General features: G+C 33.8%; 4 protein-coding genes across 8 annotated transcripts; 3 read left to right on the top strand and 1 right to left on the bottom strand.

The window, feature by feature from the left end:
* Positions 1 to 2787: 2787 nt before the first annotated feature.
* Positions 2788 to 17491, top strand: LOC148611294 (UPF0046 protein C25E10.12-like). 4 transcript variants are annotated; one of them, XM_088591697.1, is made up of 8 exons: positions 2788 to 2873; positions 4879 to 4934; positions 7417 to 7483; positions 9273 to 9682; positions 9928 to 10153; positions 11043 to 11158; positions 15867 to 15977; positions 16816 to 17491. In XM_088591697.1, exons 4-8 carry the CDS (start codon positions 9286 to 9288, stop codon positions 17082 to 17084), a joined length of 1119 nt encoding a protein of 372 aa, XP_088447823.1. In that variant the 5' UTR covers positions 2788 to 2873; positions 4879 to 4934; positions 7417 to 7483; positions 9273 to 9285; the 3' UTR covers positions 17085 to 17491. The 4 variants fall into 4 exon arrangements, with proteins under 4 accessions (XP_088447823.1, XP_088447825.1, XP_088447822.1 ...); XM_088591699.1 differs by lacking the exon at positions 7417 to 7483 and having other exon boundaries at positions 2793 to 2873; XM_088591696.1 differs by lacking the exons at positions 2788 to 2873; positions 4879 to 4934; positions 7417 to 7483 and adding an exon at positions 6117 to 6227.
* On the top strand, positions 11166 to 15860 carry LOC148611295 (52 kDa repressor of the inhibitor of the protein kinase-like). The gene has a single exon (XM_088591695.1). The coding sequence runs from the start codon at positions 12337 to 12339 to the stop codon at positions 14356 to 14358; it is 2022 nt and encodes a 673-aa protein (XP_088447821.1). The 5' UTR covers positions 11166 to 12336; the 3' UTR covers positions 14359 to 15860.
* Positions 17492 to 21211: 3720 nt separating the features above from the next.
* LOC148611293 (coiled-coil domain-containing protein 13-like) lies at positions 21212 to 46147 on the top strand. The gene is made up of 18 exons (XM_088591692.1): positions 21212 to 21345; positions 22812 to 22998; positions 23782 to 23856; positions 24385 to 24481; positions 25295 to 25437; positions 25783 to 25854; positions 26696 to 26815; positions 27772 to 27879; positions 28724 to 28882; positions 29243 to 29319; positions 30807 to 30906; positions 31687 to 31893; positions 33723 to 33847; positions 36924 to 37016; positions 37240 to 37365; positions 37897 to 38027; positions 38516 to 38660; positions 43487 to 46147. Exons 2-18 carry the CDS (start codon positions 22825 to 22827, stop codon positions 43650 to 43652), a joined length of 2118 nt encoding a protein of 705 aa, XP_088447818.1. The 5' UTR covers positions 21212 to 21345; positions 22812 to 22824; the 3' UTR covers positions 43653 to 46147.
* Positions 45642 to 56608, bottom strand: LOC148611292 (uncharacterized). Of its 2 annotated transcripts, XM_088591693.1 has the most exons (5): positions 56485 to 56608; positions 54522 to 54619; positions 50898 to 50952; positions 47368 to 47626; positions 45642 to 46146 (listed from the first exon to the last, which is right to left on the bottom strand). In XM_088591693.1, exons 1-5 carry the CDS (start codon positions 56507 to 56509, stop codon positions 46032 to 46034), a joined length of 552 nt encoding a protein of 183 aa, XP_088447819.1. In that variant the 5' UTR covers positions 56510 to 56608; the 3' UTR covers positions 45642 to 46031. The 2 variants fall into 2 exon arrangements, with proteins under 2 accessions (XP_088447819.1, XP_088447820.1); XM_088591694.1 differs by lacking the exon at positions 54522 to 54619 and having other exon boundaries at positions 56485 to 56584.
* Positions 56609 to 63248: the final 6640 nt, after the last annotated feature.

Genomic DNA, 63248 nt, shown 5'->3' with positions numbered 1-63248 from the left:
TATTTTAAAAGTATTTGTGATATGTATGAGAATGTGAAAATTTCTTAGACCTTGTACCATTGAACAAGATTAGGTACATTTTTAGGTTTCTGCCCATGGAACTTGCTTAAATGGCATAAAACGTATTTTCGACCTGCTCTAAAGAGATGGCTCTTAGATTGTGTCATATTTTTTATCAGTAACTGAGGTCACATTACCTACCATGTATATTTTATTTAATCATCCAGTTTTAAAGTTTAGTACATGTACTTCATACTCAACTTACTATTATCATTATTTTATAGTCATTTAATGTTTTTGTCATGTCATTTTTGCTTGGTATGTTTTTCATTTACATTTTTATGCCTCTTTTTGATTTGAGTGACCTTTGACATTTGAGCTATCTTTTCAAAATAACTTGTTATGTTTGTTATTGAACTGCAGTACTTTAAAAGTACAGTGTACATATTTAATATATGCAGTGCTAATTTATTGTTAGATTATTAATGGTGAAGATGTGAAAAATCACTTATAAAAACCACTTATACATGAGAATGTGTTTTTCTTTCTTTACTTTTACTGTGCATACAATGATGATATTCAGGAAATAGAGTTTGTCTTCCCTTTCTATTCAATAGAGAATGAAATGCCCATTAAATTAATCAACATATGCGAATTGTCTGATAGAAAATTTAAACCTCTTTGATTGTCCAGTTAACTACCAAAGGAAGTTCCTTTGTAGATGTCTTTTAATCCAGGAAGGACCATCTCTTATCCGGAATTTTATCATTGAATGTGAAGTAACCAAAAAAAAATATGCTAACTTGGTTCTGTTTTAATCCACATTTGGTATGTTCATATGTGTAGTGTATGCTTGGAGATGATCCTTTTGTCCCTATTGAAAATTGGATCAAGTAATGAGACTCCAGAACCAATTTCATAGGGATAGAATTAGGGGGGAAAGATTTTATTAAAACTAAATTGTTTTTTCCTTATATAAGGATGGGCACACCTCTGGACAGCCTATCGTTGTATCTTAACTGGCTGCTCTTCCAAGTCAGTTGTATACTGGTGATCAGTGATAAAACTCGTATCTTATGACTGAATTGTGGGTTCTGTTTACTTGATTATCCATAATAAAGGTGTGAAGAAGTACAACAAAACAATTTCCAATTGTGCAAAATTTCTGCCAAACCTCATTACAGCTGTAAAATTTACATCCTTTAAGGTGTTAATTTTTGTAGTCTATAAATATTTTTATACACCCAAAAATTTGTGGGTGCAAAATGGTGTACTCTCATCTGTAGGCTTCTTATGCACGGATTAACCTTAGTATAACTCTATAGATCTTTTAAAAAAATGTTACAATAGATCTTATCCATCTTGTTACCAATATTAAAAATCAACAAAAAATCTAAATTCTAAAAAAAAAAAAAAATGCTGCATAATTGTCAAGACTACAAAAATTATTCGATCCTGAAGAAAAAATGCTGCATAATTGTCAAGACTACAAAAATTATTCAATCCTGAAGAAAACATTTTTTTTCAGTTAATGATATACATCAAATGTTCTCTATCGACATTCAAAATTTTGGAAATTTATAAGACATTTTTACGCGGTTTGAGCAAAAACGTATCAGTGCTTCCAGGTTTGACTTCACCATGAAGCAATGTATATACAAATGTATAAAGTGAATAAGATAGGCAAATTCGTTATTTTTCGCGCAAAATCGATCGGATAAGGTGTAACATGAAGGGCATTGTAGAAACACAATGGACAAAATTTTATCAGAACGGACAATTTTGAATGAAAATCATTTCAACCATGCATGTAATAAAAATGGTATAAACTTTCACAAAAATTCTTGAAGAAAAAAAATGCCAAAATATCATTTGAGACACACTTGATTTATAATTCATTTTCTGCTGTTACTGTGTCTATTCTCTTACCGACTAAATCAAAAATCATACATTTTAATTTGTATACATTAATTGTATATATATTTTTTTTGTCAGTAGTAAATTAGTTTTCTAATTTTAATAATGTGTTAGAATTTCAATGATTTTTTATAATTTGTGAAATCTTAGTGATTGGAAAGTTTGGATGATTGTCTTATATGTTACCAAATGGTGTCCATCATGTTACTGGAACTCTCTGAAATAGTATTTTAATACATTTATATTTGAAAAAAAAAGAAATTTATTTTCACACTTGTGTTTAAAACGATAAACGTAGCCTTAAATACAAAAATACCAGTTTTAATTGTAAATTTCTATATGCTGTACACGTGTTTCAAGGAGTAATCTCTCATCAGCAGCATTAAAACCAAATATGTAGGGAGATCAAAATCGAAATATAAGTTGTATACAGGGAGTACTCTAACCCAAAACTACCGAAAGAGGGAGCAAAACCCATCGAGAGGTTCTACCATATGCGATGCAAGGAATGAAGCCTCCGTGTTACACGTATTTTTAAGTTTGGAATACTGCAATATTTCATAAATAGCGTAGATAAAATGATATAATTCGGGGTAAGACAAGTCTGACTACTTGGTCGGTGAATACCCTCGGGGTCCTCAGGTCCATCAGCAGCGGTATCGACCCAGTGGTTCTTAAATACATTGCTAAATTTGTTCAAAAAAGTATTTTTTCTATGAATACTTTGTTTTTGTTTGTGCTGTTATTGAAGTCGTGTTTAGCAGTAACATAAAAGATAGTAACAGTACAGACTTACACGTGATAAAACAATTGTAGCCACGTCATGGTAGGTACTCAATTGCATAATACTTTGAAAACAATTCAATAAATATGCCATAGATAGTTTAAACCTTAACACCGGTGTTTTAGAACGGCTGATTCTGTGGTAACAGTTTGGACCTACCAAAAAATTACAGGTTCAGTCCATTTCACATTTATTTGTTAATTGTGTTTCTCCATGTAGTTTTGACTAAACTGTGTTTTCCAACTTTTGCTTACATGAAGTGTGTGATTATAGGAGCTCTTATCCAAGAAAGATAAATCTTGAAGTTGTAGTTTACATTTCGGTAACAAGGCAGACAACTTCAATGGAGACATGTGTTTCAGTGACAAAAACCCAACTTTCTATTTTCTCTCGTTTCAAATATTCAAATTCAAATAAAAAAAAATACAAAAAAAAAATGTAAAGAATAAAAAGAAAAGTATGGGAGACTTCGCTTAATGTACAAGTAAAAACTTTCAATTTTATATCCCGATTTTTTTTCAAATATAATGTTTACTGTAACAGAATAGTTATTCCGGCCTTAGACAGGGTATTTTATGTCACATTCACGGTTCATGGTTTATATTCCATGAGCCGAAGACGAAATCATAATGTTTAGTAAATCCGTGAATGTGACATTATATACCCTGTCTTAGGCCGGAATAACACATAATATACCATATAAACAAGGAGATGTGGTATTATTGCCAATGTGACAGTCAACCGCCAAAAGTCCAGCAATGAACAATTAAACTTCTAAAGGTCACCGCATGGTCTTCAATAATGGGCAAAACCCATACCCCTAAATAAATCAAGTAAAATTATTCATAAAAGACGGAAATCGACCTAATCCAAAAAGAAAATAAACGAATAAAGACGAACATAAGAAAACAACCACTGGACTACAGATTCCTGGCTTTGGACAGGCACATTAAGTAAGTTGCGGGGTTAAATCTGTTTGTGGACGCTCAACCCTCCCTCTAACCTGGGACTGTGGTGGGGAAATAGAACAATAAAACGAACTATGTTAATCTGTTGAATTTGGATTGAACTCCCTCAGATCGATAGAGAATATAAACACTTAAACAAATAGGACATACAAGAAAACAAGCTGTGTCTACATTGACAGAATACTCTTTTTCTGCATGCTAGTTCAAAGTCCAAAAGCAACTGTCAAGCACACCTTGTTTATTTAAACAAATGTATCAATAAAAACACTCCAAAAGGATTTAGTGAAAACATATCATAAAATGTCAAAACAAGGTCTTCGTGCAAATACAAAGATAAAAAGCAACGACGTTCAATGGCACATTAACATTATAATATTACATGGGATTCGTTAACCTTGAACTTTGTGAAAGAACTATTAAACGCCACCGAAATATGGCCATGTAATGTGTAGGTATATTTGACAGGGTTTTTGTTACTGGAGATCGAGAAAACATTACATTTGTCGGGTTGGAATGCTATGTGCCATTTTTGTTCCCATTCTTCTGCTTTCTACTAATTCTGCTTCCTGCTCATCTGGTACAAAGCCATAGCTAAACACAATCTGGTTCAACTGAAACAAACCCCTTTTCTAATATTCCGGTGGCGTTTAATAGTTCTTTCACAAAGTTCAAGATGAGTTCAGTGTATAAGAATCATACTAGTACAGGTATAGATCTGATATTTAGGGCGTACAATTAGATCTGATATTTAGGGAGCACAATTTGTGCCTATCAGAATACCCACAACCTGCCGATTAATTTTATCGCCAAAATGGATTTAAATGTTGTCAAGAAGAAAATTTACTGAATTAATCATGCATGTCCTCACAGGTTCAATAAAAACAATTCTTATATTTGTCTCGATGGCCGTTCACAGCAAATGTATTTTTGATCTGTATTATCGAAACACTATTTGAAAAGATAAGAAAATTTCTGTTTAATGAAGTAATATGGAAGTGTGGAGAAATCATAACTGTTCGCGCTTTCTACGTGTATATATATCTAAAGCATTTAATTCATCCAAAACTTCCAGCGAGTTTTTTTCACACTCTAAAAATAGTTAACATCATTATTTCCAAACCCAATCATAGGCTTTATTACAATAATTTATCATTAGTTCCTTTAATTTAGTGAGAAAACTAGTTAAAAGTGCAGAAATTTTTGTTGTAGTATACTTACTGAGGCTGAGATGAACCAGATCAAGGAGGGATTCTTGTTTAAGTTAGGTAACAAATACATGGTAGGGACTTGAAAATATTCATCGGGGGCCTTTATCTTTGATTGTAATGTCATTGTTTACTTTTTGACTCTCGGTTGATACATGGCTTGGATTGTAGCTGAATTAAAAACTGCATTTTTACGTAAATTAATATGGTATTTAGGTTACAGACCACCAATTCAACCAATGAGCATTTGGAACGTACGCAAAAAAAGTCCTACGCAGAAATTACCCCTGTTCCTCATAGTGCTGTGAAAAAAGCTCTCATCCTATTTAAAAAATTTAAACAGTTTCTGAAAGGAAAAACATTTCTGTACATTTTATAGGTGCATTTTGCTTCTTGTGATGTGAAGCCTAATCTCCATAATGATTTTTAAATATACCCCCATCTTGTGAAAACACTGGGATTTCCCATGCTATTTATAGACCCTTCACTTCCGGTGACCAGTACTGCACTGCAAGTCTGCTAACCCCACATGCCATTCTGAGGATTGTGAGCTGACATATGTAGAATCATGCTGATATATAGTCCTCTGCAGGTTAAAGTTAAGGTAAAGTCCAGAGAAGCCATTGAATATTGTGAAATTAGCATAGAAGCCTATGGAAAGTGGAATTGGTGGTTTTTAGCCTTTATGTCACAGTACCGGTAGAACCGTCATTGTTTTAAAGGAGTGAATTTTTCAGAAGTTTTACTATTGTCGCCTATGGGAAATAAATAGTACCATTCTACCTACCATATTATTGGATGTTTTAATTATACGAACTGAGAACCGAGTTTCTGGTGATAATTTTTTATTCTATAACATGGACTGGGTTTTCTGTTTATTTCTAAGTTGTTTTTAAGATCGATGGGGAATTTGAATATTTACTATTAATATTTGTACTTTTATCGAGAGATGCATCAAGACAGTTTTCATCGGCTTTCTTTCGCTTGCACAGAAGATAATTCCGAATACTATATACTAGGGCATTTAATAAAAAAAATGTAGGGTTTTTTTGTGGTGGTGGTCAAAACCAAAGAAAATCAAGTGCAATATGCCAAAAAGATGTCCTGTCGACAGAAGTGAAATGAAAAACAACTCTACGTGAAGCATTGCCGTCTCTTTAAAATCATTGATCTTTGGAGTTTCTGCTACATAGCGATATTTATATATAAAAAAAGTACCTTTCCGTGAACCGGAGTTGGTGTAGTTCAACTCCGTAATTGAGCTAAATTGTATTATTTGTTTGTTGACAAACAAACCACGAAGCCGGATTGTTACTAAAATAGCAATGATACATGTCTTATTCGAAGAGAAAGGTAAGTTGAAATAATTTGCAAGGACCTGTTACAAAAAATGCAGATGTCTTATGTCAGTCTGCCCTTTCGTCCGTTTGTGAATGAAAATATGCTAATTATATTATCTAATACACTGCATGGCTCTTCCCAATTTTAAGTTGTTTAACTCCTTGCTCTGCCCAAGCCCATAATTGTTATTATCTATTGCATTACAATTCTGATACAGGTTCTGTACTGGGACCCAGTCTGTTTTTATTTTATATTAATGGTATGCCAGTAGGCCTAAATTCCACAATACTTCTATTCGCTGATGACACCATAGCCTATCTAGCAGTTAATTCTGACGGTGATTGTAAATCATTACAAAATGACTAGGGAAACTAGGAGAATGGGAACAAAAATGGCACATGACATTCCACACCGACAAATGTAATAGTTTCTCTATCTCCAATAACAAAAACCCTGTCAAATATAGCTACACATTACATGGCCATACACTAGAACATGTTGAAAAAGCTAAATACCTTGGCATTACAATCCTATCTGACCTTAAATGGCACAGTCACGTGAACAACATATGCAATAAAGCCAATACATTAAGCTTCCTGAAAAGAAATCTAAACATCAGTTCCGTCAAGGTAGAGGAGCAGGCATATAAATCACTAGTCAGACCATCAGTGGAATATGCCTGCTCTATTTGGGATCTAAACACTATAGATGACATAAATAAAATAGAAATTAGTCAAAGGCGTGCAGCTAGGTTGTGACACACAATGCATCTAGTGTCTCCAACATGATACAACATTTACTAGCTCATAGAAGATTAGACACAAGATTAATAATGTTCTACAAAATCAATTATTCCCTAGTTGCCATTACTAAGGCAGACCGGTTAATTCCACCTCTCAGACATTCCTGAAACATACACTCATTATCCTTCCGAATTCCTCAGTGTCGGTTACAAATTAGACAACAATCTTTCTTCCAAAGAACCATCAAATTGTGGAATCACATACCAATGAACATGGTTATGAGTGACTCAGTCGAGTCATTCAAAACCGCCACCTCAACTTACACCTACAGTCATTAAACATCCACCAATGTACATAGTTTTAAACTCACACTTATTGTTTATTTCTTTTTATTTTAATTCACTCCTATCTTAATGTTTAAATTCACTAGTTTAATTTAGTTTGTAATTTGTAAATAGCATGCGCAGAGAAAAGTGACATTATCCTCAGCGTGTTGAACTTGGTCGGGAGATTGTAGAACTAGAAGTACGTAAGTCTCCATGTCAGCATACTGAAAATGAAAATGCAGTCGAAGCTTCCGCCTCATCCTGATATATAGCTTTTAGTGGACGCGTACGATGGTCCAGATTTTTCGACACTTAAATTGCTTTACCCCAGTAATGACAAAAAGGGCCACGTAGACCGTTGTTGAATTGCCCAGTAAACGGAGGTGTACGTATGGCAATGGCAACATGGTCAAACTGATCTGTTTAACCTTTTCAATCTTTAAAGGAAATCTAGCATATGATGCCTCTATGGTTTGTCAGATAAAATTAGTCTCCATGTGTAACACTGTACTTATTCCAGTGGACAAAGTTGGAACAAATATTCTTGGATTTCGCTGTAAATATCAATTAAACTGGTAACAAAGTAGAATGTACTCCACCCAATAAGCGTGGGAGGCTGTTAATGAAACACATAGTGACATCTGTTTTTGTGTAATGATTGCCAAAAAATATGAATGATAAAAGCACCATGCGCCATTCATGTTTTGATTGATTGATTGTTGGGGTTTAACGCCCGAACAGCAATATTTCAGCTATATTCAGGCGATGAACATGAAATGGATGGTGAAATGAACATGAAATGATGATGAAATGAAAAATGGGATGGGACACAATGATAATGGGGTCGACAAATTTTGATTGCCACTGGAGTTAGGGTGAGGTGGGTAGGGTTCGACAATTTAGCCTCCTGTGTCGGAGCCCAATGGTTCCTCCTCCAATTGAGTACCATGCATATAAGGGTTCTTTAACGTGTGAGGAATGTGACATCTTTCCCAACAAGTTGCTACACTATGGTTTGCGGTCAGGTTTTCCGTATTATGGCCTGACGACCCCAGAATGTAACATGCCAGGGGTACCCCATTCTACCACCTTGGGCAAACAACCCAGTTGCTCTGTAGGTAGAGCGCCCTAGCCCCCGACCAGGGTTATGAGCACTATATGATCGTCCTATAAATCCCTTTCTCTCGTGGTGTGTCCACCTTCCGTTTTCATAGCCCGAATTTGACACCATGGTGGATATTTCTTCAAAAGCAGAGTACGCTTACCTTATCGATGCACCGGGTCCATTTATCTCAGTTTTAGTGGACTATAGGTTATTTATTTATTATACATGCATAGTTTCTGTGTGTATTCTTTAAGTAAATTGTGTTATTTATATGGTGTTTGGTCAATTTTTTTGGTGTATTCTATGTCCCGGAATAACTTGTATTGTTTATGCAAAATGTATTTATGGTATTTGTTTTTACACAATATGTCCTCACTAGATGCCTTGTTACAAAAAAGTATGCCTTACATACGAAAAATGGATAGTTAAATATACTAACAACACCCACCAAACTGAATGTAAAATATGCAGCAAAGTTTGAAGAATATTTGGGAAAACGTAAATAGAAAACTTAAGTCGTTTTCAATGAATACAATACTAAGTTCAAAAGTCTGCATTTTTTGCAGATTATTTAGTAGAAAAATAAAAGTTTCAGATTTGCGCATTGGTTTGTTAGCCCGTTTCTTAATTTTTTACACAAAAAAACGAATTGTCGGCTATTGATACTCGATCACGTTCCTTCTTGTCTGGCGTTACCGTTACGACACAGGTCGATGGATGGCAATCCCACTACAAAAATCACCCGTTATGTTCAGTCACGTATTGAATATATAACACCCCAAAATATTGTTGTGTAATTCAGGAAGAATAAAAGCTTCCGTCTTGAATTATGTGCATTTCATTTAACAAAAATACTTATTTTATTCTTTCTTTTAAATTCCAGGTTAATAATTGACATGTCGAAAATGTCAAAACTATTTGAGAAACTGAGAAGAAATTCTGACAAAAATGTCAAGAAAAAATCCACTTCAACTACAAATGAAGGTGCTTATATGGAGGAGGATAACTCGTGTGCAATTCTTCCCGATCCTGACACCAATATGCCATCAAGAGTTTGGAAATTGATGCTAGAAAATGGCGGGAAACATAAGGAGATTACTGCCATGAATATTCATTTGCCTATTTTAGAGGACAAACTTCGGTTTGTGTGTCTTTCAGATACACACTCAAAACTCAAACCAAAAGATGAGAAATCTGACTATTTCATTCCCCCTGGGGACATTTTATTGCATGCAGGTGACTTTACAATGAAAGGCGGTGCTTTGGAAATAGAAACTTTTAATGAATATTTAGGTGGGTACATGTATCTCGAGAGATTGTCACGTGCACGCAAGTTCATTTCAAATATATACCCCATTAAAACTTTCTAGTATGGTCGTGGTAAAATATACTGGTTAATAATTTACAGTAAGTATCATGTCTTTGAAAAGACCGTAATTCGTTTTATAATTTTCCCCTATATGTTCGCATTCAATGTCAAGTACTAAGAAAGTTAACATTCCGAGTACCAATGCTGTTACCTTGTTTTGTGTCTGCAGGACAACTTCCACATAAAAAGAAGATAATCATAGCAGGAAACCATGACTTGCCTTTTGACGAAAACATTATGTCTGAGATTCATTTGTTTGGAGGCAGCACCTCACAATTAAGAGGATATTTCCGATCCAAAGGAATCAAGCATGCCAAAGAACTGATCACTAATGCAATTTACTTGCAAGATTCCATGGTAACGATATGTGGTGTTAACATTTATGGATCTCCATGGTAACTTTATTGTAGAATATGTGCTTAGAATTTAAAGTCTGGTTTGTGTAAGGTTTTCCAATTTTAAATTATTAATGAATTTTGGTTTATGTGAATTTGCAGTTTTGGAAAGGAATAACTATTTTCCTGAGCATCATTATGCTTGGTACTTTGAAGATGATAATAAAAAAAATACTCCTTGCCCTGTTAACACGAATTGCCGAATTAGAGTGTAAATCTTCGTTACAATTGCAGAGTTGTGTTTTTTTTTCTTTTATTAATCTCATTAAATACGCGATCTGACTGTAGCATAAAGATTTATTTTAGAATAGATTGCGTTTTTAATTTGATGTTTTAAACGGAAAAATAAATTTTGCTGTTGTATCTATTGAACAATTGATCAACTGTATAGTCGTGTTGCCAAATAATGAAGAAAAAAATGTAAATCGGACTTAAGGGGACGACCATTACATCATAAGAGGGGCCTGGCAAATTTTGTGGGATCGGAGTGTCTAATTTTTAAATTTTTGCGGATCAGATTTTTTTAACCACATAAGGGCAAGATTATTTATTTAAATTTCACTGTATGAAGTATCCGGGCTGAGGTCAGACAATTTCTTTTGTAGGTCCCAATGTTTATTTTCAACTCAATCTAATTAAAATTAGACCTATGAATTGTTCCATTTCAGTTACTGCCTACATGCAGTACGTGACTGAATGGAACAGTTGATAGGTCTTATTTTAAGTAGATTGCTTTCAACTGTTTCAGGACCAAAATTTTTTTTCCAAAAACTGCCAGGCCCATTTCCTCAGAACCAAATGGTCATCTCCTAATCTATTCATTTATATTTTAACTTACACATGACGCCACCAAAGCCGGTTTCAGGATTATTCCAAATTATTTTTATAGGCAACCACGCTTCTGTGACTGGGCATTTAATTGCGAAAGGGGTGAAGAAATTCTGAACAAATGGAATTGTATTCCCGAAGGTGTAGATGTATTAATCACACACGGTCCGCCCGTTGGTAGGTGTATAAGGCTAATGTTAACTAGAACTCTAGGTGACTACCGGAGGTGACCTCATTTAGATTGATAGCACCAGGCGCGTAGCCAGCCGGACGCACGGAAGCACGTGCTTCCACGTCGTTTCGGCAATTTTTTTTTTTTTTTTTTTTTTTTGAGAGAGAGAGAGGGTTAAATCCCTTAGTTACGTGCATAAACAACCCTTATTTTTATATGACTGTCTGACAGTTTATTCTGACATGTGTCAAAACAAACCATTTCATTTAGTTTTAAATTGACACTTCATTGTATGTCACCTCATTTCCGTCACATCACCTGATTTATCGCACGTGACTGATGCAATTCTGGGTACCATGTACCAATAGTAGTCACATTGAGTTGAGCAGTTGCAGACGCACATTGAACAAATATCCTACTCATGATATGCAGTCCAAGCTTGACAATTTTTTTGTCAAAGGAAAACCTAATAATGTCTCCAGTTCCGAGCAAACAGACACTACAAGTACAAGTACCACTGAACAACAAGCCAACCTTCCCTCTGATGCTGCTGGGCCAAATTATTTTGATCTTGGGAAAGTGTCCACAGAGATGATATCACAAGACAAGTTTAAATTAGACCTATTGGCGACATCTGGGATGCCTCGAAATTTAGCTTTCCTATGAGGTAATTTACCTGGATCATTATATTTTAAGTCTTTGTATCTAAACTCCAAGAATTTATGTATGATTCTATTTACAACATTTCCTCCATATCCCTTCTTTGTACATGTACATTGTTATAAAAAAAGATAAAATATCGTAAAAAGATTTTAAAATGGACATCGGTTTACTATTTATTCTATGTCTACAGAAGTTTAGAAGGGTGTGCTGAACTTTATTTTACTATTTATTTAGGGACTGACTGCGATCTAGCATTGGGTCTCCTCACCGTTCATTGAAGACCTTAATTATGGTCACGGGCTATGTGTTGTTTTTCTCCCCTTTACGTCGTTGTCTCTTTGACATGCTCTCCATTTCCCTTCTTATTTAAAATGTATAAAAGAAACAACCTAATATCCGTCAAAGTGTCCGACATGTGTTTTTGTAATCTTTTAATGACGGATATATTTCCTTGAATTACAGGAAAATCAGAGGTGGAAACAGAAGCTTGAATTCAACATGGTTATCGAATAATCCTTGGATGCGTTATTCCGAGTCATTAGATGCAGTTTTTTGTGCACCATGCGTATTATTCGGACCAAAGAGAGATGATACAAAAGACAAAACCTTCACTTTGACATCCAAAGTAGATGACTGGTCAAACATAGGTCGTTCGGTGGAAAGACATTTGAAAAAAGGTGCAAAACACCACGATTATGTAATGTCGTCAGAGGAGTTTGTGCGTATACAAACACGGACATCTTCCGACATATGTGAATTTATGTCCAAAAGCTACAATGAACAGGTACAAAGAAACCGGAAAATTTTACACTGTATCCTTGAAGTAATCATTTTGTGTGGAAAGCAGAATATCGCATTAAGAGGACATGAGGAAAAAGACAGTAATTTTGTGGCCCTGCTGCACGACAAAGCGAAATACAATGATATTCTAGCTGATCATTTGGCGCATTGCGATCATAGAGCAAAATATACTTCACCACAAATTCAGAACGAACTGATCCAAATAAGTTCAGAACAAATTCAAAATGAGTTAGTCGACAACTGTAATAGGGCAGTGTATTTCGGGTTCATTGCTGACGAGGCAACAGATAGCTCGACTAAGGAACAAATATCTTTATGCGTTAGGTATTACGATCAGCAATCACAAACTGTTCGCGAGGACTTCTTAGGATTTGCTGAGGCAGAAAAAACTACGGGCGAATCACTTGCCAATAAATTTCTGGCGGAATTGGAGTCGATCGGAATTATAGTTGGCCATATGCGCGCTCAAGGGTATGACGGTGCCGCTAATATGTCGGGTATTCATCGTGGGGTTCAAGCCAGGATAAAAGAAACTGTTCCAGAAGCCTCTTATGTGCACTACAAAGCTCATAATTTAAACCTGGCCATAGTACACGCGTGCAAAGAACCACTGATAAGAAATCTTATGGACACGGTTCAGGCAATAGCCTTTGCATTCGATTACAGCGCGAAAAGATTATTAAACTTCAAAGAAAATCTCGAAACTACAGATGATAACGTCAAAGAAGGTATGGGAAAACGACAAAATCTGAAAACGTTGTGCGAGACGAGATGGGCAAGCCGGTCTGACTCTCTTTTCACGTCCTTGACGGCCTTTCCTGTTGTTGTGAGCTCATTAGACGATTTACAACAAGATGGTGACGCTAAGGCCCGTAGCTACTACAGTTCAATTACGAAGTTTGACTTTATTATCGGGTTGGTGGTTGCTCAAACGGTGTTGCAACCTCTGGTTCGCCTGTCTGCGGTTCTGCAAGGAAAAGACTTCGATCTAATTCAGGCTGTTGGCGAAGCTAAAGTGGTGGTAGCGGTTCTACAGGATATGCGAGATAATGACGCGGAATGGGACTCTATCTATGACCGCGCAGTTGCTTTGGGAAACAGTGTTGAAGTTGATCCAGCTATACTTAGGGGAGCCGCAAGGCAACAACACAGAGTTAATGTCCCTGCAGCAAACCCAAGTCAATACTGGAAAAGGGCTTTGTTCCTGCCATTCGTTGATCATCTTTTGCAGGAATTACGCGACAGACTCATTAAAAATGAGGACCGATTTCTAGCCCAACGCATCGTTCCGTCTTTAATCGATGGTCTAACAGACGATGCTATAAACAAGCTGCATGACACTTATAGTTCTGATATGGCAGACATCACATTGGAGGAATTCAACCTAGAAGTTCGGAAATGGAAAGCCCGATGGAATGGAGTTGAGGTGGCCGATAGACCAAGTACCTTATCAGATACATTGAATGTGACCTCATCTGACTTATATCCGAGTCTGTATAAGTGCATGCTCATCCTGGTTTGCATGCCCGTCACAACAGCCACAGCCGAGAGGAGCTTCAGTGTGATGCGCCGGGTAAAAACCTACCTCCGCTCCACCATGACTACTGAAAGACTCTCCGCTCTTTGTATGCTACACGCATACAAAGATTTCTCTGTTGACATTGAAAAAGTTATCGATTCATTCGCTACACGTAAAGACAGGCGACTGGCTTTCCTGTTCCGGGTTAAGGAGAATGATTAAATAATGTATCAATAATAAAGTAGATCACAAAAGTTTTTAATATATATTAATTACACCAAGTCCCGTGTATGCGCTAGAATGTTCTCAACAGAAGTCACCTACGTAGTTTTCACTTTGTCTGTCTGTCCGTCAACTTGTCTGTCTGTGACCAGACGTTACTCACCGAAATATGCATATCCACGTACCCAAATTTACAGGTTTTTTTTTTGACATTTTGGTAATACTTGTTTTCTGTTTGATTTGAAATTTGTCACCATGTTGCGTATATTTGCATTAATTTACATCTTTCAAAAGAAAAGAAAAACATAATTTTCGACCTATTATAAGCATGTTCTAACGTCTCATTTTCTTAAAATCGAGGAGCTTCTGGGGGCTTCGCCCCCCCGGCCCCCCCACCAGGGCTTTGCCCTGGACCCACTGGGGGCCTTGAGCGGCCCCTAGACCCCTCGCCGTAGGTTGCTTCCACTTCTAAAAAAGCCTGGCTACGCCCCTGGATAGCACAGATACTGCATATGAGAGATTTAGATATTAAGGCTTATATGTGCATTTAAAAAAGTCGTCTTGTGCATGTGAGTGATAGCTTGCAACATGTAATACCAGAAGCAGATCCATGGAATTTGGAAAGGAGATTCCAGGATATCATTTGTTAATAAGGACAATAAGGACCGATCCATTGTACCAAATTATTTTTCATACGGGCCTAGAAAGCTAAATAAATATACTGATGACCCAACTAAGATATTCTGCATCTTTTCTGAATTATGACCTGCACCGAGTAAATATCATCACAGATCCGCTATGTAGATGTGGTACTAACATGGAAGATGTTGACCACTAGCTCATTCATTGTCCTTTATACATGTATATAGTCCAAAGAAAAACTTTGTTTAAATTAAATAAGCTGGCTCTGTGATACTTATCCACTTAATGCAAACATTTTACTATCTGGAAGCCCTGAACATAAGTTTTTTTCAGCAGATTTTTCAGTATATATAAAAGGGTCCAAAAGATTTCTTGTTGTATGATTTGTTAATCAAGCTGGTATTTTTTTGTGTTTTTGCTGTGTTATAGATCGTCACCATCACTTCCCTTCCCCAAACTAATTTCCCTCCAGTTGACTTTGTTACACTCATTACAGTAGTGTATAGTTCATATATTGTTCTAGCATGCTCTCTTCCTCTATATGTATTCTGTATATGTATATTGTATTTAGGAAATGACTAAATAAGTATGATTTGCTTTTGTCCAATCGATTTTGTTTTGAGCAAATAAAATATGATTAAACTATCATTTGCTCACTTTTGCCTTAATTGTCCAACTAAATAATGGTTCCAACCCACCGGTCCCAACCCTGGATCCGCCACCAAAAACAATTAGATTTTTTATATACCGGTATCATCTTCTTGCTAAAATTAACTGGCCTCTCTGACATATTTATGATTTTTTGCTAGTGCCAAAGTTGCTTTTGACAAAATGTGACTTTTTTTTACAATAAACATACATTCCAGGTCATGGAGATGTCACAAAAAGTGGATTAAACGTTGGGTGTGTAGAACTTCTGAACACCGTGCAGAGACGAGTTAAACCCAAGTATCACGTTTTTGGTCATATTCATGAAGGTAGGAGATCTGAAAAGTTTCTTTTTTAAAGCCTGAATATCGAGATATGAGGAAACAAAACGTCAGATAGTTTGCAAATGCATGTAACAACTTACGATAACATTAAATTGCTTATATTTTTATACCCTCGCAAACGAATTTTGGAGGTATATATATTTCACCCTGTCTGTCCGTCTGTCTGTCAGTCTGTCTGTCCGAACTTTTTTAGCAGCTTGCTGCATTGTTATGAAACTTTGCGTTGTTGTATAACTACATAGATATGTGCATATTGTCAGGAACTTATGTTTGGACAAAATTGTAGAAACAATGATGTATGAACATAGGCGATTTTTCAACAATAATAATACTAATTGTGGTTTGGAGTTGGGTGGATTAGAAATGACAAGAAAATTGTTTGTCAAAAGTGCTTAGTTTATCCCCACAAGAATTGTATCCAATATGAATTGTGTGTCTGCATTGGTTCTCAAATGTACAGGGTTAAACGGGGGAATTAGTCCCGTTAGGGGCATCGTCTAGAGTTACTATTGTATAAATTTTTTGAGGTAGTTCACTGTGCATATAAAATGGAAAGATTAACATCTTAAATCTGTTTTCTAGAAATTATTTTTGTTTAATTTTAGGGTTCCTTATATACATTATTAATCGTCAGTAAACCTTTAAGGGGGCAATTTGACATTTAATATAGAGCCTCAGCATAATGAGTTGTAACATGCGTTCTTCTAAGTCAACATCAACTTATTGTTTACCAAAGTTAGACTGCTATTATAAGGCTATGTTTGGGAATCATTTATTCTAGTTATTATTTATGTCTTCTCATCATTTTCATCATATGTTGTAGGATATGGTGTAAGCAGCGACGACTATACTACATTCGTAAACGCTGCAGGATGTACCAAAGGGTACAAATTGATGAACCCACCAATCATATTTGACCTACCATTACCACCTGGCCAATCGAAATCTAGTTTGTTAGAATCTGTTTCTTCAGTACCTTATTTGATAGAGAAAACTGTTAAGAAACCTAAGGCGGTAATACTCAAAGTGGATATTGACAAAAAAGCTCAGCTTTTACAACAATTAAAACTTACTAAAATGAAAACGGAATAAGTGTGCTTCTGTTGTTAACTTCTAAAACATACCAATTTTTACGAAACGCATTTGAAATAGTGTAAAATCTTGTGAGGGTCGAGTGCATTACTATACCTTTCAAAATGAGATACCTGACAATCTCTTGGACTGAATGAAAAATAAGTCAAACTTTTTTAAGCTAATAAAATCAATTATTCATCAAGATTTGTAAATGATGATCTGAAAGACTTGAATTGGTGATTGATATCACATTACATACATTTTGCATGATAAGAATCCCAGTTGATTTGAAGTATGTTTTCATTAACATGTTTACTTGTATTATGTGTGTTATTTTCTGTATAAACCATGTGATATGTTTTATTCCTGTTTAGACCATTATTATAATTGTTGAGAATTTTTTTGTTAATAAACATTTAAACTGGTTTATTTTTTTGATTTAATGACATAATATTAGTTAAAAAAGCTGTTATCCTGACTTTGGATATACCATTACCGAACTGTAGTCATCCCTTACTACAAATGTATTTGGCTTATCAAATTTTCATACTTATAGTCTACTTTATAAATTCTTGGTTTATCAGTTTGGTTTCCTTCCCTTTCCAACCACCACTTTGACTAATTAGCATATCTCTCTTAGACAATATCTTATTGCTTTCCCTAAAACAGTAATATTTTGATACATGTATTCCCAGTCCAAGTTCAGTATTAAATATCTTAAGGTTCTGTACCACAAGAGGAAAGCAAATATTGTTTAAAAATAAATTAATTCAAATTTCCTCGACCTGCAACCCTCTTTCTTATAGGAAGCAAGAAATGGGGTTGCAAGGTCAGAGGAAATTTGATGTAAAACATCTACCTAAATGAAACCAATTTTAAACAGTGTTCACTATGTACATGTAACATGTGTTATTATGATATGAAGTCCAATCATTGCCAAAATACCGATTTTTATTACAAAATAAGCCCATATTTTTTGGGTGACAACTGGCAGGGGGCGCGTGCCCCTCGGGTCCGCCCTGACGTCCTGAATAAATATGCAGTTAAGAGTGGTTGAAACTGATATTATTTGGAATTGGGGATGGAGAGTACTGAAAATGTATTACATGTAATTAGTATTTTGATTAATTATAACATTTTAAGAGATCGTAAAGGATGCTGCAGTGGTTTCTGATGATCTGATTGGCTGCGGTGAAGTGTCAATTTCTGACATACCAAACGGCATCCATTAGTCCTTATGCTAGATGTTATTCTTTTATCAAACAAGACATAAACAAGCAGCACCTTGAAAGAAGCAGGCACTCACACATTCCGGGCTGCTACAAAAAAAAAATGATTCCTGTTAAATATATGTCCTGCGGTGAAGTATAAAAAGGACAGGACCGACTCAATTCACACCAAGGCGATTTCCGATACAAGAAGTGCCGAATGTTATACAAATAGTAATTAAATAGAAATTGTATAACTACCGGATTTGTTTGTGACCAAGTGTATAGTGATGTTCTTAGGCTTTATTAAGATGCAGTGAATGTGGAACGTATGTATTTTATAGTACAATTAGAAGGCAAAATTTGAATTCATACATTTTGAGTAAATGTCCCATAACATCAAAATATAGTTAGAAAACAAACAATAAAATAAATAAATTTGACAAATACTCAATCGCATTAAAAACAATAGATAAATTGAAATCAATCAATGGGTAACCAATAACCTAGTTAACAATATGCCATTCAAACACGAAATATACGGTTAACCATGGTTCACGTTATGTTAACGCAAAATAATCATAAATAGTCAAATAAGAATTTTGAAAAAGTTACAAATACTTTGTTTGCTGGCAACTCCAACTCTGGTGTATTGTAAGTCTAGTTTCTGGTTCACATTGATATACTGTTCGAAACACAGAGTATTTATTACTTGAAAATACTACAGACAAGAGTGAAATATAGAACGGCTAACCCCAGTATGATTTAACCAATAGTAATAATTTCTTACGATTCGACAGTAAAGAAAGAAATTATTGTATTAGCAGTTCATATGAATGAGTTGTAATACTGGTATTCACGTGACTACGTGTACATGTAGTTCGCGGGAAGTATTTACCGTTTCTTTCACTTTCTAGGCCACTAACGACAGGACAACAAAGTTCATTTTCAATATATATTATCATATTGAGACTATTTTGATTTTTTATTGTTTCCATTTTTATGTGAATATACAGGTCCGGGTATATCCTTTGAAGGGATTTGTCGGATTGGCTTCGGATATAGGTTTCCACGGCGGAATCGGTGATGATGGGGACAATATTGACGTTTAATTGAACTGTCAAATAAAAACATACTCAAGTTTCCAAAAATGAAAAATATGAAATATGAGTAAATTGTGATTTAAAAAATATATATATAGTGATAAAAACCAGCTTGTCCACACGTTGAATGCTTTAGGTTCTAATTGTGTATTAGGATTTTTGTTTTTGGATCATGTTTTCGAATTAGTCTCCTACAAGATCGATATGGTTTAAAATTAAAATGCCTGATTTTAACATAATTGAATTCTTAGGATGCTGATTTGGACCGTCTATGTTTACCAAATTTCTGTGTTCTTGGAATATTTTCACTATGTGTCAGAAATTAACCAGACGCAGTGTTTTGAAATTACATTTAATCGTAATCAATATCCGGAGCTGCTGTATCAAGTATGTAGTTTGTAGACACTTGGTCGATCTTTATAAACAAATAACATTAAAGTTTCAAACTACAAAATAAAAGTGGGTAGTACAGGTTATGGCCCAAACCCAACTGAGGAACTAAAGACCAAAACAAACATTTCATTGAATTAAAATATTTAAATCTAGCAACAAATATGGATGACTATAGTATTATATTTAGCATTTTAGTATTTGGTATTAATATTTTTTTTTTAAAATAATTAAATAAAAAATAATTCCAAATCGTCTTCCAACTATACAGAAGAAGATGTTTACAAAATGCTGGAATTTTTAATCGACAACATATTTGTCCAGTGTGGTGGACGCATTTTTTAACAAACGGTCGGCATTCAAATTGTGCTCCCCTACTTGCTGACCTCTTCCTTCACTTTTATCAGGCTGATTTTATAGAGGATCTGATCCGAAAGAAAGAATATCGTTTAGCTAGATCCTTTAATCTCAGTTTCCGTTATATAGATGACGTATTATCTTTAAACAATCCTAATTTCGGGGATTTGGTACATCGCATCTACACCAAAGAACTTGAGATAAAGGATACTACAGACACTGTGAAGTCAGCCCCATGTCTTGACATACACTTAGAAATCGACGGTAAAGGAAAACTATTGACAAAACTTTACGACAAACGTGATGACTTTTCATTCAGAATTGTCAACTTTCTTTCATCTGTAGCAACATCCCTTCAGCACCTGCGTATGGAGTGTTCATATTACAACTCACAGGTTATGCCAGAGCTTGCCGAACCTACCCAGACTTTTTATATCGCGCTAGAATTCTAACAAATAGGCTTTTGGAACAGGGTTATGTTGCTACAAGATTGAAGTCATTACTACAGAAGTCATCATGACCTCGTGGATCGTTACGGCGTATCCATCTGCGCCATAAAAATTGATTTGTTCAACGTGTCATAGTTTTCCTTTCCTCTTTCGACTATCCCGGACTTGACTTTTTATGAGCAACTCGGCGGGTGTTTCTAGAGGACGGTTACCCTACCAGTGCACCTGGCCCATGCTCCCAGTTTTTAGTGGAGTCCGAGTTGCTCATTTGCTTTTGTTACTTTGTATGTATAATTTTAGTTACTGTATGTTCTTTGTTGTGTATGTCTGTTTTCCATGTCTGGTCTTTGTCCCTGGATTACATTCTTTTGATTACCGCTAGAACCTTGGTTCCCTTGATAACTCTTTATCATACTGACGCTACGGAATTTTTCGCTGATATTTTTTTTAGTAATGAAATGTTTCCCTTCTGATAATTATTCAACCGTTTTGTGATTCGATCAATCATTATAATCCGAATTATCACTGAATTCAATATTCTGTTAAACTCACCGGAAAAATAGCAACTCCATTTCCTTATGTGGCTTAGGACTTTATGTATCGAATTATCCTGACCAATCGTATTCATTGTGAGTTTTTGTTAGGCCACCTGTCCAATGAAAACGGTTGGTATTTATCAGCTACGGCGGTCGAAATATTTGTTGCTAATGATGCTTTCTAGAAAAAAATTGTAATTTTGATGTCGAGAACCACCTTCAAACAGTCTCATCATGTAAGGGGCCGAAGTCAAATTATTATTACACCTTTACCACTATCTTCATGAATGTTTAAGATATTTCCTGATTATAATAATAATAGATCTAATCCATTCCAAATTGTCCATTTAATAGTAATATTGAATTGAAATTGAATTGAATATGACCTCCTGGAAAGAGATTAGATGAGATATCGCCATTCTCTCATCGTGCTCTCTAAAATTTCATTTCTAAAAACAATCTACCTCTGACACCTCATTTTTAAACAGGCGCGTAGCTGAGGCCAAATTGAAGTGTAGGCAAAATTACGGCAGGGGGTCTGGGCAGAGCCTTGGTAGGGGGTCCAGGGGGGCAAAGCCCCCCCACCCGAAGCTCCGTGCAGATAGCGTTTTAGAGCATCATTTATGCCTCTCCTGGATGTATTTAAAAAAAAAAGGCAAAATTAAGTGCAGGCGAAAGCTTTTTTGCCTAACGGCAGCGGCGCGCCTGTTAAAGCTTAATTCATTATATCAGCTGAGATGGTGTATAAGACTTGAAACTGACTAAATTGGTATTGAGTTGTATCATCCTGATAACCTGTTTGCCCTGGGTCAATTCAGGATTAAAACAATAAGGATTGTGCATTGCTTTGCATAGTTCTAAAGTCTTTTTTTTTAAATTCATTTTGATATGCTAATTTGGTAGTACTTTCTTACCAAAAATAAATTTTTAATTTATTAACTGAAGAACAATTAAAGCTGCGGAAATTTTGACAGGCCATGTCTGACATTTTATCAAACTTCAGCCGACAAAATATGATGTTTGTGTCAGTCTTTTACATGCTCAGATTCAATATAAACTTTAAAAAAAAAACTTTTTTGTAGTCATTTAAACATAATTATTGGTTTTTGTGTTATTTCATCACATGCTTGTTACAAAATATCAGAATGTGTCAAAAAATACATAGATATGGGCCTTCTATAAAAAAACCAGTGAACAAAACATTGTATCTCGGACTTTTTCAACACATTGTCTAGAAGTTCCAAGTGGTGGTAAATAAAAGAAAATCATGAATATTTGTTTCAAAAGAGTTGCAGTTGACTTCTGCGTTGAAATGATTTAATAGATAAATTAATTACAAACTCCAAATGATTCGTAATACAGATGTACTTTGCAGATGGTGTCAGTGCCATTTGCTTTCATTAGCAGTCAGTGGGAAAATGACTGAGTGTGTAAATTTTTGTGTGAATCTTTTTTTTTTAAATTTTATGGATCAAGTAATAAACATATGAAAATTCTCAGTCACTTTGATTCATTAATATATATATATATATATACAGTGGTGCAATGTATGTTACACCAATACATTTTTTTCTATTTTTGAAGATTGACTGCACATATGATTCCTTAATATATTAAGTTATAACCAATTACAAAGTCTTGTAAACATTCTTTTCCTCATTGTTGAAACCTTTTCAATCATAATATAAATATTTTGTGACAGATGTTCATTTTTTATGGTAATGGAGGAAGGTACAAGTGAAACATTAAAGAAACAGTTCCAGCTTTTACAAGAACAACAACAGAAGAAATTAGAGAGAAGAAAGCAAAAGAAAGAAGAAAAGTCGAAAGAAAAATCAATAGTTAAAACCTCAAATGCATTTGGTGTTGATGACGATTTGAATTTGAAGGTACATTTGATTATTTTTTATTACGAAGTTTATTTGTAAGTTGTAAATGTAATTTGTTGAGAAATCTATTTTGATACACCACACTTTTTCCAACACTGGGTTGTAATTCCACACTGTATATATTAAATATAGATATTTTTTTTTTTACATTTTATTATTGAATTTTTCTTAGTTCTAACTACCATGTAACTTCCTCTTTCATAGCAGTAGTGTAAACAATTTTAGTAATCAGTAGAAATAAGGAATTCTGACACATTTTTTTCAATGTAAACTTTATCAATGATATATACTAAAGAAGACAGAACTATAATTATATTCACTTACATTGATTTTTTTCTCTTTTGCTGTTTCAATCTCAAATGATTAACATTATACTATATTTATATTACTGGTAGTCAGTTCATTGATAAATATGCCTTGTTGTATCCACAGACAGATTATACCCCATTTCATAGGAGGTGGTACACTGTTAAAGTATTTTACCCTCGTCTGTCTATCCATTACACTTGTTTTGTAACCACATTCTCTGCAACTACTTGTCGCAATCTCTTTATAATTTTACATACAGTTTATATAAAGGTAGGCCATGTTGAATTTAATTTCGGAATTTTCCTGTTTGCTGACTCCCATTTTATTATGGCCATGCACAGAAGCTGGGATGTGGGTGATGATCACTAGTATGCATTGGCTCACAGATGTCTTGTTTATCTTTTATTCTTGTGTAAATTTCCTGTAAAGTTAACACCATTACTAATTAATCAGATATGATTGTCTCTGACACAGCTTGCTGAACCAGTACCAAAAGGATCAGGTTATGTTTCTGATGAGTTAGTACAGCATCTAAATAATCAAATTAGGGTAAGTTCAAATGTTAAGTCCAGTTTATTTTTTTACTGTACATGTTTTATAGTGGTCCAGTATTTGTGGTTGAGAACAGCAATATTGATGAAAACTGTATTATCATAGATTACTGTGTATTTATTGAATCATAAATGTGACACTGATTTCTCGATACAAAATGTGTGCTGGTATTAACTATTGTACAATTTTGTTGATTAATAGGCAAAATTGAAGATTATTTTTGTTCTTTCTCACATCACAATGTTCACTGTAGGTATAAAATAGGTGAGAAATATACTCCTTACATATTCTTTTTTACTTTATTGTACCATACTGCTAATGTGCAGAAAACTGTATACATGTATTTAAAATTTCTTCTTAATTTCAGGTTTACCACTATAATTGTTTCTAATGTAGTAAAATAAAATTATACATTCATTTCTTGTTTTGTCTCATTGGGTCATAATGGCCTTCAGAGTTGTATAGCTATCCATGTATTACAACTTGCAATTAAATTAAACAACTAGACCTATTCTTCTTCTACAGGAAGTGAAAGATGAGAACGGCAGGCTTTACAGATTGCTTAGCGAGAAAGATTTTGAAATAAGAAATTTAAAAAAGAAAAGGGAAGAAGATGAAGCAGGTAACTTGGCTGAACCTAAAGTCTGGGGACCTGGTAAATCTCTGAGACTAGTCTGGGGACCTTGTGAATCTCTGAGACTAAAGTTGTGGGACCTGGTAAATCTCTGAGACTAAAGTCTGAGGACCTGGTAAATCTCTGAAACTAGTCTGGGGACCTTGCGAATCTCTGAGACTAAAGTCTGTTGGACCTGGTGAATCTCTGGACCTACAGTCTGATGCATCTTGTGATTTTCTGGACCTGAAATGTGGATGTCCTTAATATCTGTTATATTAATGTAATACAGATTTAGTGCAAGCCAAATTTTAAATACTGCTACTAGTAAGATTGACAGAAAAAAAAACTAAAAGTGTACAGTTAAAAGCTTAGTTGCTTTTTTCATAAACTTACAGTAATTGGGAGAGTTGTGTTTTTTACACATGACCTTTAGAGGTGGTAGTAAAAATAGGTTACAATATTAATACTGTAAAATTCTTGAGCAAGAAAATAAATTGCTGTATTAAAGTAAATCCTAAATTATCGAACACATCTCAACATCATGTTTCCTGTGAAATTAAATAGCTGCACAATTTAATGGACATTCTTTACGGCATAAATAAGTACCCGTGAAAGTAAATCAGTTTACAGTATAGACTTGAGTTAATATTTTTAAATAATGATATTACCATTGAATAGAACAGACTTCTTCAAAATTGCTCTGTTTGCTCAACAATAGTGAGTCCTTGGAAACTGATATTTACCATAATATTGAATTAGGAGCTTATTATGTACATTTAACTTTTTATCCATTTTTGTCATTAGCAATGTACTTTTCAGCTGGTGGTAAAGTTACCAATGAAGCTGCTGCTTCAAAGATTGTAGAGTTATCAAAGAAAGTCAGGGAGCTAACAGCTGAGCTTCACTCAGAAAAAACTAAGGTGAAACAGTATGGGAAAAAATGTATGGATTTACAAAAACAGGTAATAATGATGCAATAATTGGTTTCAAATATTGTTAAATTCAGAAATCATTGGGTAAAAATGTGACTTAATATCACAACATATTTAAATTCATATGATTGATATTTTTATATTAACAAGGTTTTCTTTACCTTCAATTGGCAAAATTGTAATCAAATTCTGGACAAAATTGCAACAAAATTATTGCAGTCAATTTCTGAATTTACAATATTTGTCAGGTTTTTATTAAGTATGCATTAAGACATGTTTCTTTGTAATTATAATCCATATAAAACAGTATGAGATTTAGATGTTACTGCTCAAGAGAAGTGTTTTGAAATAACCAGAATTTTGTTTTATTTTTAGATATCAAATATACCAGCAGACACAAGATCAATGTTAGGGTCAGCAGTCAGTTTAAGCTCATTAGATGAAAAGGTAAATTTCTTCAAAAAAAAAAAAAAAAGATGCTGTCATTTTTGTGATGAAAATGTTATGGGCTTTAATTTGTAGCTAATGGGACAGATTTTGAAAATTCTATGATGCTAAAGATATCTTTCTGTCACTATATACTGTTCTGTACAGATCCAATTCAAATGTATAACATACTTTTAGTCCTGATAATAAAGAACACTAACTTTATGTGTAGTTTCATAAAATATAATGTTAGAATCATCCAATATGTCCACTTTGACAGCCCTAACTCACTTTTAGTGGGACTTTGGTCTTGATCACAAATTACCTTCCTGTTTAATGGAATTACAGCTTAATGTAGGTGGGGATATCAGAACCATGATATAAGATTTCTTCTAGATATTTTTTATTGACGTTCATGCTAAGAGGAAAAGGAATAGAGTACAAAAAAATTGAAAAATGCAAGAATCATACGAAAGGAAAAAAAGAAGAACTTCCTGCTTACCTACCATAAGTTTAAGGATTAAATTACACAGGAAAAATTTTGAAGTGTTTATGAAAATATGTTTTCATATATTTTAAAATTTAAACATACATGAAGTCATGTGTTATCGAAATCATATGAAAACCATACCATTTTCTTATATGAAATACTATTGAAAACATATAAATACCATATGATTTTTATTTAATTGGTTCGTTGGTTAGAAACATCTATTTTTCATGGTGGTTATAAACATGAAAAACATATTTTTTTTCAGGTGTTTTCAAAACATGAAAAACATATGTTGTAATTTTACCTGTGTACCACTAATTTAGATTTTGTTGCACCTAATGGGAAAAAAAAAAACGTTTCTTGTTGTAGAAAGAAAATGAAGTTGATGTTAAAGCTATACAAGATAAACTGAAACAGACTGAGAGTAAAATGTCTGAGTACAGAATACAATGTTCTACACTCAAAAATGAAATTAAAGTTGCACACAAGGTAATATTATTCTGATCTCTCAGTGATTTATGAAGTACAGGGATGTATCATTGATATCTGAAGTACAGTATTGTGTCATTGATTACTGAAGTACCGGATTATATCATTGTTTAATGAAGTACAGGGTTGTGTCATTGATATCTGAAGTACAGGGTTGTATCATTGATTACTGAAGTACAGGGTTGTATCATTGATTACTGAAGTACCAGATTGTATCATTGATTACTGAATTACATGGTTGTTTCATTGATTACTGAAGTACAGGGTTGTATCATTGATATATGAAGTACAGGGTTTTGTCATTGATTACTGAAGTACAGGGTTGTATCATTGATATATGAAGTACAGGGTTGTGTCATTGATTACTGAAGTACAGGGTTGTATCATTGATATCTGAATTACAGGGTTGTTTCATTGATTACTGAAGTACAGGGTTGTATCATTGATTACTGAAGTACAGTGTTGTATCATTGATATCAGGTATTCTTACTTATCAAAGAAATGTGTTATTTAATTTAATTGGCAATTTAAACATTTCTGCGTTCTTTCTGATTTCTCTTACTTGTGTGATATTTCCAAGACTTTGTACACTTTCTGACACTGACTTCAGTGAAACCAAATAAAGTTTTTACATTTTGGAAGTTAGTATCACCAGTATCTTGCTGTATCAGGCATTCTTGAATTTTCTCACCTGCTTCTTAATTTTAGAGCATTCCTCAAATTTTCACCTTTTTAACAGGTCACTTTAATATATTTACAGACAATTTCTTATTTCTTAAGATTTAATAGTAACTATCAACTTACACTTTGAACATTGACTCAGGGTGAAATTATTCATTTTATGGCTTCTTTTCCAAAAACTCTTTATAACCTTAAGTTGTGTAATGTATTTTTGGTACATAAAGTTCCTACCAATTCAAATGTACTTGAATAACTGAAATTTCTATGTATTACAGGTATTACAACAAGAACTAGGGGGAGATAACATCAATATACAGTCATTGATGAACCAACAGAGTAATTGGAGGGGACGTGCTCAACAAATCATTAGTCTCCAACAAAAGGTAGGCAGAAAATTTGGCAGATTGTCAGTAAAAAAAAAAAAACATATTTCTATTTTATATGAAATTTTTATAAGGCTGTGAAAACATATATTTTACTGAAAACTTAACAAAGGAAAATACAGATTTAGAATGCCTATGAGACATTTACCCTAACAGTAAAATTCTGGTTCAATACTATTTACTCATCACACTACATTTTATTCAACTACACTACAAAAACACATCACTTACACTACATATTCAACTACACTATAAAAACACATCACTTACACTACATATTATTCAACTACACACACTACGTATTATTCAACTACACTACAAAAACACATTCACTTACACTACATATTATTCAACTACACTATAAAAACACATCACACTACATTTTATTCAACTACACTACAAAAACACATCACTTACACTACATGTTCAACTACACTATAAAAAACACATCACTTACACTACATACTATTCAACTACACACACTACGTATTATTCAACTACACTACAAAAACACACTCACTTACACTACATATTATTCAACTACACTATAAAAACACATCACACTACATATTATTCAACTACACTACAAAACATCACTTACACTACATATTCAACTACACTACAAAAACACATCACTTATACTACATATTATTCAACTACACTATAAAACACATCACTTACACTACATATTATTCAACTACAAAATCAACAATGCACTAGAACATGACAATTATAAACAAATTCTGACTGATTATTTAATCTTAGAAAAGCTGAATTGTGATTGTTTGAAACAATTTAATGGAGGGTAAAACTCAGATGAAGTGTTAGTTTGAGTTATTTATAGGTTGAAGAGTTGAAGGGAAAGCTAGAAAGTTCTAAACCAAAAGAGTTTGATTTAGAAAGGGAGATGTTGGGGAACACATCAGCTAGGAAGAGAACTGGTGAAGAACGACACCGAGAACAATTGAGGAAGATAGAGAAGGAAAGGAAGGAAGCTCAAGAGGTGATTTATGGTAGTTTTATATTTATGGGTTGAGGAGATAAGGGAAGAGTTAGAAATATCCAAATCATACATCAGTATCACCTGATTTAGTGGATTAGGATTCCAATAAATTATTGAGGTTTTATGGTTTGGTTACTTAGATAAACTATAGCAAACCCTCATGAACTGTTATGGAAGTCTGACAAACCACAAAATACATGCCCATGAGTAAAATATTTCACGTTAAATAATGATTCACTATTTTGAATTACATTATTGTTAGCATTTAAAATAATGAATATTCCATTTTTAGTTTGGAATGTTTAAATTTGTTTATTCTATTATTATTTAATTAGTTAGATAATGTGTGTTTTATTATAGAGAGCAGCATCAGAGTTTAAAGCTTTGGAATCTGATCATGAAAGTTTAAAAAAGAAACTTGATGCTGCCAAGACAAGGTTTGTACTTATACAAAAATTTCCACTTATTTTGTTTCTGATCCTTACTGCATATTTTGTGTAAATTATAATCAGCTAATAATTGAAAACTATTCATGGAAATGAGAAGTGAGTTAAATATGATGGGTTAATACGTATCATGGTCAAACATCCATTTTCATGTATCAGTTTCTTAAATATCAAGGGTGCAATAGGCACCTGTACTCGATGGGGTTTTATTTGCAATAAGGACATTTAGATTACTCTATACATATCATATTTTGCAGTTGCTAATTTTCACGAATCCAAAATCAAGTGAACATATTCTCGGGTATCAATTTTTGCAGTTTTGAAAAATGATTATACTCGGCGTCACATAAATAAGATACTGTTAAAATTTGAATAAAAATATTTTCTACGACTTTATTGTCACCTACCGTCGTTTAAGTTGTCTTAAATGACTTGCTCGTTCGTTTAGCCAAATGGCTTCTCCCTAAACATTGAATTGTTAAATTCCGGTGAGATTTTAGTTCTAGGTCCCAATATTTACATTGTCAAAAGTCGGCCATGTTTACAGTGATCGGGTTGCTAGGAGATGTTGTTTACGTTTAAATGGTTTGTCCAAAAACCGAAGAACGCAGAGTGCATTTCGGCGTTAGTTCGGATATCTCAGATTTATTTTACGTGAACAACGTACAATACTGAGAAGTTGATCAAGCAGACGATTGTCACCGGAGTTCGACGGGAACTTACGAACTTTGTTTGTAAACAAATTGTCCCGTAGAAACCAACATGGCAGATATTAGTATGGGATTTTCTTGTAAGGATTTGTTACGCACGATTTAAGCCAATAAGCGACTCGTTGGTACTAACATGTCATGCATATATGCGAACTATCTTCAGATTAAATAAAAGAGAGACAACTCTAGTGGTAAGTCCTGACGGTTTAAAAAGTAGCGCTTCAATTCGAAAATGTGCTGTATGTGACGTCGAGTATAGTGTTATATAGTGATACAAATTAATTTCCCTCGAATTATTTTTCATCCCTTTTTTTTTTACCACTAATTAGTATGTTTACAGTAACTTTGATATATTCTACAAATTCATACAACACTGTTAAGAGTATTTCAGCTGCTGAACAGGTTTAGTTAGGAAATTCAGTTTTTAATTAATCATTCACTGAATTTATTCTGTAAACAAATTTTATAATTTGTGTCTAAAAAAATACTTTTTTCAACAATTTTACTTAAAATTTGATTGTTTATTTATTTATTCATTTATTTATTCTTGCGTCTCCATGATGCTGTTATTTAGAAATACCCTAATGATATTTTGGTTATATGGTTAGTTAAATAAATATTTTTCTATAATTAGAAAACACTTCTGTGTTAAAATTTTTAGAATTGTTATCTTATATTTGTTTGTTTGTTGGGGTTTAACGTCCGAGCAGCAATATTTCAGCTATATTCAGACGATGTTATCTTAAAACTTTTACATTTTGATAATAGAAATACAGTAATATCAAAAGAAGTGAAGATGTTGCGACAGCAAGTGCAGACAATGACACAGAAAGGTGAACATGACAATGAACTGATTGAAGCTCTTATGGTAAATATGGAGATTGTTTAAAGACCTCAACATTGTTGTGTTTCTTTCTAAAGATTAAGAAAACTTGAAATTTTTGTATCCCCTTTAAGCATGAACCTTTTGACATTAGTAGAATTGAAGAATTTTATCATTTTTTTGGGGGGTCTATGAATAAATGTATTTGTCAGTTGGTGGAAAAAATTGTCTCTACCACACTATTATATGTACGAGGCATACAATAGCATCTATAAAAAAGAACTTTGGTTATTATATTTATTAAGTTCAAGACTTCTATATAATTTTTTTTTTACTAAATAAGTTTTGTTGCTCTCCTGAATGTATACTAACTTATTGTAGAGCTGAAGTACCAATTAATTTCCTGAAATCTTATGAAGGGGTAAATTCATTTTTACCAATTTCCAAAAAATATCCAATACTAAGGGTGTTTGTAAATGTTTATAGATTGTAAAATATGACTGATTCCAGACATAAAAAATTACAAGCTGTAACTTCATAGTTCAATAAATAGTAAAGCAAATTTGTTATTTAGTATTGTATTATTCACACAAGTTTTATAATAAAATGCATATTTTTCTCAAGTTTTTTTTTCGTTAAAAATTTGTAACCATGTGTTCTGGTCCCTCCTTATTTAGTCTCTAGATCTGCCCCAGATACATGTATTTATTTTACAGGTCCCTCCTTTTTTAACCTCTGGATCTGCCCTTGATACATGTATTTATTTTCACATCCCTCCTTTTTTAATCTCTGGATCTGCCCTTGATACATGTATTTATTTTACAGGTACAGCAAGCCCAGTTACAGAAGATGTTAGAACAGACTAGTGAAACAAAGAAAATGACAGAAGAAGACAATCAGCAGAAAGTCAAACAAATGGAGATGAAGAAACAACATGATAATAATATAGTTCAACAACTAAAGCTGATTGTAGCTGAGAAAGAAGCTAAAGTCCATGCATTGGAGGATGAAATCAAACAGCTAAAATTAAATGTAGGTTTACAAGTCTGTGCTCTGGAGAATGAAATTAATGAGCTGAAATTAAGTGTAGGTTTACAAGTCTGTGCTCTGGAGGATGAAATCATACAGCTGTTATTAAAAAATGTAGGTTTAAAAGTTTGTGCTTTGCAGGATGAAATCTAACAGCTGAAATTGAATGTAGGTTTTAGAGTTCATGCTTTGGAGGATGAAATCAAACAGCTGAAATTAAATGTAGGTTTTAAAGTTCATGCTTTGGAGGATGAAATCAAACAGCTGACATGAAATGTAGATTTTAAAGTTCATGCTTTGGAAGATAAAATCACACAGCGGTATGTAGAGGTAAACCAGCATTCTCTATACACATGTTAAATGGTTTTCACTCTATTTAAATACAAAATCCCTTAGGTCATTTACAATATTGGATGATAAACATATACTGTAAATCAGCAAAAATCTTATATTGAATTCCTGAAACGTAAAAATTAAGTTTTTAATATTTTCATTCTTTTGTATGTCTGTCACCCAATAGTTTCAGAAAGATTATTAAAGAAATGCTCAACCAAATTAAGACAGAGCAATTGACCACGAAATATAGGTTAAAATATTAGTTTGAATATGAAGCATGTTTAAATTATATTTGAATTTTAGTAGCAAATACACAGGCAAATGTGCCACACATGAGAATCATATGGTTTGCATCATATGATTATCATATAAATCAAGCACCATATTATAATCATATGTTTCAGTATACATATGATTATGGCATGATTATCACATGATAATCATGTTTTTCACAAACATATGATTGTCATATTTTTTTAAGCCAAAATTACCATATGAGAATCATGTGATCATCATATGACTATCATATATATATATCATATACATGTTCAATTTCATATGATTGTCTTATGATTATCATATGAATCGAGCACCATATGATTATCATATGTGGCACAATTGGCTGTGTAGTCCATGATATTTAGGGTCATATTACAATACAATATGTACACTTGTTGGTCATCCCCCAAATAAAAACCAAAAACAAAAAAATATCTATCTGGACTGAAGCATAGTTAAGGCCCATTTAATTTTTGTGCAATCCAACCTGTCTATATATTGCATTTTAACAATAGGTATCGTGAATTATTTGTTATACTTTTCAAATGAAGTCCACTTTGGACTTTTCATGTGGAAGGAAAGAGAAAGTCATGTTCTAAGTTTTTGAAAGCTAGGCAGCCCAAATAATGTTATATGGCAGTGTTCTAGGATTCCACTTTCCCGTCATCCTGGGCAAGTGCAATTTTGGAGTGAGAAAGTTGTTTATAACAACCCACTTTCCTTGAGCCTAGTAGAATACTTACATTTTAAATGATTTGTTAAGTTTGGAAAGCAAACTTAGAGTGTGTGAAAGTTAATCTTCATATGGACTTTTCCCATGTAAATTTAAAATTTAAAAAAATTCTAGAAAGAGTAATCAAGGGAACCAAGGTTATAGTGGTGATCAAAATAATTTAATCCAGGGACAAAGACCAGACATGGAAAACAGACATACACAACAAAGAACATGAAGTAACTAAAATCATACATACAAAGTAACAAAAGCAAATGAGCAACTCGGACTCCACAAAAAAGTGGGAGCATGGACCAGGTGCACATTGTATGGAATCTGTCTTAGTAGGTAAACAAATACAAATATTAATACAAAACATTTTATAATATTTATGTATTTGATCTCAGTTCAGTAGTTACGGCCAGTCTTTATAAAAGTTAAATTCTTAGTATCTGTGGTCACCAGATAACCTTTCTCTAGTTTCAGTATTGCATCTCTTTTCCAGCATTTACAGAAAGCACAGATGGAGAATGCTAATATGTTATTCCAGCCTTCTAGTAGACCCCAATCTGTCAACCAGAATGTTGACTTGGAGTATCGATTGTCATCAGTAACTCCTACAGAGTCTAGGTAGGAAAACAAGTTATTAAACTAGTCATACGCTTTGTGGTAAATATATGAAAAATATGTACAATAATTTAGGATTGTTATATTATATTAATGGGTAAATTGGCTCGTACCCATGTTTTTTTAGTGAAGGGAAGTTTTTGACATGTTTCATTAAGGGATAATATTTTTATGTTTGGAGACTAATAGGATTACTAATTGGAAAGAGTGTATAACCAAAATGTTATCATGAAGATCACCTAGATTTAACGAGGGTGCGGAACTTAAATACTCAAGTATTCTTGGCATTAGTGATCATATTTTGGTTATTCACGATAACGAATTAATTATCCTATTTATTATATAGATTTTCTTCATAATTTATAGATATTTTAAACATGAATATTAAATTCTGTGATTGGCAGATTGATATCAAAGTTGTGACGTTTTGGTGGGAGAAAGTCTGAGAATGAAATTACCAAATTTATTTCACAGTGTGAATTATCGAAATTTATTACAATGGCAACATTCTACAAAACACTGCTATCTATAAAATAAATAATCTTTATTATACCAATTTGAGTATTTCAATGCAGGTCTACCTAGGCTGCTGAATGATTGAAACTGTGTGGTGTGTGCTAGTAAAAGTTCAGATCACTATAATTATACCCCTACCCAATGTGTGGCACTATAATTATACCTCCCCCCAATGTGTGGCACTATAATTATACCTCCCCCCAATGTGTGGCACTATAATTATACCCCCACCCTATGTGTGGCACTATAATTATACCTCCACCCAATGTGTGGCACTATTATACCCCTACCCAATGTGTGGCACTATAATTATACCCCCACCCAATGTGTGGCACTATAATTATACCCCTACCCAATGTGTGGCACTATAATTATAACCCCCACCCAATGTGTGGCACTATAATTATACCCCCACCCAATGTGTGGCACTATAATTATACCCCACCCAATGTGTGGCACTATAATTATACCCCTACCCAATGTGTGGCACTATAATTATACCCCCACCCAGTGTGTGGCACTATTATACCCCCACCCAATGTGTGACACTATAATTATACCCCATACCCAATGTGTGGCACTATAATTATACCCCTACCCAATGTGTGGCACTATAATTATAACCCCCACCCAATGTGTGGCACTATTATACCCCCACCCAATGTGTGGCACTATAATTATACCCCTACCTAATGTGTGGCACTATAATTATACCCCCACCCAATGTGTGGTACTATAATTATTCCTCCACCCAATGTGTGACACTATAATTATACCCCCACCCAGTGTGTGGCACTATTATACCCCCACCCAATGTGTGGCACTATAATTATACCCCCACCCAATGTGTGGCACTATAATTATACCCCCACCCAATGTGTGGTACTATAATTATACCCCTACCCAATGTGTGGCACTATTATACCCCTACCCAATGTGTGGCACTATAATTATACCCCTACCCAATGTGTGGCACTATAATTATAACCCCCACCCAATGTGTGGCACTATAATTATACCCCCACCCAATGTGTGGTACTATAATTATACCCCTACCCAATGTGTGGCACTATAATTATACCCCCACCCAATGTGTGGCACTATAATTATACCCCCACCCAATGTGTGGTACTATAATTATACCCCTACCCAATGTGTGGCACTATTATACCCCTACCCAATGTGTGGCTGGTATATTGGAATCACCATGTCAATGTGTAATTCTGTCTGTTCAATTTTCATTGCAATTATCTCTTCTCCAAGTAAATGTATGACTTTATAATTTGGTATGTGTCTTAATATTGATGGTATATGCTGTAAACAATTTTTGTTGCTGTCCATTACAGGGATCGCACTGGGCTTCACCAATGTCGCAATTTGCGATTTTTTATTTGATCTGGCGACAAAAGTAACCAGTAGGTTTTGTATATTAAAATTGACATAAAGTTTATCAGCAATGGATATTCTCTCCAATTAAACAGCTGTGTTGACACCTGGTCAAAGTTAATTGACCATAACCAATTTACAATTGAAGCCAATCAAAAGTAATTAGACCAGGTGATCGTGACTCACAATATCCTTCTGGGAGGTGTCAATCAGATGTAAATATATTATTGAGCCAATCAAAACTCTTATCTTCAGGTCAAAGGTAGTAAACACAATCATGGCCATGTGCATGTGGCTACATACAAGCTTCACAGCCCTGTTAAACCATATGATAAATTCAGAAACAGATTTACCTTATAACAGAATAAATTAAATCCTATTAACAATGATTATCCCATCAGGAAGTGTCTAAAACACTTTGAAAAGCCTTTTTGATAAAAGAAAAATGGATGACATTTGTTTACACTTTTGTCATTGCCTTTTTTGGCAGGAAAATCGGTAAACAAATAGATGGGGATTCCCAAATTCTAGTTATAATTATAATTATAATTAAATCATATAAGTGGAATTCGAGATAATTGAAAAGGGACACAATTAATGGTCAGTGGTAGTTTGCTAGAAATTTTATCACTTGAAAAAAGAATCAAGTTTGTTGAAAATTTATAAATAAAAAACAAAATTATATTTTTTTAAGATAAACTTAATTAGACCACAAAGGACAAAGGTCAACAATGAACATGTTTTAAAATTAGGGACTATATGAGCACAGTAATATAAAGTCCTTGATAGAAATTAAACACCTTTTTTCTGGAGTAGTACTTTATTATTTTGCATATAAAAAGTGACGTATGGTTTTATATCCTGACTAAGTCTAGAGCTAAATATCTGCTTTATACATGCATCAAGAGTGAATCTGGGGTACATGTATGACATGAATGGGGTTATTTTGATGAATTGATAACTCATCACTGGACTTAACTACTGTCATATTTTAAAAAAAATTTTTTGTTAATTTTAGCACCCATTTTGGCTCTAATTTCTGAAAATTGGCAACAAAAATTGGCGGCTGGCGATTTTTCTGGCAACAGAATTTTGAAAGCCAGAGCAGCCTCTGCATTATTAAATTCCTGTATGAGTATTGGTATACCTTACTGTATGTTTTCCACCATTACAACAGGGCAAGTGACAGACCTCCAACAGTTAACAGTATGATAGATTCAGCTAGATCTCATTCCAGAAGATCTTTGATGAGGGAACCATCTTTTACTGTGTAGGTATAAGAGTTTCACATTATGCAAGGCTTTTTCTAGTAAAATAAGCACCGTAGTATTGAGTTAGTTCATTAATATTGAAAAATAGACCACCTGGAAATAAAATTAGAGCTAATCAAGGTTGTCTTGGTGAAATTAGTAGTTATGTGTTAGTATCTCTGAATTTTGTTTGCTTATTAAGGTAAACATTATTTAATAACTTTTCAACTGTTTTAATGACAGGAATAATTTAGACAAGCGAGCAGTGAATGAACTGACATATCAGTGTCAAGAATTTAAAACACTGATGCAAGTTTCTGATGTTGAAAGAGAAAAGTTATCAGAATTTGTGCAGGTGTTACAGGCCAGGTAAAAAATATTCTGTAATACTGACTTTCTTATTGGAGGGTGATTTGATCATCATTTATAATTATTTTATTTTCAAAAGATTTAGAATGGAATAACAATCATTCTCAGACATGAATGTAATAAAATTATCAATAAGACTACACCAATTAATCATTTTTTTCCATATGACATCTTACCAAGGTTCTTATTAAAAAGTGTAAAAAATAACCAATACCATGGATTATGTAGGGCTAGAACAAGATTTGGTTTTATTATTTTTGAGACAATACAGACATGCCTTTGCTTTAGCCAAGCAATACTAGTGCATAAGTTGCAGTTTTCAAAGTCTTAAATTGTAATTAAAAGTATAAAAATAATTCACAAAGACCCAAGTCCTCACTGTTCTACAACAAACTGCCAATTTACAATATGTTCTTTAAATAATGGGATTTTTTAGTATTTGTTAACAGATGTATCAGTTATAGTAGCTGGCAAAAGTATTTTTGACATGAAATATAGTCACAATATCTCATTGTTGGATATTTTTTATAGAGCTGATGAAAGTACACAAAAGTTAGCTGATTTACAGAACGAACTGATTGTGCAAAGAAAGAAAAATGCAATGTTAGAGAAACAGATAGGAAAGTCAAAGATTGAACAAGCTAACAATAAAAGTAAAGGAGGTAAAGATTTGTGTTGGGTACTTGTAACTTACTCTCACTTAAGCTTATGCCATTGGTTTTCCCCTGGGTTAATGAACCTTAGGTATGTGTTATTATGTTCATCCCTTTATAAATCTTTGGGTTGCTGGATGATTATAAAAAAGCACTGAACATGGTTTTGAAAAACAATACTGTGGTTGAAGTTTGATAATGCTACATGTTGCATTTTCCCTTCAGGAGTTATAGCCCTTTTGAACTTTGAACATTTGGAACACTGGGATATCCGTAATGACCTTTCTCCAGTTTTTATTGTATTTGTAGCCATAAACTATTAGCAATTAGAAAACAAACTTCTAAAAAAACTGTAATGTAACATATACTCTGCACAAAACATTTTATATGTGGTACAAAATGCAAAGTTAATTTGTTCCTTTACTGGTGATATATTTTCTTTATACAACTGACTTTGTAATGTAGTAACTATTTGATCTTTTTCTATCTTACTCTAGACGGCTTGCCAATGAGGAGTAAAAAACAAGGTCTGAGGGCCAGTAGTGTAAATGTAACAGCCAGCGTGAAGGACTCTCTAAACTTTGGTGACATGGATGAAGATGATTTACCACAAAACATGAACTTGGAAGAATTAGTTACTACGTAAGTATTGTACTTCAGGTAGATCTACTTAATATTTTAAGTATATTGATTTCTTCATTCTTCTCCTAAAAACTAGGGATTTTTTAAAACATTTTATACAGATTCTGTAGGTAATTTTCATTTCTTCCAAAAATTTCTTAAAAATTTACATAAAGAAAAACTTATCTGACGTTCTTTTATATTTCAAAAAGAAGATTGGGTTCACCAAACTTTTTTTCTCTTAATATTGCAAAAAGAAACAAACTTAAAATTCCCATAATTTTTCCAGAGAACATTTTCCTGCCAATTATTTCCCCCATGAAAGAGCCTTTTTTTAATTAATGTTTGTAATTTTACCACATGAAGTTTTATGTAAAAAATTCATTTTAAATGATTTAAAGTTTTACATTATTTCAAACACTATTTGCTCTGTTAAAATACATATGTCTGTATGATTTTGCAAGATGACAAAAAAGGTGCTTTGTGTAATGGGTATGATCAACCTTAATTGCTAGATTCTTCAAACATAAAAAGTTAAGAAAAATTCTGTTTACTCTTAAATTAAGAAATTATTCTAATGATTGTATTGTTGTGAAAAATATGAATGAGTTATAATGACAATAATTATAATTTGCATTATAAATTTTTTGGCATTGAAAGTGATAGTTTTTCTCGATATCCCAAAATTTAAATCAAATTTTATGATGAAATAGCTATAGTACAATAGTGTGACTCTAACCCAAAACTAATTACAGAAGAGTTCTGATCTATAGCATTATGCCTCATATAAACACTGTGTTTTTTATAGGCGGACAGTGTTAAAGGATAGTTCTTTTAAGACCGCCCTGTGTGGGTCTGGGTGTCAAAAGAATAGGCCCACAGCAGCGCTAAGGTTTAAATAGTGCTCAGAACCTTGGCTGGGGGCTAGGGCGCTCTGCCCACAGAGCAACTGGGTTGTATGCCCCAGGTGGTGGAATGGGGTACCCCTGGCGTGTAACATGCTGGGGTTGTCAGGCTATAATACAGAAAACCTGACCGCAAACCATAGTGGTGCATCTTGTTGGGAAAGATGCCACATTTCTTGCACGTTAAAGAACCCTGCTGTGGTATTCGATAGGAGTAGGAACCTGTGCGCTCCGCCACAGGAGGCTAAATTGCCCGACCCTATCCATCCCTCCCTTTCTCTAGTGGCAATAAAAATTTGTTGACCCTATTATCCTTGTGTCCAATCCCATTTTTCATTTCATCATCATCCTTTCATGTTCATTTTATTATCCATTTCATATTGTTGCTTGGGCATTAAACCCCAACAATCAATCAATCAATCTTTCAAGACCAGGGCTACCACAAAAAGTACTACTACCAACTTCATTTATCCTCTGTATAAACAGTATTGTACCAGAGCTACCATGAGGTGTACACGCTGTGCTTTACACAGATGATCTTGTTCTGTTGTGCTCAGAAGAATGCAACAGAATACAGCAAAATACAGAATATAAACGGCTTTAGACAAGATCGAAACATGGGCTGAGCAATGGTGTGTTACCATTAACAGAGATAAAAAACAACTGGAACTCTATCCACATTCTCCCCCAAAAACCAACTAGGTCTTAACTTAGGCAAAACTCCACTTGTGATTGGAAACCAACAGACATATCTGGGTGTAAATTTTGACAAAAGAATGACATGGAAGCACCATATTACTTCAGATGAATTAAATGCAAGAAGGAAATTAAGCATCATGAGGAAATTAGCAGGAACAAAATTAGGATGCAAATGAATAAATCTTAAAATCAGTATACCAAGGAAATTTTTGCTAACACCATGATACCATTAGACCTTAGACAACATTCAAAACCAGGCATTATGAATCATCACTGGAGCCATTAGGTCAACACCAATACAGAGTATGGAGTTAATCAACATACCATCACAAGGAATGATACAAGCCACACAATACCAGTGTACTCAAGATTATCCAATGAATACTAGACTTATTTATCTTTCATCAGACAGACTATAAAGTTTTGTATTAGAGATTAGGGCTTTACAAAGAGCACTAGAACACCAAGAAACCAAAGAAGTCAAACGCATAGCTTTTTCTGTAAATGACTACCCTAATGAAAATAAACTGAGAAATGTCAGCATCCAGACATCAGTACCAAACATAACTTCCAAACATGAACATTCTGACATTGTGTAGAAAGTTCTGATTATGAGCATGCTAGAAGAACAGTACCCACCAGAATCTTGGATAAGTGTATTCACCAATGGATCAGCCATCTGAGGAGCTGGTATATACATCCAATATCCAAACTGAAAGGGACAGTCTGAAGCAATAACAATAGGCTTGTATTGTTCCAACTACAAAGCTGGGGAAGAAGCCATAATCCATGATGCATGTACAATCACTAACAATGTCAATAGCACCAGTCATTTTCCTGCCCTCTATGTTTTACAGGCTACCATTACCGGCACAGGCCGTATTCAAAATCAAAAGCTGTACAATAGAGCTACAGTGGATCACTTCTCACTGTGGAGTGTATAATAATAAACAAATTGACATTTTAGCGAAACAAGGTACTGGACAACAACAGGAGGACAATCCAGTCTACCTAGTAAACATGAAGGCAATTGTCAAATCTCTGTACTGTAAATCCCAACAACAGAACAGTTACCACCAGGTGTCAAAATCTGACCAAACTGTCATCATCACACTGAGGACAGGGCACAACAGAGGTACCAAACTGTCATCATCACACTGAGGACAGGGCACAACAGAGGTACCAAACTGTCATCATCACACTGAGGACAGGGCACAACAGACAAAATCAACATCTAAACAGTGAAAGTCATACTCCAATGTGTCCCAGTGGTGAGGCAGAACAAGATAAAACCCATGTTCTACAGACATGGACGCATTGAGACAACAGATCTGGCCATTATCGACATCAATCCAGGAAAAGCTATATAGAACAGTGCATGAATTACAGAAAACCACCTGATACATAGGGGAAACAGAAATCAAAGTGGGAAGGCATACAAAAAGAACACTGTCAGAAAAAATATACTAATAAAATCTAACTTATGGAATCTCAAAATAAGTATTTCAAATGACACTAGAAAGAAGAGATAATTCCATTCAAATGGCTATAATATCATAACTATGCTTTATCTGATAAATAGAATGTATGGATAGTTTAAGTAACTAAATGGTATACCATGTGTCCATTTTTTTTTATAATGGAGCTTTTGATGAAAAATGAAAATGATGAAGCAAATATTCTACTTTTGATTGTTGAAAGATTCTTTTAATAAAATTAAAACTGTCGATAAATAATTTGCAGATGTAAACAATTCCAAATTTTAAATTAAATATTGTTTTTACAGAGTCATCTCCCATCTCTTTCCACAAACATTTTGAAATGCTTATTTTGATTTTTTTGCAAGTTCGTCTTTTCTAGACATTTTTTCATTGAAAATAAGAAACATAATGCTATAGATTGGAATTGTTTCATCTTGCTAAGTAGGTTTTATACCTGTATGCTGTCCAAAGTTTAACAATCATGAGGTCAACATTAGAGTTATCATATTTAACAAGCATTAATAGTATGGTATCATAAGTTCCTATCAACTTTCTATGGATTTTATGAGACAAATTTTTTTTTACCTTTTTTTAGCTCTCCTGGCCGAAAGGCCATGTGAGCTATTGCCATCACTGTGTCTGTCGTCCATCATCGTTGTTTTCCGTTAACTTTTTCAAACATCTCCTCTGAAGCTACTTAATAGATCGTGTAACCAAACTTTGCATGAATGTTCCTTAGGGTATTTTTAGCAATCCTTGTGTGGGGATTCTTGATCTGGCAAAAAAACTTGGCCGTCGTTACTAAAAATAGACCATAGGGGTCATATTGTAGAATTATGCAAATAACTCAAAAACAGTTGGGTTTACCTAAAATCTGGTTGGGTGTAAAATTGTTCAGCATGATAGAATGGACCTATGCCGAAATTTTCAGAAAGATCTGTTTACGGATGAATGAGTTATGGGTCCTGAAATAGATTTTTTCCCGAATTTCACATTTCCAACTTTGAAAATCTTCTCCTTTAAAACTACTTAGTGGATTGAAACCAAATTTTGCATGAATGTTATGTAGAACATTTTTTACGAGCTGTGCGTGGGGATTTCTGATCTTGTGAAAAATATGGCCACCCTTACTAAAAATAGACCATAGAGGTCAAATTGAAGAATTATGTAAATAACTCAGAAATTTAGCAGGGATTAAAATTGTTCAGCATGATGGGATTACCTACATGTATGTGAATGCCGAAATTTTCAGAAAGATCCGTTGACAAATGAATGAGTTTTGGGTTCTGAAGTAGGTTTTTTTTAAAATCTTCCCTTAGACAACTTGTAGGATGGATTGTGACCAAACATTGTGTGAATGTTTGTTAGGATATTCTTAATAATTTTTTATCCATCATGAACATGGCAACCACTAATAAAAATTGACGACTTGTTGATATAACTTGAAAACCAAAAGGTTTAGTCTAATTTTCTAGGGGGAAAATTGATCATCATGGTGAGACCTATGCTGAAATTTTCATGAAGATCTGTTGTTCAGTATTGGAGTTATTGCCCTTGAAGAGAAAAGATGACAGAGATTTATTTTATAAGATGAAAAGCGGATGGATAACTAAGATGCTCTGTATTGATTAAATGATTCTTATGACAATAGTATAGTAAGGTCTGGAAAGCTATAAAGACTATTTTTTACAGGTGAGCAATTCAGGCTCTTTAGAGCCTCTAGTTTTATTAATTTATGTGTTTACATTTTATTTAATTTCAGCCTGGAGATTCAAAAAGATGAAATTGACTCTTTAAAAGCAACTTTAAAAAATACATTAAAAGCCAAGGAAGAAGACCTGAGGATGTATTCTCAAATGATGGAGGAAACTAAAACTGTGTTTTTACAAGCCTTGAAACAATTCCGAGAGAATGACCAGGGAACGTGAAACTCATTTTATTTCTTGTAATTCTACTTTCAAATTCCAGAACAATAAATTCAGTATTGCAATTCATTGGAGAATGTTTATGGATTTGTTATCCACATTATATTTATTACATTATAATATTTTTATACATTTTAATGTTTTATTGATGAATCTGCACCATCACAACCTAAGTGTTAATGTTGTTGGCACAAATTTATCATGTTAGGTTTTCTGAGTTTTCAAAACTGATTAAATGAAGAATGAATGCTATTAATTGTTACTTCCTGTCTCTGTGGATCATTTCTGATTTTAATGTACCTTTATGCTCTTCACTACCCCCTTTCTATACAACCACAAAACATTTTTTCAACCGCATAATTGTATCATCACCCATATCTTTTAAAAATAAGGGCCTAAAAGGGGAAAACAGGTGATATCATTACAATTGATAAAAAGTGTATTGTTAACCTGATTTTTATGATTCTGATGTCAAGGTGTTTCTTTTGAAAATCTTGGGGTCTTTTTAAAAAAAAAAATTACAGGGTAGACTTTACTTGAACCATTTTGGAGTCAAAGCGGTAGGATATCGGCCCACGCCAAAATAATCCACTTTTTTTATGTTTGGTCTGATTTGACATTGTTTTTTATCTGATTCCTTATGAAAATCCCTGCCAGCATTTTTTAAATGATATTTTAGATATCTCTTTTGGTTTTCTAGTAATTAGGGTGCCAAAAAGGGGCCTCCCCTAAAGAACAATTTTTAATATTTGGTCTGATATTGAAATTTTTTTTATTGGATTCCTTATGAAAATCATTGTTATCCAGTTATAAGGGGCCACCCCATAAATAATCAACTTTTTTATTTTGGTCCGAGTTTGAAATCTTTTTTTTTTTTTTTTTGAATTCTTTATAAATTTCTTTATTAAATTTACATCACATGTTTTAAGTTACATGGATGGAAGGGCAAGTTCTTTGGTTAGCATAACTTTTTTCTTTTTCTCCTTTAAGCTGCAGTTTTTGTGTCCATAATGGACTGCAAGTCCCTATGCTTAAGTGTGTCATAACTATTTGGGTCCACACTTGCCTCAAGTGAAACTTCAACAGAGTTACAACATGCTGTTTTCCTTGAAGCTTTTTATTTTAGTGATCTTGTACTAAAGCGTTTGTTTAAAGCTTTGGAGGAAGTAAGTTTGATCTTTGCCTCAAGTTGTTATATCAATCTTTTGATTTGATAGTTGCTTCATCTCTTATGATTCTGGCCAATATTTTATACATGCAGTTAGCTACTTGTCTTACACAATAAGCTTAGAAAGTGAAAAGAATTGAAATACATCTAAAATTGTTTCATTTGGTTTATCTTTTTAGTACAGAATCAATTTGCCTTTGCTCCTATTAGTTGATTAGTTATACTTGTCATGTTTCAAAATTTTCTTTTATTACTACTGCTGACATCACAATTCGTCGGGAAATTCTAGGTTTCACAATTTCTGGACATAATCAATTGGTAACATATTTCATTTTTTATATTCCATAAAAATAAAAAGTTTGCTGATGCCTGTTTTATTATTTGGTTGAAATTAAAAAAAAAAAAAAACAAACAAACCTGTGATGTTATTTAACTTTCAATGATTGTTAACTTTTACTTCCCTATCAAAAGTGTATACTGTTAAAGTACTTCAATTCATGGATACCAATTTTTGTGGATTAGGGAAGAAACACAAGTTCATGCGTTCTCGAAAGTGTGGTTTTTAGGTTTTCAGCATACACTTCAATGAAAATCTCCTTTTCGCTGGGAACCAAATTTCATGGTTTGGTCTACCAAAGAAAACCACAAAAATTGGTACCCCTTGAAAAATTATACTTTCAAAGTATGAGACATTGCGTGATGATTGGTTGGATTTGAATGTGCTTTTATTTGGTTATGTACCTTTATTTGGCTATTTCTTGCATATACATGTACTCGTATAAAAAATCTGACCCATTATATTTGTTTAATATAAAACAAGGCTGTTGATTAATAAATGTGTTTTTATTCTGAAATAAAATATTTGCCATCAATGATAAACTACGTTCAATCAGTATGTACTCTGCTAATTAAGTAAAAAAAAGGGCAAATTATCATGCACTCCCCTTTTTAACTGTGTATAATAATAATGAACTACAAAAACATTTTGTTTAACATCTATCATATTTAATACTACTGAATCCTTTTAACAACTTTTTAATTTTTAGAATTTAAAGAAATACCCTATGTAAATCTGTCAATTCGCTTACTGAAAAACTTTGAAATTATTGCATGGTAGGAAGGCATTTATACTGAACAAAATTTAAAAAAAAATTGTCTTGTTTTGAATAAAGTGAAATGAACATAAAGTAATCATTATTTCTTTCTTAAAATGATCATTCCTTATTATCAGACAGAAGTGCCTGTTTTTGTTCTTTATCATCCAATTGAACATCATCAGGAGTATTTTTAGTTGGTTGTGTTTCTGCTGCTGCTTTCTTCTTCTTGCGCCTAAAAGATAGAAGTAAATTAGAGAAAGGGCTTATGTGTGAATAGTAGTAGTACATTGTATTGTTATCACAGATATTCAGTGTAATAAACTGGAAACCAAAACCAGACAGTTGCACTGAACTAAAGATTTTGTGTACCTGGGTCTAGTAAGCATGTCCTCTGATCATGTTCTGCCATTTTTGTCAGATTTATTTACTCCTCTGATTTTATCCATAATATAGCATTTATATTTGTTCCATAGTGACCCCACTTTTCTTTTCATAATATCATTGAAAACAACTTAAAATGTTATTTGGGAAGTTTTTATGAAATCCTTGTTACTACTTCAGTGTTTTTTTTTTGTAGATAGAACCTACCATAGTAAGACAAAGCATATGGAAAATCTAGAGAAATCCTTTTGCCCCAAAAATTTCAAATGCTTATACCTCAAAAACAAGCACACTGACCCATCCATTTTTTCCTTCTTATATTATTCTAGTATGAAATATCTTAAAGATTTTAAAATCTTTGAAATCCTTGTTTTTTTTTAAATAGATCCACAAACATCCTTAATTGTTTTGTCTAAAAACCAATCATCATATCTCAAGATAATCAACGGAACTGTTCAAATACATTTGTTACATCCTCAAAACAACATATTCATTTCCTTTGATCTGCTATTTGTCATGAAGTATTTTTTGACTGGTTAGAAATTTGGCAGGAAATTTTCCTGTTGTTGAATGTAACAGAATTTTTAATGTTAATATTTCCATTGGGCAACTTTCATTTGGACTTATATTTTTGAATACAGTTTCTATGAGGCCTACTGAAGGATTTCCAATAAAAAAATATTTGGGATTAAGAAATGCATGACTCACTAATCATAAGCTTCTGTCTAATTTTAAGAAAGAGCTGCACTTAATATTTAAAATGTATTTAGAACTTATCTAAATACTTGTCTGAACAAAACAAATTTTACAGTCCAAAACCTGTATGGTTTAGACAGGTTTCTTTGTTTCACTAATGTTACAATGTTGTGTCATATGACATAAACAATGTCCAACATTGTTGTGAAACATTTATAATAATCCTTTAACTTTGCAGTATTTACATAATTACTTTCTTTGGTGCTGTATGAAATACATTTTGACTAGTTAACTAGTACAGCTATCCCAGCTAAATGTGCAGCATAATATATGGTAAATTCAGAAAAGATCCCTCATTATTAGGTGCATGACTTACCAGATAAAAAAACCAACACCACCAGCTATTGCCATCAGTAATAGTATAATTATAAATGCTGTTCCACCAGAGCCACCTTCTTCAACGGTTACTAATTTAACTTTCAATTTTGGTTTAGAGGGTTTAGGTGTTGGTCTTTGACTTTGATCAGGATTTTTTTCCATGTTCTTTTTTTTAGCCTTGGCTTCAGAGTGACGTAACTTCTTTGCATCTTTTTTCACATGTTGGTCATCATCTATTTCTACAGTTGAATGATTGTCTGTAATAAAAACAACTGTTAAATAGAATCATATAATATTTCCTTCTTTAGTCATTCATACATGATATTGAAAACAATTGTGGAATTTATGTCCTATTCATTGGCACTTAAAATTGACTTTTCCATGTTTGAAATACAAGTAGTAATTTATAGCTTTAAATAAATATAAACTTGTAAAATAAATTTAAAAAGATATGACAAGACTTGGTGAATTTTACTCCTCAGTCCATAGATATCAATGTGTATCTCAATAACCAACTATATGGATAAGTTAATGTGTATTAAAGTTCTTGTATATGTATCAATAACTACTTAATAGCAACATGATAAATTTGATAGCATGTTCATAATGTTTATGAGTTTAAGCATGCTTTAATTGGTTCAACCAGCCATTTGATTATTTATTGGGGTACAAGGTTCAAATTTGAAATGAAAAGAAAGGAGATTATGTATGTTTAGAAAATCCAGGATGAACAATTTGGGTAAAGTATAAAGGCAGGATGCAAGTTGAAGGAAAAATCAGGATCTGGTTCCAATTTTAATTTCTGGTCTGCAGAAAATATAAATTAAAAAAAACCACACATACATCCATGAAAGCAGATTTTTCAATGTACTTAATAATATCCAGACAAGTTGTTAAGCTCACTTGCCGAAGGCCATGTGAGCTATTGCCATCACTTGGCGTCCATCGTCGTCGTCGTTAACAATTTTACAAAACTCTTCTCTGACACAACTTGACCAATTTGAACCAAACTTGGTATGAATATTCTTTAGGGTGTCCTGCATAGAACTGATGTGGGCATTTTTGATCTGTTGAAAAAACATGGCCGACGTTACTAAAAATAGAATATAGGGGTTAGACAGTAGTTTTTCGCATATATCTCAGCTAAATTCTGACACGGGGTAAAAGTGTTCAGCATGATGAGATCTATCTGTGGTCAAATTTTGGTTTTAATCCATTAAGTCATGTTAGAGTTATTGTCCTTTTTCAACATCTTTTGCTATTTTTAATGTTATTTCTTTAAAAAATCTCCTCTGACACTACTTGACCAATATGAACCAAACTTGGTATGAATGTCCCTTGGGGAATCCTGCATAGAACTGATGTGGGCATTTTTGATCTGTTGAAAAACATGGCTGCCGTTACTAAAAATAGAACATAGGGGTTAGACAGTAGTTTTTCGCATACATCTCAGCTAAATTCTGACACAGGGTAAAAGTGTTCAGCATGATGAGATCTATCTGTGGTCAAATTTTGGTTTTAATCCGTTAAGCCATGTTAGAGTTATAGTCTTTTTTCAACATCTTTTGCTATTTTTAATGTTGTTTCTTTAAAAAATCTTCTTCTCTGACACTACTTGACCAATATGAACCAAACTTGGTATGAATGTCCCTTGGGGTATCCTGCATAGAACTGATGTGGGCATTTTTGATCTGTCGAAAAACATGGCCGCTGTTACTAAAAATGGAACATAGGGGTCGGACAGTAGTTTTTCGCATATATCTCAGCTAATTTCTGGCACGGGATAAAAGTGTTCAGCATGATGAGATCTATCTGTGGTCAGATTTTGGTTTTAATCTGTTAGGCCATGTTGGAGTTATTGCCCTTTTTCAACGATTTTTGCTATTTTTAATGTTATTTTTCAAAAATCTTCTTCTCTGACACTACTTTACAAATGGGACCCAAACTTGGTATGAATGTTCCTTGAGGAATCCTGCATAGAACTGATGTGGGGATTGTTGATCTGTCAAAAAACATGGCAGCTGTTACTAAAAATAAAACATAGGATCAGACAGTAGTTTTTTGCACATAATATCCCCAAAATCATTAGGGTTAGCCAAATTCTTTCAATAGCTGAAATGATCCATATTATTAGGACTACAAAAGTCTTCAGGGAAAAAAGTTGTCAGACGATTGCTTGTAAGAGTTATTGCCCTTGAAAAGGGAAAAATGACAGGTTTTTTTTTTTTTTTTTTTACAGTTTTCAGCTAATATTATGATAGATAGAAATTCTTAAATTTACTGCCCTTGAATGACAAAATTCAACCAGGTGTGCAATTCAGGCTCCTGGGAGCCTCTTGTTTCATTAATTAAATTTTTTTGGGAAAAAAGGGTCCTAAATACTTTTTGGAAAATATCTCAGCATCACTTGCCCCCTAACCAACTCTCAATAATAAAATGCCTTTATTATTGATTACCCCTGTGTTACTCCCCCCTTTTTTCCACCCACTTTGATTGGGAGATCTGGTTAAGTGCTTTTGTCCTGTCTCCTGCCTGTCCGGTTTATATTTGTGTAAATCCTTTTAAAAAACTGAACATAGATCTATCATGAATTTCAGTAGGTTGTAGAGATACCATATAAAGTTGTGCATGTTACCAGGAAAATTTGATACCCTCATTTGTGGGAGTGAATAAAGTATACTACTGAAACAGCTTGTCTGATGTCAGGGCAATTTCAGTGCAATTTCTATGAAACTGCTGAGTACAATTTCATGAAACTTAGTTGATAGCATGTAAAGAAACCATTGGCTGATTTTTGTGGGCGATATGCACACATTTAAATTTAGAAATTGCATATATGGCAGATTTCCTTTTTGTCACATTAAGTACTGGGCTTTCTAGATCAGTCATTTGCTGTTTTTTTTCTTTATTGTAATGATAAAAAAAAAACATTTCAATTCCAGTTAGTTTAAACATATTTTATTTCATATAGTCGTAAATGTGATAACATACATACAAATATAATAGATATAGGATCCAGAAACAAGCATAGTTATGCTTTTATAAATCTGTCTCCATGAGAACCAGCATGATATAATTGACATTTTTTTGCATGCTCAATGATAAATACATTGAATAAAATATAGCACAGTTTATGAACTTGTAAAGAATTCAGTTGAAAAAATAAAGTGAAGGAAAATAATTACAAAAAGAAATGTATATATTGGAATAATCAGTAATTTCCTAGAGAAGAGAGAAAAAATAATATTATATTTTTTTTCAAATAAGTAAATAAATGTATGAATATATGAGTATCAATAACAGTTAAGCTATGTTTTAAACCTTTTACTTTTCTGAATGAATTTCTGGAAAAGCTTAAAAACCATAGAGTTTTGTTCATCTGATAGCTGCATAGATCCAAAGATAAATTAGCTCGTATCAATCCTAACATTGATATTACAATCTGTCATAGCATTAAACATATCTTGAAATCCTAAAACTCAATTCCAGTTATAGAGTTTCATCTGTGTATCGTAGAAGGATTCTTACCTTTTTCTTCTTCAGGGCCAGCCTTTTTTTCGAATTTTCCTACCTCATCTTCTACCTATTGAAAATAACGTGTGTATATGAAACTGAGATTTCTTTATGCGATGTTTTGTTTACTGAGTTATTTGTATGAATATCACAAGAAATTTCTGACTTCATATAACATATTTAAACTAAAATTCCAAATTACACAGGAAATGACAGATCAAACAAAAACTAAATTACTCCCAGATTATATTCAATGTAGGATTTAATTTTACCAGATAAAATTTTCCAACAAATCTGTATACATTGGTCTGCCATTTATAACACATTCAGCATAACATAATGGAAATGGATTGATCTTTTGTTATGATTTATTGTTATTTTCCCCCAATAAACGCACATAATACATGAAAACCTGATGGCCACCAACTTTGATTTTCCTGTCCTGTGGCGGATCCAGAGATTTACAATTTACGTGCAGGGCAAACCCTTGCCCTCCATTTTTCCCGAAGAAATATCAGGGAAGATTAACATTATATTCACTTGTTTTGATAATATAGAGCTAAGTTATGAATATGCTTGATTATTCATTGAAACTACATGTCTATTGCTTTCTGAGTATTTTTCAATGTTAATTTTGGATCCGCCTTTGCTACTTTGAAATCCTCGATCCATCACAGACAGCAAGAGTTGATATAGTATTGTCAGTGATTGTTCTCAATTTATACGTTTGGGCGTCATGCTTTTGCGCCATTTTTTTTAAAAATATTTTCTATTTTATTTGCGCCAAAGACTAATTATTTCATTTGCGATTTTTCCAAGTAAGCGTTGGGTAAAAGGTATATGAAATTGTGAAGTTTAATGTAGATAGTTTTAACTATTTGTACAAAACTGTAAGCTTAAGTTCTAATGACAGCGTCAACTAAAGATTGCAAACTCTTCATTAAACTGGTACAAGCACGACGAATAAACGGCGGTAGAAACATCACCAACACCTTGATTTTCAATGACATGGAAATAGACAATGAAATTAGCATTATGGAAGGATGAATCGAGAGAATACTTTGGGATGTTATACCAGGAACAAGCTTTGAACAAATACCAAGTAATGGAATAATTCGACTTCAACTAGTCAGAACCCAAAATGAACTATCAGAGGAAATCGAAAAAGATAAGAATCGTGAGATACCATCTGTAACATACAAGTAAATTGATACTGCCATCAAGAATCTAAAAACATGGAAAGCGCCGGGAGCCGATGGAATTTCATCTGATCACCACAAGAACATGCTACCTGAAATGATACCATTACTTGTGAAGATTATAAACTCGGTGATGGAATCCCATATGATACCAAAGCCACTAAAGGAATGGATCTTCATACCAGTGCCAAAAAACAGGAAAAGACCACAAGCTACGAGAAAATTATAGAGGCATAACAGTCATTACCACTTTATCAGGCATACTAAAAAAGAATCGAACCACATCTAGTGAAAACTCAGAACCACTTACAACAAGGCGAGGTTTTACCGCAAAATAGTCATCTTTAAATGCAGTCTGATCCTATCAAGCCATTGAACATCGCAGACCATAAGAAATATCTCTTCCTGATTACACTCGAAAGCATTTGATCGATTTAAGCATGACATACTGATGAACAAAACCATACCATGATGGAGTCACAGAAAGTATATGGTTACTACTACGAAACCATCAACACCGACGTATCTGTTTGAGTAAAATGGAATGGCGCGATAACTACGAATTTCAGAAAGAACAAGGGGTAGGCAAGGCATTTAACTTTCCTATGTGCTGTACAAACGATATAACAACGACAGATTAGACGCATTTATTAATAGGTCGGAATTAGGAACCAACATTGGTAACGTCCCGGTAGTTGGACCAACTTGTGCAGTCGATATTGCTGTACTGGCATCAAAATTCAGGTAATTCAGGTACTCCTGGATATAATTCATGACTACACACAAAATAGACTAGGTGAAAATCAACCCAAAATGGTCGGAAGTAATACTGCTGACGAATACAAAATCTGTGCATCAAGGAGAGGATGAGATTACCCAAGTTACATAACACCAAGGTATTCCAGGAGACAATAAGAACTGTATCAACACTGAAGATCGACCAAAAGCAGCAAGGAAAGTGATGTATGCAATGTTTTGACCTGGAATGTGTGTTAGACGAGAGATGTCTCCTCTAGTCTCAGTCAATACCTACGCGATACTAAAGATGTTATATGGGAAAGAAGTGCTCTTCTCACCCCAAAAGACATTCAAAAATGGTAAATGTTCAAGCAGATCCAGTGACTACCCTACAAGAGCAGCAAACATCAGTGTGTACATTCTACTAGGACTGGAACCCATCCAAATGATAGTAGTTAGACAACTCTTGATATTCCTTGGAAACACCCTCATAGATGATGACAGCACCGAATTTAGAATCATCGAAAGACAACTCAGACAGGAAACTAAGCAAAAAAAGAATGGAAGAACATTATTAAGAAGTCGCTCAAGGACCATTTGAAGAACAATATTAAGAAAGAGAAGGAGTCGAAATCAACCCTCAAATATATGGACAGCAGATTCGTAAAGAAGGCACACCCGATTTGGAAACAACTACTTAACAAGTTAACAACATGCTAGAGGTTAGAAGAGCAGAGGTGAATGATGGGATTATCATAACATATACTCTACATCGATAGATCGATCCAAGTTCACGAATGGACCTGAAAGCAGCGGTTGTATCCTGTTTAACGATAGAACAGAAGACACTAAACACTTTATACTAGAATGCACATCATTATCTGAAGACCACCACAAGTTTATGTAAAATGTAGCAAGGTACATCAAAAATCACCAGGGTCCTGGCAGCTTCCTAAAACTGCAACAAGAACTCCTATTCAAGCTCATTCTAGAGCCATCATCATCTGAATTGAACCCATACCTAGAACACATGAAACTTGTTTACTACCAAGAACTAGAAGGAATGACTAGAACCTTGTGTTATGAACTACACACAAAGAGGACTACTCTACTTAAGACAGTGCTTTTGAGCTGATAACACAAGTTCTTGTCAACTGTGGAATGAACATTGGGATTTTAACCTGTAACAAAGTATGTACGTACATTGAAGTTGCTTAGAGATGATGATTTTCTCAATTTATTTACATAGTAATTATCCCTGAAAATGGGAGCGATCCTTAGTTAGGAATAATCTTCCCGATGTAAGAATGTAAGTATGCCTAGAATGTATAACCATGGATTATATAATACTAGTGATATGAATTCCTTGGTTAGACAGTCCTGAATAGTGATTGCTGGCTTATACTAAATAAACATGTATAGAGTTTTATGATAATTTTAAGAAACTAAATGTACTGTTTTATGAAATTTTAGTATTTTAACCATTTTAATATTAAATGACTTGCCCTGATCAAAACCCTACCTCCGTCTCCCTGTGGTGAGCAGGGGTAACAGATACTGCTGGCGAAAAGGAGATAATGGTATAAAAGTGTTACTATATGATATTAAACTCACCTGTAATTGGTGCAAATGAAATAATTTATTTTTGGTGCAAATGAAATATGGTTTGTGGCGTAATGCAATTTCAATATGTTTTACAAACCGATCGTGGTAGTCTTTCGTTCTTTTCTTTGGAGATTTCTTGTGATGTTCTTGCCAAACTTTCGTCCCACAATATAATCCAGATGCATGTAACAAATACTATAACAAAATGGAGAAGTTTGAGCAAACTCTGACATAAACAGGTAGAAAAGGTTGTTGGTTTGTTTTTCTGCTGTTTTCTATCACACTGCATTATGCCAATAAAATATTGTTACATAATGTCTACTTCCAATTCGAACAACGACCTGCCGATTTCATAACCAGGCTTCATCGGTATTGCTCCTATACCTCTCAATATAATTTTATGCTTAAATGATTTTGTTAACAATTTGCAGGAGTTTCACACACATGTTGGGTACCTGAACAACCAACAGGAGATGGACTTTATAGATTCGATACATCAATCAGAACTGTAGCACCATTGAGGCAAGTGAGGCAGTTGCCTCATTGAATAATTGATCAATTATGATTATCGTTTTTCATAAGAATAATTTTAACTTAGTTTGTACTATATGTATACCAGAAGTTTTAATTGATCAGTAAGTATACGTTCTTGTGTCAATGTGATGCCCTAGCTGTACTGATTTGCATTGTTTAGCTTGTCTTCCTAAGACTCGCAAGTAGTCGAATTAGTTTCACTCATCCATATTCGCATTTACATACTAAATTTCCATGGATAAAAGTTTAAAATGTGATTATGAAAAATGTAAGCATGGGAAATGCCAATAATTTGCCATCACATTATTACTTAAACTATAATTTCAAAATAATATTTCCTTTCAATTCGAGGGATTTTCTAAACTGATTGATTTATAGGCAAGCGGACCACAGTTCTAGTTTGACTTGAATTGGGAAAACATATAGTTACGATAACGTAAGGTCGTAACTAGAACACATACAAAATTTCATATATAAAAATAGAATAGTAATGCTATGATTGCCAATGAGACAGCCAATGAACGAACAATTGATTTTTTGCAGATCACAACACGATCTTCAATGTCTATTTGGGTTTAAGATTTAATAAGATGACTACTAAAAAACAAAAGGTTGACCTCGATTGAAAAAAAACCTCGAAAATTTACTTGCTTTCATAGGTGAATTTTGACTACCTAAATTTTCTTTTATTTGAGTAATGTTATTTTGGAACTTGGCAATAAATAGGTGACTATAGTTTGTGTAACCCGAACACGATCCAGAACCGGAAAATTCCGTTTCCACCCGTATTTCACGATTTAAGGAAAAAAAGTCATTTGTATTGTTTTTGTGGTTGAAGTTTATATTTTAAATCGCATGTACCAATTTTCATTCATTTCGTTTGCTGATTTTTTCTATAAAATAGCTTTTTTATTGAATCTCTGTAACAAATTTGTCGGTTATATCACAGTTGCTTTGCGCTCGCTATCAAATATGCAGCCCGACTAGTATATATACCAGTCGGGGTGAATATTTGATAGTGAGAACAAGCCCCTGTTGTTATATATAACAGAAAACTGTCTCTATAGCTAAAGTTTAATTTTATTTCTAGTTCGCCAAACTTTTAAGAGTTTATTCTCCATATATTTCTCTTTCATAATATGAAAATATTATAAAATGGCTTGTGAAATGGCATCACAATAGTTTTTTGAAAAGTAATTTTGTATAGATTCTCTGGGGGAAATTGAAAATGTGACAAACTTTTATAGCCTCCCAGGAAATGACAAGAACGCTGGATTTTGCACGATTTCTACCAAGGCTTCTGGGGCCTTTTGCAGCCTCCAGTACCTACTTGGCGAAAAGAGTTTTGCCTAAATACGGTAGAGGTTGTAGGCTGCAATGTAGCAAAAGCATTGAAGTCCACAGCGACAAGTGCCAGTGACAGTGTTTGGCTATGTGGCAAGGAGCCCCACGGCTGGCGTGAGTTGTTGAACTACTTTCGCGTTTCACACTGCCTTTTTTTTCGTGAACATGTTTTCATAGCTTACCATATTTTGTTATTGTTTGAATCATGTTTCTTCTGGGGGTTTATGTTTCCATTGATTTGCTTTTTGCACTTAAAAATAAAGGGGAAGAACTCTTTGTGAAGGGACAACTTCCGGTTTTTTTGTCCTAAAAACGAATGTGTCGTAAGGTATTTTTTACTATATATTAGCTCTGTATGCGCAGGGTTTACTTATGAAGAACGAAGTGCAATAAAAAGCTATTTGTATAAATGAGTATGCGAAGCAGTAAAAATTAAAACTCTCGTTTGACTCTTAAAGTTATGTACATCACTGCGATATTTCTCGGCTATTTGCGATTGGATTATTTAATAAAAGCTTCACCGGGCGCAGTATGATACAACCGTAGTTGTCGAACCCTAAACCAATGGGGCAAATGTAGACATAATATTACTTTTTGACACTTAAGCATTAAGACTTTCAATTTATTATGGACACTTCAAATGGTTTGGACACTGCACAAAATTTCAAATCAATTTTTTTTTCAAAATCAGACTAAAAATGATTTTTAAAAGTCGATTTTTTTCGGGTGTGGTCCCTTCAACATTGATCCCTTTTAAATCGAAAACCGTAAGAGGTACCTGTAAGATGCTTGAAAAATGCAGGCTGGGATTTTTATGAGGAATCCAATAAAAAATTGAAATCAGACCAAAACCAAGAGGCTCCGAGGAGCCGGAATCGCTCACCCGGTTAATTTTTTTTTGTCTTTCAAAGGGCAATAACTCTAACAAGGAGTTGCCCAACAAGTTTGATCTCTGCAAACCTTCGTAGGCCTTATCATAAGGGTCATTCAGCAGTTGAAAGTTTCATTCTGTCTATCATAGTTTTCAAGATATTTGCTGCGAACTGTTAAAATAACATCAATTTTCACATTTCAAGGGCAGTAACTCTTACAAGGAATCGTCTGACAACTCTGATTCCTGGTGACCTTTGTAGGCCTTATAATAAGGATCATTTTAGCAATAAAAAGAATTTGGCTAAACCTAACGGTTTTGGAGATATATGAGAAAAACTTCTGACTGACCCCTTTGTTCTATTATTAGTAACAGCGGTCATGTTTTTCCACGGATCGAAAATCCCTTCATCAGTTCTATGAAAAATACCTAAGAAACATTCATATCAAGTGTTTGGTTTCAGTTGGTCAAGTAGTGTCAGAGGAGAAGATTTTTGAAAAAAATAACATTAAAAATGGCCAAAAAAAAAAACGGCCACCCCCCCCCCCCCCCCAATGTAGTAACAAAAACACACTAAGCCTAGACATATGCATTGTAGGTGCATAACGTGTGTGTATTATGATTAAAAGTATTCAAAATAAAGCTGAGAATGTGTACTTTAAAATCATATATGTAATTAACTACAGAAGTGTATGAATATTGTTTACATGTGTGAGTAATTTGCCTCCAGGCTGTCAGTTAGCAGAACAGGTAAAAATGTGGATTTTCAGTATTATTTATTCAAGTAAATTTTGTGAAGAATTTCTACCATCATCGTACCATTAGCATAATGATTTTGGAAGCCTTACTTTCCAAGCTTCGCAATGGTATGCAACTTTAAGATGTCATTTGTCCTTGGAATTCACAGTGAGACTTTGAAAATTACTTTTTCAACATGTAAAGTAATGGAAACGTTAGAAGTGGTTAGTGAGACCCAAACAGATTAACACGAAAATGTGAACACTGATAGACCTCATCATGCTGAACACTTTAAGTCTGTTGGAATTTCGCTTAAACTTAACGATTTTGTAGATAAATGCGAAAATATTTAGTAACGGCAGCCATGTTTTTCGACGAATCAAAAATCCCCACATCGTTTTTATGCAGGACATCTCAAGAAACATTCATACTAAGTTTGTTTCCTGTTGGTCAAGTAGTGTCAGAGGAGAAGATTTTTGAAATATTGCTAACGACAACGGACGACGACGATGGACGCCAAGTGATGGCAATAGCTCACATGGCCTTCGGCAAGGTGAACTACAAAGTCGATTTTTTTTTTCGGGTGTGGCCCCTTGACTCTTATAACTAGAAAACCGTAAAAGATATCTGAAATCTGATTGATAAATTCAGGCATGGATTTTTATTAGGAATGAAAAAAAATGAAATCGGACCAAAATTTAAAAAGTTTAATGCTTTGGTAGTTGTCCAACTTTGACCCCCTATAACTTGAAAACGGTCCACACACACACAAAATCTGCTGATACATTTGTTAACCAAAATTAAATAAGGAACACAAATAAAAAGATCGAATAATTAAAATCGAGAAAAAATCTGCATGGTCCCTTTTTCTAAAACGGTACGTAGATCGAGGCCACGAAGTCCAAATCAAATATGAACCCTCCTTTAGTTTTTGGTAAAATCATATCAAAATTTCAGAACAATTGGTCAACCATAACTAAAGTTATCACCTGAAAACGAAGTGTCCCCAGACGACGATTGTGCCATAACATGATACGACCGTAATTTTGTTTTTGCGGTCGTATAAAAACCGTTGGCAGTTCGATGATCATTTCGAAACAGAGCCCACCCTTTCTGGATGTCTCCAACTGCGGATAATGAGTTATACGGATATCACATTAACCCATCCCACCCCCGTGAAACTGGCAAAGATTATAATTTTGATCGCTCATTTGGTGGTACGCACTGAGGGTATACATATTCGATGAGGCCAACAGGGGGTACCTTTCTCCTTTCTCCCGTCCCTTTTTCTTTCCTATCACCCTGTGCTACTATTCTAACATGGAAAAGCCCATTAAAAAATCCAAGAAAATTAGTTTAAACATATTTATTAATGACTAGGATTTGGTAACAAGCTCGGTTGAGCTGTTTTCAAAACCATCTCCAAAGAGTACGACAATAGTATAACAGTGTAAATATGTATCGCGCATACAAGCGCATCTTAACGTGTATAAACTAACCATTACATAAATCGAACAATTGTTTTGTTTTTTATAGATCATTCAGGACTGTTTATCCTTTCACGAGATAAAAACAAGTAGTCTCCAGAACCTCAACAACTTTTTCACTGACTGTCTGCATGCATTGAGTCGGTTATCTCTTTGTGTGGTTGTATTTTAAAAGTATCGTTGTTTACTATATAACATCCCGAAAATGTGGCGCTGTGACTTCCATAACGGTGTCCATTAGTATATCGCTTCCTTTCTCTACGGACAATAAGCATAATTATACATGCATGGATGCAGTAGTACCCTCTGATAAGGCAACCCTTCTACATTTGATAGAAGGTTTAGCCTGTTCTGAGTATATGGGGTTCTACGCTGTATCCCTGTCTTGTATATACATACTTGTTTAATGCGCAAATTTGTAAGCTAGTTAAAGTAACTGAATCTGAAGATACTTGACAAAGTACAGCAAAATTGAAACTCAGTGTTCCGATAAGTATTGAATTTTGTTCTATAAAACCCATATATGTTTATTTTAAAATAAGAATTTCCATTGGATGGCGCTGATATCTACATAATGTATTCCTGTACGATTACCCGCACTCCACTTATGAAGTACGTGAATGGTATATACTTCATAAGTCATGAAAAGTTAATTTCCCAAATTAATCAAATGAACATCTGACTACATCGATAGCTAGCAATTTTTTTCACTTAAGCTTTGAAAGGTCCCGACAAAAAAAGAAATAAAATCCACGGAAAATAGAAAGACTAAAATTCCTCAGAATCAAACTAAAAGTAAAATAACAACATAAAGAAACATCAGATCTACTGTACTTGGCGATCGCAATACTGGTATACAGAACAGGAAATCCGGAACATCAATGACCAATATCGCCAGACTGTGGTTAGGCACTTAAAATTTGCGGTGGGTTTATGCTAATTTTTTTAGGTCTTAATCATTGGCTTGGAACCGAAACAACAAACAAACCATAACATTCACTCAATAAGATATATAATTTTCTCCATGAAAAATATCTGAACAAACATCATATATAGGCAAAATGAGAATGCTCGCTGTTAATGAGAAGCTTACTCAGAACATATACTATAAAGTTTACAGTAAAGTTCTCAGTAAACGTATTAATTTTCGCGGTAGCTAATTTTCGCGATTTTCAAGGGTGAAGAAAGTAAAGTTTTTCAAAAGACTCTCGGCAGTGTGTAATTCCTGTTTTGATCAGTTATTTTACCGTTAATTTTTCAATAAATTAATGACGGCCCTTATTACAAAATTGACAAATTGACAAGTCCACATATATAGTTTCCTATTGCCATTTTAATCAAACAGTGTATATATTCTTATCTAAAACTAAGAACTCACTTAATTGCCCAAGCCGTAGCTAACTGTAGGGATAACTTTTGACACTTGAATTGCATGTTTACTGAAAAAACTTCTTATTGACAGTCCTCAGCGTGCATAATTAACGGCAACCTTTTATCGGTGATTACCTGTAGTGTGTATTTGACACTTACATTTGGTTCTTTTTGTGAATGGAATGTTTCATTGTATCTATTTCTATTCTTCGATGTGACAAGTACTCTATGGCCATTGATACAGATCATTATGTAAACAAGGTCATGAATTTAGAAATTATAACCCACATGCTTTTACCGTGTACGTTTTTATAATAGACTTATTATGAATTCATACTCGATTGCCTTGAGGATGATACGGTCCTTACACAAAACAATGTTTCTATTCAAAATTGCCGAAACCATCATAATAATGTTCAGTCAAAGGACTTAGTAATGTAAATATATAATTTCGCGGGTACAATTTTCCGCGTTCTTCAGGCAACAGCGAAAATAGCAAAATTGAGTACACCGCGAAAATTAATACGTTTACGGTAACAAAGAATGATAATACCATCAAATCTACCAGCATTAAATATATTAGAAGTGTTCACTATATACAAATCTAGGGTAGTTCACGTCTAGTACTAATAGACCCTTTTGTGGTAAGTTGGTGAGCATGCTCAATAAACACTTCCGCGAGGTAGGGCGGCTTGGGTAGAACAAAAGAATTTTCGTCGCGGAAGTGTATATTGATTATGCTCTAAGCATGCTCATCGACTACCCCAACGTTAGCACAAAAAGGTCTATTACAGAGATAGTTTTTTTTGCTGTGCCTGTTTTGGGGCCAGTTACACGGCTGTCTGGTGGTACGTGTGAGGGTTTCCTCGTCGTTCATTGAAAACCCATGGGTGCATGGCCTTGTGCTGACATTTTTCACCCGACGGGGTTGTTGCCTCTATGACATGTTCACATTTCTATTTACGAAAACAAGGTTGAAAGAAAAGCCAATAATTTTAAGAGGGTGTTCAGGCAACAGCCAAGCAGTGGGTGGCACATGACAAATTTGTTATCAATCAGTTTCATTTCACAAATGCTTCCTTTCTCAAAGTTGAAAGTTGGTTTTGATTAATTTCAACGATTTAAGAGAGATTATTATTACATAGAAAGCATTGAAGACAGAGAGATAACTCATTAATTTGAGCCAAATTTGGTTGCATTGAGAACTTTAAAATCCTCTTCTGAGCCATTCATTGTCATTTTAAAACAAACTGTCTACCATATCTGACATACATATGATATGTACATTATATTGGTACAAAAAAATCAGTGGGATAAAATTTACCCTATGCCACCCATTTCATACGAGATCTACCTGAATTTTACATGGACAGTTCCTTAAAAACTCATCCTTTACCAAATCTATTGAGGCAGTTGATTAACCCATCGGAAATAATGTTTTATAGACTATGACTCTGTGAAAAACTGGCCAGTATCATGTTAGTAAAGAAGCTGCGCACGCTATTATACTTTGTATCAAAGTTTTTAACGGTGGAAAATTGGGATCAATACCTGACACTCTACAAATGCGAGTAAAACGTATTGTACATGTGACGGACCAGTTTTGAAATGCACAGGTGTTCAAGAATATCTCCATCTAGGAACATAAATTTCAAAATCCTCTCTTTTGAAATAAATTTCAATATGAAAGTTACCATTTTCTAGTGTTATATCTCTATCAAGAAAAGACGTACCGGTAAGTATTATTGTGTATAGAATTGGTCAACATTTGGGAAGATACCTTAAAATAATCTTTTGAATTAAGTTGGGATTTTTACGGCAAAATATTATCAAGATATCTACATGTATTAATAATTAATGTACCAGACCATGTTTAGATGGATTTATGATGTTCTTCAATATTTACTTTGTAGAATTTACTTACGTTAACTTACTCCGTTGCGATGAATTGTGTAGGGGTACCTTGTCAATTAATGCTACTCAAATGTCATTTTGACGACTTTTTGAAACTCACTTACTTGATTGTTAGTTTTTTTATCTTAATAAAAATTTTATGACAAGGTTTCAAACCACAAAAGGAAGGTTGGTATTAATTTTGGGGGTAATAGCACCAACCGTTTTAGAATTAGGGGTCAAAAGGTGGCTTTAAACAAGCATTTCAAAGAATTCAACTAAAAAACTCTAGTAAAAGCAGAGGAATGTCAATGATATTGTTTTACAATATCCTATACCACAATGGTCAGTATTGAACTGATTTTTGGGGTAAAGACTTAGGCTTTTCAGATATTAAGGTCCAAAAAATGGGGACAGAAACATGCATTTTCTTATGTTAAGACAATAATTATAACTTGTTTATTTTTTGTCCGATTTCGAGATTTTTTATAGGAGTCCATATGAAACCTCTGCCTCCATATTTCAATCAAATTTCAGGCATTTTTTTTACGGTTTTTGAGTTACAATGGGTCAAAGGGTCCATACG

Source organism: Perna viridis, chromosome 7 (assembly GCF_037379345.1).
Source record: "Perna viridis isolate PV_CMFRI_1.1 ecotype Kerala chromosome 7, ASM3737934v1, whole genome shotgun sequence".
Lineage (NCBI taxonomy): Eukaryota > Metazoa > Mollusca > Bivalvia > Mytilida > Mytilidae > Perna > Perna viridis.
This window is presented reverse-complemented; position numbering and strand designations above follow the sequence as displayed.

Bases quoted from the DNA above. Each gene is read 5' to 3' on its own strand.
- LOC148611294 (XM_088591697.1), top strand. From the start codon at position 9,286: ATGTCGAAAATGTCAAAACTATTTGAGAAACTGAGAAGAAATTCTGAC. The intron at 10,154-11,042 runs GTAACTTTATTG...TTATTTTTATAG, and splicing joins AACATTTATGGATCTCCATG to GCAACCACGCTTCTGTGACT. The intron at 15,978-16,815 runs GTAGGAGATCTG...CATATGTTGTAG, and splicing joins TTTTGGTCATATTCATGAAG to GATATGGTGTAAGCAGCGAC.
- LOC148611295 (XM_088591695.1), top strand. From the start codon at position 12,337: ATGCGTTATTCCGAGTCATTAGATGCAGTTTTTTGTGCACCATGCGTA.
- LOC148611293 (XM_088591692.1), top strand. From the start codon at position 22,825: ATGGTAATGGAGGAAGGTACAAGTGAAACATTAAAGAAACAGTTCCAG. The intron at 25,438-25,782 runs GTAATAATGATG...TTTTATTTTTAG, and splicing joins GTATGGATTTACAAAAACAG to ATATCAAATATACCAGCAGA. The intron at 33,848-36,923 runs GTAGGAAAACAA...CCATTACAACAG, and splicing joins GTAACTCCTACAGAGTCTAG to GGCAAGTGACAGACCTCCAA.
- LOC148611292 (XM_088591693.1), bottom strand. From the start codon at position 56,509: ATGATTCAAACAATAACAAAATATG. The intron at 50,953-54,521 runs GTTTGTAAAACA...TATTTTCAATAG, and splicing joins ACGAAAGACTACCACGATCG to GTAGAAGATGAGGTAGGAAA. The intron at 47,627-50,897 runs GTAAGAATCCTT...TTTTTATTACAG, and splicing joins TGGCCCTGAAGAAGAAAAAG to ACAATCATTCAACTGTAGAA.